General features: G+C 41.9%; 2 protein-coding genes and 4 long non-coding RNA genes across 7 annotated transcripts; 2 read left to right on the forward strand and 4 right to left on the reverse strand.

Moving 5' to 3' along the window:
- Positions 1–7,844: 7,844 nt before the first annotated feature.
- Positions 7,845–9,226, forward strand: LOC134882352 (uncharacterized). The gene is made up of 2 exons (XR_010168146.1): positions 7,845–8,094; positions 8,402–9,226. It is a non-coding gene; the product is annotated as an uncharacterized LOC134882352 (long non-coding RNA).
- Positions 9,227–22,907: 13,681 nt separating this feature from the next.
- LOC134883246 (uncharacterized) lies at positions 22,908–26,655 on the reverse strand. 2 transcript variants are annotated; one of them, XR_010168251.1, is made up of 3 exons: positions 26,632–26,655; positions 25,789–26,027; positions 22,908–23,725 (listed from the first exon to the last, which is right to left on the reverse strand). XR_010168251.1 is itself a non-coding variant. In XM_063911535.1 (2 exons), the coding sequence occupies exon 2, from the start codon at positions 24,932–24,934 to the stop codon at positions 23,378–23,380; it is 1,557 nt and encodes a 518-aa protein (XP_063767605.1). In that variant the 5' UTR covers positions 24,935–25,487; positions 26,632–26,649; the 3' UTR covers positions 22,908–23,377. The 2 variants fall into 2 exon arrangements, 1 of the variants encoding a protein (XP_063767605.1); XM_063911535.1 differs by lacking the exon at positions 25,789–26,027 and having other exon boundaries at positions 22,908–25,487; positions 26,632–26,649.
- Positions 26,656–32,908: 6,253 nt separating this feature from the next.
- LOC134883050 (uncharacterized) lies at positions 32,909–36,424 on the reverse strand. Its single transcript, XR_010168221.1, has 4 exons — positions 36,324–36,424; positions 36,053–36,224; positions 35,830–35,957; positions 32,909–35,692 (listed from the first exon to the last, which is right to left on the reverse strand). It is a non-coding gene; the product is annotated as an uncharacterized LOC134883050 (long non-coding RNA).
- A 4-nt stretch (positions 36,425–36,428) lies between these two features.
- On the reverse strand, positions 36,429–37,046 carry LOC134883052 (uncharacterized). Its single transcript, XR_010168223.1, has 3 exons — positions 36,856–37,046; positions 36,656–36,767; positions 36,429–36,550 (listed from the first exon to the last, which is right to left on the reverse strand). It is a non-coding gene; the product is annotated as an uncharacterized LOC134883052 (long non-coding RNA).
- Positions 37,047–47,425: 10,379 nt separating this feature from the next.
- On the reverse strand, positions 47,426–48,033 carry LOC134883051 (uncharacterized). Its single transcript, XR_010168222.1, has 3 exons — positions 47,932–48,033; positions 47,686–47,837; positions 47,426–47,563 (listed from the first exon to the last, which is right to left on the reverse strand). It is a non-coding gene; the product is annotated as an uncharacterized LOC134883051 (long non-coding RNA).
- Positions 48,034–54,120: 6,087 nt separating this feature from the next.
- Positions 54,121–55,586, forward strand: LOC134883038 (uncharacterized). The gene is made up of 3 exons (XM_063911142.1): positions 54,121–54,254; positions 54,461–54,647; positions 54,795–55,586. Exons 1-3 carry the CDS (start codon positions 54,121–54,123, stop codon positions 55,266–55,268), a joined length of 795 nt encoding a protein of 264 aa, XP_063767212.1. The 3' UTR covers positions 55,269–55,586.
- Positions 55,587–57,111: the final 1,525 nt, after the last annotated feature.

The following is a 57,111-nucleotide window of genomic DNA, read 5'->3' on the forward strand; positions in this document are numbered from 1 at the left end:
TTATGGAAATTTGGCATGTGTATTTGTTAACTGGTTCATGTGTGTAGCATTTTTAATGGCAGTGTTCTGTCAGATTTCTGTGTGTTACTGAGAGAACCATGTGCAGCGTCTTGCAAAAAAGTGCCAGGTTGAATTGCAAACTTGCTACAGAGCTGACAATGTGTTCAGAGTTTTTGTAGATTTGAGCTGAGCTTTTGCACTTTGAGTGTCAGTTTAAATAATTAAGCTTTATGTGCCATTTTAGTGTGTTGAAACAAACTGAAAATTCATTATTTATTTACTTATTTATCATACATACATACATACATACATACGTGTAATTGTAATACAACAAGGAATTAATTCTACATTAGTTTATATAAAAACGTCATGATATTTTATTGACTTGCCTAGTTTTTGTTTTATACTTGCCTTTTTTTCTCTACAATAATCTTTTTTGTAAGGAATAATGACTTAAGAAACATGAAGGTTGGTGAACGGAATATACAAGCAACAAAACAATGTTCAATCATCTATTTTCATCCTCTTGAAAATCTCAAATATAAAGCATCAAGGTTAAACGCTGGCGTTTTCTGCCCCCTGCTGCCCAACGGATGCAACAACCGAACAGACCAAACTACTGACGTGTTCTCCTCCTCCTCAGAACAACATGCTGAACATCCATACCTTCAGCTTTTTCTGTCAGTGATATTTTATAGAACATGTAACTGGAAACCTAAGTCAGAATCATTTCTCTATCATTTCATGAAACATCCAATTTAATATTCAATAATGATCATCTAATAGAAGAATCCAGGTTTATAAAATGTAAAACGATTTTCCATTTTGAGCCATATCACACATTGAAAATACAAAAGACAACATATTGATAAAAGCTTATGAGAAATATTATATAAAAAGAGGTGAATACATAATATCAATTAAATAACATGATAAATGAACCTGTGGAATTTTAAAATGTCATCATCATTATCATAACCAGGAGAAAAAGGGCATGCTTTAATCGATGGTTTCTGCAGATATAGCTAGCTTATGTGTAATGACACGTACGTAGTGAGGATTTTTCCATTATTTGTACTATAAATACTAATAAACCCCTAAATTGAAAATGTTTAATACTTAGATTAGACTGAAACATACAATATTACACTACATAGTATTTTCCAGTATTAATACTGCTGCATGGCAAGAGTGTAACTAATAACCATTTCTTTGCACTGAAAAGCAACTACATTCTGTACTCACTGATTTTTGCTAAAATAATAGTCATTATTGTTTTGATCAACATTAGGATCATGATTGTTTATCAGTTATTTATTGTTCTACCCCTATGGAAAGATGAAGAGTTTTCAAATATCTGGGTTTATGGATTAATGAAAAATATACATGAAAAAATCGTATTGTTTTTATTAAGATCCAAAAAGGTAATACATTTAAGGAGTTGTGGCAGGATTTGAATGGTCAGCACTACTAGCTCTGATGGATCCTCTCTGGATCCTGGTTGCATGCTGTATGAAGCAGCAGCAAAAAGTCCTATTGAAAAGACAGAATACATCCAGAGCAACAAGACTCCATTTGGGAGCAGGCACAATCACAGATAATGGTCGCCAGTTGAATCCAGTGCACTGCCATTGAACTTCGAGAGAAATAAGTCATCACTGATATACTGGAGAGGAGTTCATGGAGGAGGAAATGCACACCATTACTGGTAAACAGAGGTGGGACCAAGTCATTGTTTTTGCAAGTCACAAATTAGTCTCAAGTCTTTGCTTTCAAGTCCCGAGTCAAGTCCCGAGTCAAGACAAGCAAGTCCCGAGTCAAGTCCCAAGTCAAGACCGACAAGTCTCAAGTCAAGTCCCAAGTCCTACCATTTGAGTTTCAAGTCCTTTCTAGTCCTTTTAACAACGGAGAAATAATATTTACACAAATCAGGTATGCTTTTAAGATCTGTATATATTTATCAAACCAACAACATTGTTCAAACACATCTGAAATAAACAAAGGCAAATGTAATTTCCACAGAAAGTGCTGACATTGTATTTCCATTGCTTATTGCACTATAACTGTCTCAAAGATCCTCATTTTTGCAAAACACTCTTCACCTTAAAACTTAAATCTAGCCTTGAACTAAAAAACATGTCTTCACCCTCAAACAGGTATTTGGAGGATCACAAAAACAGTTGAATGTAACTTTTCCAAATGTGTTACCACTTTATTAAAAATGTTTTCAGTCTTTTTAACTCGTTTCAAACCTAAGTGGAACCTTAACCTATTCAACCACCAAAAAAGTGTGTGTGTGAGTGTGAGTGTGTGTGTGTTGGTATTCCTATCTGTATGGGGACATTGATCTGTTTACACCAGGGGTGGGCAATTCATTTTTACCGGGGGCCGCATTAGCAACCCGAGCACTGCTCGAGGGCCACATCGACAATATTTCAATTAAATTCTGCTCAATATTATTTTTGATATACTGTAAGATAAATAATAATAACAATTTCATTTAACCTAACTTAACTTTATACAAAAGCAGATTGGTTTTGATGGTTTATTTAAGCTCTTAATCCTATATTAATATTTATATTAGGCTATGTGAAATTAAAATAAGAAAACAAAAACAATCATTGAATCACTGCAATTTATTTTTAACTTGTTCACACTTTAACTTTGTTCCACAAACAAGGAAAAACAACAAACAACTTAACAAGTTTATAGAAATACTGCAATACAACAAACAATAACTTGTTATGTTTTCCACCTCATTTTACCTCTTCAGTGCGAATAATCCAGTCTGTTCTGGGCTTGAACAAGGGCATTGAAATCTGGCTGAATGTCTGAGGTGGCTATGCGAAGGACAGCTGAGAGGTGATCATCAGTGATAGAGGATCTGTGTTTGGATTTGTTGAACTTCATTACTGAGAATGTCTGTTCACAAACGTAGGTGGATCCAAAGAGGACTAGAATCCTCTGAGCATGCCTCCTCAGGTGTGGAAAGTTCTCCTCTTTGAGGGAGGAGTAAAAGTCCAGCAGTGAGACTGACCTGAAGTGCTCTGCCAGAAGTAGGTCAGACTGCAGGTCAATGAGCTCCATCTGAACATCGCTTGGTGCATTGTCCACACTGCAGTTGAAGGGAGAAGAAACCATGTGCATTTCACTCTCAAGAGTTTTGAAATCTTGAAATCGCCTCGAAAACTCTCCATGCAATGCTTCTAACTTGCTTGAGTACTTGTGGAGGTAATCGGCTGATCTTGTGGCTTCCTTTAGTGTTGGCAAGTGGGTCAGAATGTTGTCCTTCACTTGGCTTGAGAGAAGCTGCAACTTTCTCATGAAAGCCGTCACTGCACTGTACATCTCATGCACAAAAAGGCCCTTGCACTGCAGTTTGACATTCAGTTCGTTCATGAGTGCAGTCACATCAACAGCGAATCCGAGGTCTGCCACCCAGTCTTCATCTGAAAGTTCTGGGATGTCATGTCCTTTCTTCCCACAGAAATACTGAATCTGTTCTCTCAGGTCCCAGACACTTTTCAGTACTTTGCCCAGGCTGAGCCACCTGACGTTGCAGTGGTAGCTTATGTCACCATGTTCACTCTCATTTTCCTCCAAAAGTGCAACAAATTGCCGATGATTTAACGCTCTCGCTCTGATAAAGTTAACTGTTTTAGTTCAGTAGTTTAGTAGCATCAACAACATGGTTCATTTTTAACACTGTCTTACACAACACTTCCTGATGTATAATACAATGCAAAAATGTCAATTTCTGCACAGGGTTAATTTCTGTCACTTTATCCTGCATCCTCTTTAAAAGTCCAACATTTTTCCCGGTCAGATTTGGACAACCATCTGTTGTCACACCTGCCAGCTTGCCCCATTTCAGTCCTAACATGTCCAAACACGCATTTACCTCTGTGAACAAGTCATTACCTGTGGTTGTCCCTTTAATTGACTGCATGGCTGCCAGCTCCTCCGTGATTTGAAAGTCTGCAGTTATCCCACGTAAGAAGATGAGCAGCTGGGTGGTGTCACGTACATCGCAGCTCTCATCCAAAGCCAGAGAAAAACAGTCAAAGTCGCCCGCTCTGTTCTTCAGCTGAAGCTCCAAGTTTCCAGCGATGGCCTCAACCCGCCTCGTTACAGTGCGTCGAGAGAGTGACACGTTCTTAAACGCGCCCTTTTTCTCCGGGCATATCAGCGCAACAGAGTCCAATAAGCACTCCTTAATAAACTCTCCGTCAGAAAACGCCTTACTTTTTCTGGCGATTTTGTGAGAAATTACATAACTTGTCCTGACGGCTGCATCTCTGGGGGTGTGAAGTTTGGTAAAAAGTCCTTGTTGGGTTTGCAGTTTTTCCATCAACGCATCAGCCTCCCTTGCGCGCTCTTCATCAGACAGATTCCGGTATTTATACTCGTGCTTGGTCGTGTAGTGGCGATTCAAATTATAATCTTTAAACACAGCGACCTGTGTACCACAAATTAAGCACACGGCTTTACCTTTAATTTCTGTAAAGAAATACTTGGCAGTCCATGTCTTGTTGAAAACACGGCATTCGTTATCAGCTTTTCTTTTTTTAGCGTGGGCGGACATCTTGGGGGTAACCCGGCATCACTTGTCGCTGTGCACCTCCACTCACAGGTTACGTGCGCACATACGTCCATAAATAACACTTTTCAAAATAAAAGCAGCGCAGTTGTTTGCACGCACCACATAGATGTTTTTTAAAATTTATTTTGTAATTTGTAATTGCTGCTGTTCACCTTCACTTACAATCACGCAGGCGCATACGTCCACACGGAAGTAATACAAATAACGCCTTTTAAAACAAAAGCAGCACCGTTGTATTGCACACTCGACATAGATTTTTTTTTAAATTTATTTTGTAATTTATGATTGGCCTCACGCGGGCCGGACAGGGACGCACAAAGGGCCGGATGTGGCCCGCGAGCTGTAAGATGCCCAGGTCTGGTTTACACAGTCACGCCATGGGGACCTCTAACCTCATGGGGACCAAAATGCAGGTCCCCGCGAGACAATGCCTCTTAAATGAATGCTGGAGCCATTCTGAAGGTGCCTGTGAAGTTTTAAGCTTCGGCCCATAAGTCATGTTTTTCCGTCGGGAAACACACACACAGATTTCTCACTATTGCCCCCTATCGGTCCCCATGAAGTATTGCAGTCAGTTGATTCACACACATTCTTCCATATATGGTAAGTTCCGCCCCCTTCCTGGTCCCCATAAAGAATGTTAAAAGCATTCATAGTGTTATTAACACTAATATACACTAATTAACACTAACATGTATTAAATGTGTATATATATATATATATATATATATGTACATACATATATGTATATATATATATATACTAATTGTCTGATATATGGTGAAATGAAGAAAGGTACTATGAGTGAGAGGCCTGGTCAGTGGCGGCTGGTGAACATTTTTTTGGGGGGGGCGCAGTTGGGCGGCATGGTTTAAATAGCACTTTTTTAGAGGTTTAGCTTAAGACAGTTGGTTAGGTGGCTGCAGCCACATTCGTGCTTCTTACATTTTTGTGTGAAGTGCTTGCCTTTTACACCTGAGTTTAAAAGGCAAATTTCCACCAAACTGAAAAACAACATGTTTTCCCTGAACGTCGACGAGGCCACCAATAATAACATGGATAAAGTCCTCAATGTTCTTGTTCGTTTTTTTGACAATGAGGAAAATGCTGTTAAAACGCAACACCTCGCTAGTCGAAAAATGAACATAGCCAATGCTGCAGCACTTACCCAGGAATTGAAGGATGTGCTGCAGTCCTATGGTTTAGGGCTGCAGCAGGTGACCAGTATTTTACTGGACAATTGTGCGGTTATGCGGGGAAAGAAGTCCGGTCTCGAGACACAGTTGCGCAGGGAGAACCCGCACCTGCTGGATATATCTGGCGACACAGTCCATATGGTTTCTAACGGTGCAAAAGCCATGATGAGCCCTTTCAAGGCAGAGGTGGAAGATTTCTGCTCGGATGTGTTTTATGACATAGAGAAGTCTCCGAAACAGAAAGAAATATTTTCGGAATTCCAGAGATTACTCCATCTTACACCGAAGAGCTTGATCAGGCCCATCAGTAACAGGTTCCTGCAGATGTTGGAGGTGTGCAATAGGGTGAGAGAACTCCTGGATGTCCTGATTGTGCACTACTACAACCTACTGGATCCGGGCGAAAAGCATAAATACAGGTAGGTACAAAGCATTTAAAAATGTGTGTGAATTAAATCGTATTTGTCACAGTATAGCCTCTCAGCCTGGCTCAAAATACGCGACTATCGTGTCCGATTCTCGGCTGAGACCCCCCCTTACGACAATTGCGATTGTCTTTGTGTGCGGCGAAACCCAATGTAAAAGTCGGACACAAAGTCGGGACTTGTGTAGTTTTAGCCTAGTCGTTTCTATGAGCACTCTTCACAAAATAACACAGAGTACACAGCAGAGGTCCTCTTTATTTGCTCACCCGTGCGGTTACCTGGCATACATGCGTGCTTTTAAATGTTGACAACATCCGAAACCTACACCTACGAGCCGCGTCTTATCCCTTGCGCTGTCATTCAGCAGCACCCCGTTGGGATTGATAGTTGATATATAACTATTTTGTGTTGCGCGAAAATAAAACGACCTTCCTTTTTAAGGAGCTTTTTTCTTTTCTTTTTTTGAACATGTGTTATATTCTGGCCTATAGCCTTCCCTTATGAGAAAATGTGTTGTAGTGCAGAATCAAGCTGTTTTTTTTAATAGTGGCTATAACGGCTTTATAGTATTGCTGTAGTTAATGCAACACATGAAACTGCCAGCTATATGCTGTATGGTGATATGATAAAAATATTGCATTACTGACAGTTTTTTTTTTCATTAAAAAAATAAAATAGGGATGTATTAGTGTATTGTCTATAATGCTGTATGTTATAACATGCAGCCTTAATCCCCATATGGTTTTATAAGAGGGAGCATAACGTGGGTGTGTGTGTGTGTGCACTCCAGAAAGTTACTCAAACAAGTCCTTGAAAGGCACGAGGTCTCGCCTCAGGAAAGGGCCAGAATAGAGGTTCTGCAAGGAGAACAGGCCACAGCATCCAGGACCCAAACAAACCAGAGCCGGAAGGAACGCATCTCTGTGCTATTCACAGATTTTGATAGGCTCACAGTCTTGATTGACCTGTTCAGAGGTATCTTGAATGAGTAGGAAAATCCATGGCTAGTTTACATACATTTATTTATTACTTGGTGGTAATGGCCCAGCTCTCCTGGATGGCATAGCTTTTTAGTTAAGACAAGGTGCAAATGGAACAGTTAGGTCTATTTTTCAACAAAAGTAATCCACCTCAAGAGAATTCCTTACAGCATTGTATAGTTAGTAACTGTACTGTAATTACCTAGTTGCATAGTAGTAACTGATGTCTTGTTCTAAGTTTTAATTACAACTAATGGAAACATGCCTAAATGTTTTTTGTATGTTTACAGGTGTCCTTCCAACATTTCAGGCATTTCTGAAAAAACTGCAACATGAGAAACCAATGGTGCACTTGTTGCATGTTGAAATGTTGGCACTGGTAAGAGAGCTGCTAAGCAAATTCATGAAGCCAGGAGCTATCCCCCTGAGTGTCAAAGAGATCCTCAAGATCAATGTACGGGATGCAGCGTTACAGCTGCCTAACAAATCCCTGTGTGTTGGAAAATATGGATACTCTGCCATGACCAAGGCCCGTGTGGCGAAGACACTGTGGGTTGGAAACTTGTACAACTCCCTCAGAGAGGGCTACATGAAGGCAGCAGAGTTTCTACTCAAAAACCTTCCCCTCGAGAACCACATGGTCACCTCACTCTCGGCTCTGACCCCATCCCTCATACAGTGTGACTCCTTAGGTTCAGCATTCATGGCATTAGGGAAGGCCTTGCCTAATGTGGTTCCACCTGAAGCACTCGGCCCACTGCGGGAGGAGGTTCGTGCATACCAAATAGATGCTGACCTGGTACCTCTGGCCAATACCTATGTTGAAGAAAACAGCCGAGTGGATGTGGACTGGTGGAGTCAGGTGGCACTTCTAAGAAATTCAGAAAGAGGTGTGAGATACCCAACCCTGATCAAACTTGTGAAAGCCCTTCTTTCAATTTTCACAGGCCCGCTGGTGGAGGGGTCTTTCAACATAATGGATGACATACTGGAGGCAGACAGGTGCAGGATGAATGTGGAAACGTATGAGAGCCTCGCCATAATTAAGTCAACAATGAAAGCCAGGAAGTGGACGGCCTCAACAATGTTAATTGACCAGCCTTTAAGGAATTCTTGCCTTTCCTCCTATAAAACATACCAACTCCACCTAGAGAAAAAGAAGGCAAGAGAACAGGGAATGAGGGAGAAAAGGATGAGTGAGGCCATGAGGGTGAGGTCTACAGCGGTGGCAAACAGAATAGTGACCCAGGCGAAGAAATCAAAAGGGCCATCCTCTTCCTCCACTAGGCCAGCTGCCTCACCTAGACCAACCAGACCTTCACCAAAGACCATCTCCTCTGCAAAAACAAGACCTTTTCGACCCACTGGGCCCTCCACCACCTCCTCTGGGGCAGCTAAAAAGCCATCCAGCTCCTCCTCTGGGCCCTCTGCCTCCTCGTCTGGGGCAACTAATAAGCCTTCCGCCTCCTCATCTGGGCCCTCTGCCTCCTCATCTGGGCCCTCTGCCTCCTCATCTGGGCCCTCTGCCTTCTCATCTGGGCCCTCTGCTTCCTCATCTGGGCCCTCTGCCTCCTCCTCTGGGCCATCCACTGCATCCTCTGGGCAACCAAAGTTATTTTCTCTGTTTCATGGTCCAGCCAAGAAATCCTCTTCAATAGCCTCAACTACCTCTGGAAAAAGGAAGAGTTCGGATGACTCAGAACCCGGAAAAAAGAGGAAAAAATAGAGCACTTTGTTTCATTTTTTGAATCTAGTTTTGATAACTTAAACCCCACTAAAAAGTACTTTGGAGATACAAATGCACTTTGTTTATTTCTTTCTATTTGATTTAAGTTATCATTTCATGTAGGAGTTAATGTTTTTGATTACTTGTTTTGATATTACTTGATATAACTTTCTATTGGTTTTATTAACATCTGTGTATTTAATTTGCCATTTTATTTCTGATGAACAAAGTTCAAAGTTATTGAAATGTTGAAATTGTTGAATTATTTGATTTATTAAAACTGTTTGAAAAGTAAATCAGTCCTTTTAATGTACCCTAAATTTCAGAGTGCATTTACTACAGCATGCTCAAAATTCACTATTTAAGAGTGTTTTTATCAAAAGGGGGGCACCAGGGGGGTCACGGCCACGGAAGGGGGCCATGGCCCCCAGTTTGGGAACCATTGTGAACACTATACAATAATCTGCATACATGTATATAGTTGTTTGCATGAGTCTAAAAAGTTTAGGCTCAGGATTTTTTTTTGCTTTAATCCCTGACTACAGCTCAACAGGGTGCTACAAAAAACAAACAAACATTGTGATCGCTAATTGATATAATGTGGAGTGAAATGTGCACCCTTAGGTGGCCTCTCCTTCTCTTGCCTTCAAACAATGTCAGATGATGACTACGGTGTGTGTGAGGGTCAGAGAGCAATAGTAGGGCCGTTTCCACTCAGAAAGTCCCAGGTAAAAACAGGAGACAGGAACTTTTACAGGAACGTTCCTCTCACTCTGCCTTCTAAACCACTGTGTCTCCACTGCAGAGTAGTTCCCATTCGCAACGTCATCAATGTGCAACAGTTTCAACCGTGACGTCACTGAGACGATGCGTTAAAAGCAAAAAAAGTAACAAATACCCCAGAACTTCCTGCAGTGGAAACGGCCCTAGTGTGTGTGTGTGTGTGTGTGTGTGTGTGTGTGTGTGTGTGTGTGTGTGTGTGTGTGTGTGTGTGTGTGTGTGTGTGTGTGTGTGTGTGTGTGTGTGTGTGTGTGTGTGTGTGTGTGTGTGTGTGTGTGTGTGTGTGTGAGAGAGATCTAGGGGGATTTACGGACAGGTAGAGTTGGACGTTGATAGCCACCTTCCCAGTTTGAGCCAAGCTGCCACTAACAAAGGAAATGTGAAGGAAAAATAACCCCTGAGGTTTGCCCTGATGAAATGCAGTTCCTAGTAATGAAATTTGATTAAAGATATGTGTCATCCAACTTTTGTATTATTCATGTCTTTCAGTTGCTGCTCGGCAGTGTGACCAAAAGCTGAAACATCAGGCCTTCAGCGACACTGTCAAAAAATGGCTACGTTACGCCCTTTGGCGTGCAGGAGGCACAAAGAATAACTAGATGTAGGTGAATTTCACATTCCTAAATTGCTGTTTGCATAAGTAGAAGTTGCTTTGTAGTAATTACTATCTGCTCTGCAAAAAGTTTCATTGTGATTGTTGACTTGAGTGTTGTCTCTGCTTCTTTCCCACAGTGTCCTCTTCATATGACATATATGTCATATGCCTTTTGTTTTGGTTGATTGTGCTGTTGTTGTTTTGTTGATTGTTTTGTTGATTGTTCTGTGTTGGCTATGTGTTCTGTTTACTACTATTATGGCTATTGGGTCAATCGTTGGTAATCCTTGTTAAAAAAAAATGAATCTGAATGTAAAAAACAAACCCTCTTCTGTAATTTTGTTCAGTAATTTAAAAGTAATATTTTTATCTAGTATACCTTTTAGATAATGGTTGAAACAATATTGATTCAGTAACATTATTTCAACATAAAATCAACTGAAATTTAAATGTAGATTCCCATTTGGATGATGGTTGAATCACCATTGATTCAATTTCAATATGGTTGAGAATCCAATGTTGATTCAACATAAAACCGGGGGGACACTTTCAATTTTGCTATAAATTACCTTCGTTCACGTAATTTATCCAACCTTCAAAAGTCATTCAAACACACATCAATAATAGTGATATAATATTCTTGAGTGAGAGTTGAAAACGGTGTGTTTAGTATGTAACTCCACGCGTGATTCTCCCTCCACTCGTATATTTATTATACTATTCGCTACATGCTAACCGAGGCTAAAAAAAACAACATCCGGTACCACCAGAAGTACACAAAACTGGTCCGTCGAGAAGCAGTGAATTATCTCCAATGTTCTGTCAGAAAATATTGACTATCCTTACAGCAGGAGACAAAGAGAGAAGACGGAGAGACGAGTAAGTGGGAGAGAGAACACGGAGAGAAGAGTGAGGGGAGAGACTTGTTAGCGGGAGACAGAGAGAGATAAGTATTTACACATGGCGCTGGATGGACCCATTTCTGTTCATCCTGCCCACTGGGAGCACAAAACCAGTGTGTCTCATTTGTTCAGAGACCGTGGCGCTCATTAAAAGTGGCAATGTGAAGCGCCACTATGAGACAAAACACAAAGTGTTTAATCAATCACACCCACTCAAGGCAGAACTGAGTTCACAAAAAATAAGCAGTTTCAGAGCCCAGTGTGACCAGTCCACCAGGATCCTGACCCATTCATTCACGGCCCAACAACTTGCTGATGAATGTTCCCTCAGTAGCTTGGAATTTGGGTCAGAACAAAAAAACATTTACTGATGGAGGGGTTGTCAAGGAGTGCATGAGTGCAGTAGCTGAAACCTTGCTTGAGGGAAAACATAAAGAAGAGCTGTGTGCAAAAATAAAGCAAATACCTATGTTGGCATCATCAGCCACAAAGAAAAGTGAGATATTAACCCAGGATGTGCTGGCCAAGCTAGATGAAGCTTTTCAAAAGGCACCATGTGTAGGCTTAGCTGTAGATGAGTCCACTGATGTTTCTGACAATGCTCAGCTGTTAGTTTACGTAAGGTTCTTCAACAAAGACAAGAAAATGCTCTGTGAAGACATGTTAGGTGTAACTCTCCTTCAGACCAGTACAAGAGGAGAGGACATCTACCTGGCCATTAACCCTTAGGAGTCGACGATCACGCCAGCGTGAACAGATCACATGAAATGTTCATGCCGGTGCTGCTTAAAAACAACAGTCCGGACAACATTGGGCTGCTTCTGTCGAAGGTACTGGCTTGAAACTCTATGCCAGTTTTTGTTTCATCCAAATTGACCCAGTTAAAACGTAGATACGATGGTTTAAAGTTTATACAATAATATGTTTCTCAAGCGCTCAAAAGTTTGAAAAATGGAAGCGCATATTTTCAAAGTCAAGTCAAAGTCCACTTTATTGTCAAAGTTTCCACATGTGTTATACATACAGAAAATTGAAATACCGTTTCTGGCAGTCCCACAGTGCAAATATAAACAAGAACATATAACAGAAAAATATGCAGCAAACTTTAGATCCTGCTCAACAGGATGCATTTACCAAGGAGGGGGAGGGGAATTTAGGTAAACGGAGCGAGACGAAGAGAAATGAAGAGACACGGCAGGAGATCCAGAGAGACAAAGAGAGACGGCGATTATAGGAAAGTGACAGACAAACATTGAGAATTTAGATAGATTTAGAGTTTTGAAGATTCATTACAATATTTTAGATATGATGAAGGGAACTCTGAATGTGAGTCAATCTATTAGATTGTTTTTGGACATGGAGGAGGAGGAGGTCAACAGGAGTGCTGATCATGCTCCTGTTGCCATCACTGTTGCAACAAATGCCAGTGAAAAGGCCACACGAGGAAACAGGGCCTGCCAACACTGCCATGAAGTTCACAGGAGAAGGAACCTCACATCGTGGAAGTGCAAGGCCTTTGATGTTTGTCTCTGTGTCATAGTTGACAGAAACTGTTTTGAGGAGTGACACAAATAAGAAACATCATGTTTATACAGTACATGTGTATATTTGAATTATATGTATAGGTTTATGCAATGTCATTCAACATGTTACCTTATCAGAATGACATCCCATGTTTATTTATATTATAAGCTTTTAAATATTTTGTTGACAGAACTTTGAGTAATGAGTGAAAAACGCCTATTTTCAGGCACCTGCTATTTGTTCTTAAAATGTTTATATAGGTTCATGCTGCCTCAATCAAACTTTTACATTATCATAGTGACATCCCCTGTATATATTTCCAGATTTCAAAATGTGCATGTTTGTGTTACCCTTATAAAAAATAATATAATTTTCAAACTCCGTTTTTATGTTTTGTGTGTGATTTTGGGTCTAAAATGTTCATATAGTATGTCAAAATGAGAAAAATAACTATCAGGTTGTAATGGTGAGGTTGTCTTAGAAAAAAAAAGATACCTAACATTGGCATGCTAAACATTTCTTAATGGGATTTAGTAAGACAAATAATTAAAAAATGTAAAAAGTAGCTTGAAAATGGCCAAATTAGCCCCAAGACTCCAAAGGGTTAAGGAGATGTTGACAAAGCGAGGAATAGATCCAGAGGAAAATTATACATTTTCTCAGGGCATCCTCTTCCTATCAGCATTGCATGCTCAGGGAATTCCTCAGAGAAGTTGATGCAAACGCTGATGATCTTTTGCTGCACAACAATGTGAGATGACTCAGCAAAGGCAGGGTGTTGGAGCGCTTTTGGTCCATCAGAAGGGAAGTAGCAGCATTCTTGGCAGAGATGAGAACTCAGAAGGCAGCACAGTGTTCTCCCTTTTTAGAAGATGAGAGAAATATGGATAATGTGGCCTTTTTGGTTGATATCACTTCACATCTGAATGAACTGAATTTGAAGCTACAGGGCAAGGACAATTCAATTTGTGAATTGATGACAGCTGTACGCTCCTTTCAGAGGAAAATTGGGGTGTTCAAGGAAGATCTGTAGGGAGACTGTGCACACTTCCCAGCAGTGCAGGAACAGCTTCAGGGACAGAAACATGTGTCTTCTTTTGTTCTTAGTTGATAAGCTCAGAACCAATTTCTTATCACAGATGTCAGGGAGTTCTCAAAGGAAGTCACACAGCACTTCAAGAAGGGCAAATACTGGGCCTCTCCAGATGCATCTGGTTGATCTCCAAGCAGACATGGCCCTGAAAGATCAATTGGGAAGAACTGACTCTGCCACTTTCGGGCTCAAATGGTCTCAGAGACAGCTTTTCCAAGTCTGTGGAAAGTAGCCCTATTCATCTTCACCATGTTTGGCTCCACATACAGCTGCACTCCACAATGAACATAATAAACATTAAATATCGTTCACATGTGTATGAGATGGCCCTGACACCATTTCAGCCCCGATTTAAAATCCTGGCCGGACAGGCTAGAGCTCAGTTCTCTCACTGAACTAAAGACAGGCAGTGAGCACTTTATTTATTTTTTTCTAAAATTAAGCACTTTTAAGATGCACTCAAAAGCTATTTTATTTATTTTCTCTGTTTTATTTTTAAATGCAGCCCGGAGGGCGAGAGGAGCCAGTCTGAGAGAGACGAGGGCGAGAGGAGCCAGTCTGAGAGAGCCGAGGGCGAGAGGAGCCAGTCTGAGAGAGACGAGGGTGAGAGGAGCCAGTCTGAGAGAGACGAGGGTGAGAGGAGCCGGTCTGAGAGAGATGAAGGAGAGGATGTGTACCACAAGCCAAATCAACCTGACCCAAGAGTCCTTCCCCCCCAACATCTGCTGAACAAGACTCTTACCTTTCAGGAAAAATGGTTTAGGGACTTTCCTTGGGTTCATTATGTGCCAAATGCTGGGGTGGGGGGTGTTTTGTTTCTATTGTAAAGAAGCATTCAAAAGGCAAGTAAGCCCCCTTGCTAAAAATGCTGATCTAGCCTTTGTGGTTTCTGGTTTTAAAAACTGGAAAAAAGCCATTGAGAAATTTTGAGCACATGAAAACAGTCACGCACACAAAGTTGCTATCACAACACACACACACCTTCACAGAAGCATTGAAACGCAGTTATCATCAGTTAAGATGCAGCAATAGGAGAGGCCAGATCATGCTTGCTGAAAATAATACAATCAGTTTGTTTCCTTGCTCGTCAGGGTCTAGCATTACGTGGACATGAGAGTGATGGGGGAAACTTTGTTCAGCTACTAAAGCTTAGAGCAGAGGATGATGTTCTAAAGCGTTGGCTCAGTAAGCCCTGTAACCATTACACAAGTCCAGAAGTGCAGAATGAGATGCTAAATATTATGGGTAACTCCGTTGTGCGAAAAATATCAAAGGAAATACATGAGGTGTCCACACTCATGTACTCCATCATAATTGATGGAGTACAATATTTGTCTGGGAATGAACAAGAGGCCATATGCCTACGCTATGTAGATAGTGATTTGCTACCTAATGAGGACTTTGTAGGCCTCTATCAAGTCTCCTCAACAACAGGGAAAGAGTTGGCTCGGATGGCAACTGATGTCCTCCTTCGATTGAACCTGCCCTTATCCTGCCTTCGCGGGCAGAGCTATGATGGGGCAGCCAATATGGCAGGTGGAGCTAAAGGCGTTCAGGCAGTCATAAAGGAAACACAGCCTCTTGCTCTCTACGTTCATTGTGGTCCTCATTGCATTAATCTGGTGACTCAGACAGCCTGTAGCACAAGCACTATTGTGTCTGATGCGCTGGATTTAGTCCACAAACTTGGCAACCTGTACCATCTATCTGGGAAATATAAGACAATATTTAAGGAGGTTGCCCAGTCGGAAGAAGGGAGTTTCAGAACTCTGAGGCCCCTCTGCCCCACACGATGGCTCATGAGGGTGGTAGCTATCCAGGCAGTTGTAGATCAATATGAAAAGATTTTGGTCAGTATTGAGGAACTGGCATCTGGTTCCTCTGACACTTGCATAACTGCAAGGGGGCTTCTGGAGAGGTTTCAGAAGGGGCACATTTTGCTCAGCCTGATTATGGCCCTTGAAGTTCTAAAAGAACTTGAATGTCTCAACCGCTCCCTTCAGAGCAAGACAGTGAGTGTCTCAGGGATGCTGGCTGCGGTTGATTGTGTGAAAAACACAATTCAAGTAAAGAGATCTGATGAAACATTTCATCGTATATATACCCAAGCCTGTGATATGATCCAGGAGTTGGACAATGAGGCTATCCAGACTCCTCATATCCGGAGACCCCCAAAGCGCTTCACAGGAAATGCACCTGCATTTAGACCTACTTCCCCTGAGGAGTTCTACAGAATAGAATTCTTTAAAATGTGGGATGTAGTTGAGGTCCAGTTGACAAAGCGCTTTGACCAGAGCAGCTTCCAAACACTCAACATACTGGAAAGGGTGTTAATAACTGGAAAGGTGGAGGATGTGGATGTGGTCAGTTCTTACCCAGAACTAGACCAGCATTCTTTGGAGGTACAGCTGGCAATGTTCAAACTTCAGTATCCCTGCAGCACGGTCAGTGAAGTGGTGGATACCCTGAGAGCTATGCTGCCAGAGGTTCGAGGTTTGTTCACTCAAGTAGAAGTGTTGTTCAGGCTTCTTCTTGTTGTGCCTTGCTCCTCAGCAGAAGCTGAGAGAAGTTTTAGTGCCTTGAGAAGGCTTAAGACGTGGCTGCGCTCTTCAATGTCTCAAAAGCGCTTGAACAATGTGGCTGTTTGCCACATCCACCAGGAGCATCTTGACAAACTTGACTTAGGGGAGATTTGCCAGTCATTTGTGTCTGCAAATGACAAAAGAGGTCACACTTTTGGAGCCTTTGTATGATCTCTTACTTTTGTTCTAACTGTAAAAATCCTGCTGTAGGCATGATACAGATAACAGGGGAGAAATATGATTATAGGAGAAGATACAGAACATTTAATGAAAGGACAAAAAAAAGGGAAATCAACAATTTTGGGGAAAGGATGGAGAAAGTAAAAGCAAGTCTTTAACAGGTTGTAAGGTTGTATTGAGTTATAGTTTTATGTTCTGCAGGGCACTGAAGAGGGCTAAGTTTGATGGTAATAGGCTCTGAGTAGCCTAGGTACGCATTTTATGTTTCCTCATAACTTTTTTTTCTAGAGATTTTTTGTTGCATGACATTAAAATAGGGCTATATGTTGCCTCAAATTTACCTCATTCTTTTCTAATTCACTCTTTGATTTTTTAAATCCTCATATTTTGCTCTCATTAAAAGAAAATAAAGTGCCAAAAAAGTTGTCAGTGTCAGTCCTCTGTGTATTACACCAAAACATAATAGTAGTCAGTAATTGCAGACCATGCCGGCGCCAAGGAAAAACAATGAAAGAGGGAGATCATTTTGAATGTAAAATGCACCAGAATGTGGGAAATTGAATCTACTTCTTTCAAAATGTTATGGGGGAGGACCCCCCGCAAAAATGTGTCCCCCCCACATTCAAAAACTGCTGACGCCCTTGGCCACAGCTGTGAAACTTTTGTAAAACCTACTGCTGCATCCTTTTATTTAATACTCCTTTTAAAACTTATAAGAGGAGCTTCACTTCGTTTCTTTTAAATCGACTCCTGGGCTTCGATTAAACGAACATTTCTTACAGCACCATACTGTTTGAAAAAGTTGGTCACAGATGTCGCTGACCAGCGTTTCAGCCTCTTCCTCAATGAGTCCACAGATGTTAGTGTCTCTAAGTACCTGGGTGTTGTGATAAGGTACTTTAGTGACACCAAACAGAGAATTATCTCAACATTTCTTGGGCTTGTTGAGTTGGAGGGAGGAGATGCCAGATCTATAGCCCGAGCTGTTGTTGCTTTCCTGGAGAAGTGCTGTCTTCAAAAAGAGAAACTCCTGGGGATAGGGACTGACAATGCCTCTGTTATGACAGGGATTAATAATGGGGTCCATAAAGTGCTGAAGGAGGAGTATAGCCTCAAAGATCTGGGTTTAATTCGCTGTGTGTGTCATTCTCTGCAGCTTGCTGTAAATCATGCGTCCAATGACACCATCCCCCGTAGTGTGGAGTATTTGGTACGGGAGACTTATAAATGGTTTTCAGTGTCTCCAAAACGCAGGCTTACAAAGCAATATTTGAGACCATCAACTGTGGGGAGAAACCCCTACAGATCACTAAGGTGTGTGCCACATGTTGGCTCTCCATAGAACCGGCGGTTTCCCACATTTTGGATCAGTGGGAGGCACTTAAACTGTGTTTCGCAGTCACCAAGTCAAGTGAGCACTGCTACATGGCTGAGGTTATATACTCCATGTACAGTGATCCTCAAAACATCCTGTATCTGACTTTTTTGAAGTCAGTGCTAGGCGAGGTACAGTTGGCCATCAAGGCTTTTGAGGGAGAGCAGGTAGATCCTCTGAAACTTCTTGACAGCTTGTAGCCTGATCAAGTCTGTGAGTAGCAGGGTACTCAATCCACTGGCCAATATTGATGTCCTCAAAGAGCCAACTGATGGATACATCAGTCCGAATCCGTACCTCGGTTACCTTTTCGAGTCAAAGGCACCTGAGCTCCACCTTGCGCCTGAGGAGAAGAACAATGTCCGAAAGCGGTGTGTAGCATTCACCATCTCCCTCACTAAAGAATTGAGAGTGAGACTGCCGGACAACATGGAAGCGTTGCAGTACATGTCAATTTTCAATGTGGAGGAAACTCTAAAGCACAATAAGAGCCTGGAATAAATTGAAAAAATAGTCAAGCTCCTTGGCTACTCTCCTGCAGAAATAGACAAGATTGTCCAGCAATGGCGTGCCATCCATCTTAGCAAGTGGAATGAAACAAAAAACACAGTGGGCTTCTGGAGTGAGGTTTTGAAGTTCAGGAATGCAGCGGATATCAGAAAAACATAAGGTTAGAAACTAAACCAGGGTCACGTGATGTCATCACCCTGAGCAGTCGACCGTTGCTGAGCTCCCTCTGCTACTGAGCCATATCTTACTATTCACCTCACTTTAAAAAAGTTATAACCTTAAAAAATGTTGCTTAACAGCATCCAGATAACATGCCTAATACTAAAACCTCCAAACTTGCAGTAAACAAGTCTGCTGAAGAACCAGTAGCGAAGCCGACCGTGCCAGCTAGCATGGATGCTACACCACCTGGTGTGGATACAGAAGCTCTTGCTATGGAAATATCAGAATACGTGGCTGAGAAAATAACTACGATGATGGACAAGAGGTTTGGAGATCTCTCAGACACATTGGACAATATTACAACACGACTGGAGTCCAACACAAAGCGCATCACCGAGGCTGAGAGCCGTGTGTCGGAAGCGGAGGACAACATGTCGGCCATGGAGTCCAGGTTAAAGGGCTTGGAGACCAGAGTGTGCGCCCTGACGGAGAGGAGCATTGATATCGAGGGATGTAGCCGCAGGGACAACACACTGCTGAACCTGGAGACCAAGCAGGGCATCATTAAAATTGACCGTGCCCACAGGTCCCTGGCCCCGCCAAAGCCCAACCGGTCCCGCGCAGTGATTATCAAGCTGCACAACCCGAGGGATAAGATGAGGATCCTCGCCGCGGCCAAGGAGAAAGGACAGGTAATACATGAGGGACAGACCATATTCATCCGACAGGATCTGGCCAGTGGAGTCAAAGAAATGAGACGTGCGTTTAACGGAGTTTGCCCACGACTTATTGTCATCGACATACGGTTTTCCATGCGCTTCCCCGCTACTCTGAGCTTCTCTCACGGAGGGAAAAGTCACTCTTTTCACTCACCGAAGGATGCACTTGCCTACCTGGACGGACTAAGCTGAGCTAGAGGTGATGTAACATTAAGAAACAAAACGAAAGAAAACTTATATTTTACTCATTGCAGACACTATCAGACCTTTTATAACTTATGAAAAGGTATGCCATGTTAGATAAACTTTGTGTGGTTAAGTTAATTCTTGGTTGCTCTCTTTGTTTTTGTTTTTAAATATGTTCCCTTCTTGCTGCACTTTGCAACAATTAACGTTGATGAAGGGCTCATGTTAAGCTGGTTGCTAAAATATAACCATGTTAGTTCATATGGTTGTGATCTTCCTAGCTCGTGGTGAGCGGGGGAATGGAGAGGACTTTTTTTGTCTTCTCATTTCTTCTTTCTTTCTCTTTCAGTGATGTTCTTGCTCGGTTTCACGTGCCCCGCTAGTTTCTCAACGGGCCACACTGCTGGCTCATTCTGGGATAAGGAGTGGTGGGGGGGTCGGGGAGGGGGGGTGTTCTGGGGATACTTTAACTGGGTGTTTGCTGGGATTTCATCGTTTGGGGATGAATACTCTGTTCAAGTTGTTCTGCCATCTTTATTTATTCATGCCATCATATATCTGAAGTCATCCATAAGATATTTCACAGAGCTGTCCATTTCTCTGCCTGTCTGTGGTGGAAATATTGAGCCCCTCTGCCATGTCACAAAGCTCTCTGCTAGATTACACAACATTTTATGTTTGACTTTTATCATGTTATGAGCGATCTTAAGATAGTTTCCCTTAATGTTAAGGGGTTCAATAATGTCATTAAAAGGCAAAAGATCCTCGCTTTTCTAAAAAAGGAGAAAACACAAATAGCTTTATTGTCTGAAACTCACTTAAATGATTTGGAACATCTCAAATTGAGGAGGTCCTGGGTGGGTCAGGTGTTTTACTCATCCTATAACACAAATAGCAGAGGTGTAGCCATATTGATCCACCGTAGTCTCCCATTTACTTTAGAGAAAACCATAAAAGATAATGATGGCTATGTCCTCATTTCAGGCTATCTTTATGTGGAACAGATTCTCATAGGTTGCATATATGGCCCAAATTCATATGACTCTGCCTTTTCCCCTAAGCTTTTATCTGAGGTCTCATCAGTATCGACCCCATAGCCTATGTTGTATTGGGGGGTGATTTTAACTGTGTGCCTGACCCAAGCCTTGACTAGTCCCCACCTAAATCCAGCCCAATCCCTCGGAAGAGCCTCAGGCTGAAAGAGTTCTGCCATGACTTCAGGGGTGTAGTGGGCGTTGGACGCGGGGGTACGCCGTCCACCCACTTCTCCCGACGTGATATATAAAAAAATAATAAATATAAAATAGCTTAGGCTACAACTAAAAAAAAAAAAAAAAAAAAAAATAGCTTACAACTCAAATGTAAATCCGGAGATATTGGCAATGGTGAGAACAACCTACATAGGCTACATAAGACATCCCCAGTATCTGTCCGTGACCTATATTGGCTACGACATGAACATAACATGAACATTCGATAATCGTCATCAACCTGACACTTAAAACAAGACAAAAAAAAACAACGAGAACGTGGATGTGATGAAGCTGAATATATGTATGGCTTTTTGGGTGGGTGTGTGTGTGTGTGTGTGTGTGTGTGTGTGTGTGTGTGTGTGTGTGTGTGTGTGTGTGTGTGTGTGTGTGTGTGTGTGTGTGTGTGTGTGTGTGTGTGTTTGGGGGGTGACGTCACAAATAGCGTACCCTCACTTAAAAAATCCCCACTACACCACTGCATGACTTAGAACTGTTTGACACTTGGAGAATGACCAATCCCAGGGAGAGAGATTACACCTTCTTTTCCAATCCCCATCAGACATTTTCAAGAATTGATTTCTTCCTGTCATCCAGAATGGTTCTAGATAGGGTGAGGGAGTGCTCAATTGGCATATGTTCACTATCTGACCACTCTCATGTAAGTTTGAGCATCTGTCCTCCTTACACTGATCCCTCCTCTCGCCATTGGAGGATGAACCCCTCTCTCTTGAGCAGTCCACCATTCATTGAATATATTACTGAACAGTGGAATGTTTTCATTGCTACTAATAAGACTCCAGACGTCAGCCCTTCTCTGCTGTGGGAAACAGCTAAAGCCTGTCTTAGGGGGAGTATTATATCGTATACCACAGCTCAGAGAAAGGCTGCTATGAAGGAACAACTTAGCTTAGAAAATACAATACAACAGCTGGAGGTACAATTTAAGAGTGCACCCTCTAGATTTCTGTCTAAAAAATTGGAAGCAGCTCGTTCAGCCCTAAATCAGCTGTTAACTAGAAAGGCTGAGTCAGCTATCTTTTTTGCAAAACATAGGCTTTATGAGTCAGGAAACAAACCTGGTCATCTTTTAGCAAGATTGGCTAAAGGTAGAATGGAGGCAAATACGATTCAGTCATTGCTAGATGACAATCAGGTCAGACATTACAAAACCAAAGACATTAATAAAATAATCAGGCAATTTTATCAGAAGCTTTACTCATCTGAATGTGAGTTGGGTCATTCCACGAAATCAGTACATTTTCAACTTTGAGATTTTTAAATATAAAATCATTTGTGTCACCATTTTTTAAATATTTATGGAAAGAAGATATCTTAAAGTGACAATAAATGATATGGTGCCATCTCAGGCTATTTATTTAATTTATTTTATGACACGTTATCTACTTCATGAAGCAATTTATATGTCAACCCTGTTACGGACAAAATGGTTATCATATTAAGTATTTGGAATTCGAATTGTGTAAAAGTCTACACATGTTTGAGCAGTATTTCAGTCCCTCTTTTCACTGGGATTATTTCAGATTATGAATATGTTTTTAAACATTACATTTTATCATTCAGATGACCAAGAACATCTAAATTTTAAAAGGAGACCACATATAAATTAAGATATTTTTATAAGAGAGGTATTGAGTAAAAGGTATTTTCCAAAGCATTTTACAGTCTTAATTGGAATGGTTATACCTGGATGGCCCTTTTAATTGTCATTTTTACATTTTTATCAAATGAATGACAGCAACAGGACTGACATATGAAGTAACAGGATTGACAAGAGTAACAGGGATGATGAGACGCATTCTTCAGCACACATATTTTTATCTTTTACTGCATTTATTATTATTGTTGTTATTACTATACCTTATAAATATAAGTCTTTTAAATTGCAGTGTCATGGAATTTACGTATTTATATTAGTGAAGCACGTTGAATTCTAAGAAATTGTATGTTTTGAGGGGTTTGTAGTCGGGATCATGAATCCCAGACAAAGTTCTTTTTGCGGGTGTTTGGTTTCTTTAACATTACAAGGTGAGGTTCTGTTGTCACCTTACGGCTCTTGTGTCATTGAATCTAGAACATACACATCATAAACAAGAGATTTAGAAGAATGTTACTTTAATTTAAACTGATCCTCAGTACACTGGTCAGAGAAATCAACTGGCAACATTAAAACCAGACCATGAAGACCTATCTTACATCACAAGTCTCTCTGAAGTAGGTATCAAAATTCACATTTAGATAGATTAGGTAGAAGGTAAAAAAACGTTAACACTTATCACACATTACATAACTCATTGAAGATAGAGAACAGCCATACAAATCATGACATATGAAAGTGTATCATCTTCACATTAAAACTGGAAACATACCTTACCCTTAGGCAAGGATAAAAGTAAATGCATACACATCTGAGAACTTTTGGCAAGTGTATAACCTTTGTGTAACAGAGACAAACAGCTGTACAAACATATTAGAAATTAAAAGGAGGTAGTGCCATAGGAAAATAACTGCACAAATGAATCCATCCCTTGAATGTGCATATCACATTAAATGGAGAAATATATAATTTTACTTCTTTGTAAGATCCAACCATGTATCGCTCTGGATCGCAACATGGCGACCAGTGATTGGTAGTGGGGCTGGGATGAAGCAAAGTACATCGTCATGGAGGTACCAGATAACATCCTCATGACTGGGCCAGTAGAATTTATTTGGCCCTCCACAGTGCATACATTTGACCTGGATTGCCGTGTCATCTGTTGCAGTGACTATCCCAGGGTAAATGTCACCATCATATCTGACCATACACCACTTTCCAATGGTGTCTGTCCTGGTCCAATCAACTGCGGGTAGGCTCGGTGTTTGGTCGGGCAGAAAGGTGAAGGCCCAGGAACCAGGGCACTGGCACTCAAGCCTCTTTGTGGTAGCTGCACACAAGCAACTGACATCACGGCAGATCAGGGTACCGCTATCTTGTGTCACGACCTGATGCAGGCGCATTGTTGAAGGGACTGGTGGGATGTTCGGTGGCATGGCCTGAATTGCCTTCTCTATATCCTCCTCTTCCACAAAAAACAGCTTGATGGAGGTTTCGGTTCTGGCCAATGCTGAAAACAAAGACCTTGCATCTGGAATATCACTGCCTTTGCTGACAAGGTCATCTGCAAGTCTCTTTAATACACCTCCAACTCCATCAGGGGCGCCCTTACCGTGATTGGCCTCAAAGAAATTCCAAGTGCCCTTTCCAAAGCCTCTTTGGTACAATTCCGTGCAGAAGAGGTAGAAATTACCACGTTGGCGGTACTGTGAGCAGGGCCCATCACTAAGCAAGTGAAGCACCTTCACCGTGGGGTGCTCTTGCTTGATGTAATTCGTAACAGGCCTGAGATGTTCCCAGATTGCAGCAGGTCCTTTCTGTCGGGACGGGGACACAGTGCTGAAACAGATTGGTTTTGCAATTGGACCTAGATAAAGCACACCTGTATGAAGAGTGGCTTGTTGGTGGGATGCGCCGACGTGGACAGCTTGAATCTCGGAACTGTATTTGCACCCATAATTCTCGGAAAAATCCACATGAATTATGCACTCATCAGGGGACAGCTCCTTTTTCAGTGCTCGGCTAAAGGCAAACTGTTGTCTGATGTTAAAGACGTGCCTCTTGAATTTTGACAGCTGTTCATTGAAAAGGTCAAGGAGGCTTTCCAGTGTCCCCTCCATCTCTTTTTTAATCGTCATTTTATATGACACAGTTTCTGAACACTTTTTTTCCTCCGTTACCCACTGTGAGTATGAGACCAGGGTTGTGGGTTCATACGGTGTAATAATGGGGAAGTTGTTCAGCTTGCACTCATCACATTGGCCGTACATACAGTCCTTTTTGCGGGGGTCACATACAACATGTTCTACCAACTCCTCTGTGTTACAGTATGTTAGTAGCTTCAGGTGGTAGAGCTTGTTTGTGATGAAGCCAAGGTTTTCATGCATCTTGCACAAACAGGTTTCTCTCTCAGACAGGGTTGGGGTCACCACCCAAAACAGACGCAAGTGACAAAATAAAGAGTAAGAAACCCTTCTTTCCGGATATTCAGACAAGAACTTCCTGTGTGCATTTACCATTGTGTCCATTAGGAATCGTTTCTGCTTTTTAAGTTTGTTCTTTGTCTTTGTCTGCTTCCTACCAGTCGTCAAACGGCTCACGTCATCCCGTTCAAAGAACAACTTCACACAATTCTTGATTTCATCAGCTGTCCGGGTGTTTCTTTTTCGTTTGAATGTGAGTGGGTCTTTGTCAGAGTGTTTCCACCTTCTTCTTGAGAAGCCCAAAAGTGTTTCTGCATACTTCTGGAGCCTGTACTTCCGTACTATCTTTCCCCCTGCACATATTTTTGCAATTAATTGTTTCTCTTTCTCACCATTGGCTTTACGATACCGGTCACTGAGGTCTTTAGTAAAGGCAGTGTGGAAAAGGAGACGTTTTCTGACCACTTTGGGCAAAGGTCGGAACTCACGGTTTATCTTGGATCTTGGAGACAGTTTTTTTTTCAGCAGTCTTTGGTATCTTCTCTTGAATTTTTCCTTCTCTTTACGTTCCTTTTGCAGGTGTTTTTCTAGACGCAGAAGCACAGAATGTAATTTCTTCTGGTGTTTTTTTGCTCGTTTTCTTCCTGAACTGCGTTGCCTGAAAAATAAGCAGAAACACAAAAATTGACCTTGATATTGCTACTCAGACTCATCTGGAATACATACATTTTGAAATGTACTTGTTCTAATACTCTTCATCTATGTACAGTATGTTAGGCCTATATGTATACCTGCATGTACACCTGCACTACACTATCTGTGTAGCCTAGGTATGGCTTGTGTATACCTTATAGTGACATATTATTTTACTGTTCTAACCTTGAAGGACCAGCTTCTTCTTCATTTGCCTGAGCTGATTCTGGGCTCACTGGAGGTGTAGATAAGCTGCTGAGTGCAACAGTAGCTGCCTTTTTTGATGCCCTGCTTTTTGCTTGGGCTTGCCTCCATTTTCTCCGCTGTAACCTCTGCTCTCTCTCTCTGCACTCCTGTATTGGTTTCTTCCTCCCCTGCTCTATGTCCTTCCTCCATTTCTTCTTTTCCCATTCAAGGTACTTTTCCCTTCTTACTGGATCTTGGTCTCGGCGAGCGCGATAACGCCTTTGTTTCTCTGCTGAACTTAATGGCATACTAATAACATCTGTAAAAGTGTATTAAAGTATAAATATAAACAATATATTCAAAACATTATTATTACATTATCTTTAGCTAGCAAATAAGGCAGCAACCTGAGTAGTATCACCTTTATTCATTAAATATTAGATGCATATACTAACAAATGTTACTAAGACTGTAATAAATGCTCATATGCCACCCACACAGCATAATATGGGTATCAGCTCAATGATACAGACAAGGTTACTTTTAGAAATGTTAGCAATTTATCTAAATCAACTTTTTAAACTACTGTATGTGACATTCAGTACGTGTGAAACCTCATCAATGTCACTCCTGTTACTTAGATGTCAAACCTGTTACTCTGGAAAAGTAACAGGACTGACAGTAACAGGGTTGATGGTTTTAAGCTAATTTGCCCCTAGCTAGCTACTGTTGAAGATCACAAGAGCAGATTTCATACAGTTTGAAAGGATATTCCTTGTACATATGGTAAATATCAAGTTATACAAATAATAATTTTAATTAATATGTAAAAAATTGGTAACAGTATTGACGCTGTATGATGTCCCCACCCCAACAATCTTATAAAACAACAAAATTGTACATTAAAGAAGAGAGAAACTTACTTGTGTTTTAACTCTTGAAAATCCTCTTCCTGTTAATGATGTCACTTCCTGTAAATGATGTCACTTCTGGAATGTGCCATTATTTTACAGGGGTTTTTCGGTGTCAGTAACAGGGTTGACTTGAAATCAGGGGACACTGATAAAATCATTTAAATTTGATAAAGATCACATGTGTTCATGCTGAAATCATTGCTTAACAATGAGATCACTTTTAGATCAATATACAAATGTGTATTTTGTATCATTTTTCCAACAATTTACAATTTAAAAGACCTGCTGAAAAATAACTTTCATAGTGAGGGACAGGCCAAAATCCCTGCCTTATGAATATAAATGCAAATTTAATTATGGAAAATGATATTCAATGTACTTAAATTTAAGGTAGTGTTGATGATAGAAGACATACTACTGTTGTGTTTTTAAAAGTATGCCTGTATTTGGTATAATAGTGATTTTATGACAGATTATTTCTCTGGGACGCAAAATGTACCAATTTCACGGAATGACCCAGTTATCTGGGGGGAAGAGGAGGGAATTTCTTGATAGGGTGTCCCTCCCATCCCTGTCAGAGGAACAAAAGGAAAAATTAACTGCACCAGTGACTGAGGAGGAGGTCCGTGCAGCCATAGCATCCCTCAAGGGTGGAAAGACCCCGGGACCTGATGGGTTTTGTCCGGAGTTCTACAAGAAATTGAGTCACCAGATAGCTGGACCGCTTACTGACATGTATTTGGATTCTTTGAGGATTGGTCATCTCCCCCTGACACTTAATCTAGTAAATATCACACTTATCCTTAAGAAAGATAAGCCACCTGCTATTTGTGGCTCATTTAGGCCCATTAGCCTTATTAATGTGGACAGTAAGTTGTTATCCAAACTGCTTGCAGCAAGACTGGAAAAGTTCCTGCCGTCTCTAATAAATCCGACCAAACCGGATTTATACAGAACAGGCTCTCCCTCACAAATGTGAGGAGATTATTGATCATCATACAGTACTCAAGTCAAACAAATCATAGAGGACTTGCTGTATCTTTAGACGCTGAAAAGGTGTTCGACAGGGTAGAGTGGGAATATTTATTTGATGTACTGGGGAGGTTTGGGTTGGGAGGAGAATTTCTTAAATGGATTAAGATACTCTACAACTCTCCACAGGCCAGCGCGGAGGCTATTAGACAACACAAAGATGTGCATGGGATGACAGTAGGGGGGACAACCCATAAAATTGCACTTTATGCTGATGACATTCTGTTGTTCCTGACAAAGCCTGACATATCGATACCAACCATTCTCTCTATTATTCAGGAGTTCAGTTCCTTCACAGGCTACAAAATAAACTATGGCAAATCAGAGGCCATGCCATTGGGTAGCTCATTTGATCTGCACAGCAAATTAGGCAGTGTACATTTTACTCTGAAGGAGTACATTTAACACCGGGTTCTGTGTTTATGTGTGTCCAAGTGTAGAGAGTACATTATACACCGACACCAGGGTACATTTTTTTACACTTAAATAGAGTTCATTTTTAACCCTGATAGTGTTCAAATGTACTCTAGCACAGGCATTGTTTCACACCAAAAGAGTACAATTTAACTCAGATTCAGAGTTTAATGTACACTTTACGAATAACACATTCAGCAGTGTATTATACTCCATGGGAGTTCATATTACACAGTCAGTGTTTATTTGTACACAAATAATGTACTTACACTGACAGAGTTAAAATTACTCCAGAAGAGTTCATTTCAAACAGGGGCTGTTACCAAAACTCTGTAAATAACTTAGTCGCTTTCGATAAAAGTGTCAGGTAAGTGTAATGTAATGTAACGTAGCATAACACCATGTTGAAATACACACCTCCAGTGCAGTGTAATGATATATATATATATAGAAAAAACCCTTAATGCTGGCTGGGTCAAATGTTTTTTTTATTTTTTAAATCAATGCAGGAATGTTACAGTAAACATTAAATTCATTTCAACACAGCAATATCAATCTATACAAACACATCATACCCATTTCATCTTATTACTTTACAGGAATTACTTTACAGGAATGAAGATGCTCAGTAAACCCCACCATTTCAAAATCATTTCAAGTGACAAAATGCAACAATTTCATTAAATTCATTTACACACAGCAAAACAAATCTATACAAGTACATGCACAGGAACAATAAAATATTCATCATTTAAACCATAAGCCATCTGTAAATCAAATGGTTTGAAAACTTTCAACGCATCAAGTCTTAACAGAGAGGCATCATAACCATTTCCTCTTATGACTTCATAGGAATGAAGATGCTCAGTGAACCCCACCGTTTGAAAATCATATAAAGTAAGAAAATATTCCCCTGAAAATGAGACAATTTCATTTATTTCACTGAAAATGGGTATACCCTCCTCTACTTTTGAACACACAAGAAGGCCAGGGCGATACTCTGTTCCGAAAGATGTAATCCAGGACACAACATCTATTAGACCGTTTATGTCAATATGCAGACTGTCTGCAATCAGGTCTCCATTTTTCAAGTCACCAACAGTAACGCTTTTTGTTGGGCCACACGTAATACCTTTCAAAGGCTCCGATGCCCAATGGTATGCAATTGTCATTTGATGTTTCTGAGCTAAACATTTGGTTATGTTTTTGAAATTTTTCACAGTGTTCTTAAAAAAACGATGTTTGGCTTCAAATCTCATCCCCCAAAAGTGAATAAGAGGGCCAATTTTCCGAATAGCGCTTGGATAATGAATTAAAAAGTGCTGCTTCGGTATAAGGTTCCGATGAGGGTACAGCTCTTTAAACAGTTTATGGTGGTCAATAATCAAGTGCTTGAGGCAAACAGTCATGCCCTCTGTTATGACTGGTGAAAACACAAGATTGATAATTTGAAGTAACAGTAGCAAAAGTCTCCAGTGGTCATTACCTTCAGGCACAACATCTCCAAATATCAAAGGCACGTTTCGAATCAAGCAAAATGTTTGAATGGCATTAAGACCAATTCCATTGCCAATCTGTTCAAGATTTAGTCTGCTGGGACGATTCTTCCTTTCAAGATATCCATAGTTAAACGCATATACTCTTTCAGCTATATTTTGATTTGATAGGATTTTTGTTTCTGCAAGGTATCCAAACAAGAGTTTCAATTCAAACTGTCCCACTCCTTCCAAAATATCATGCATGAGGTCGACAACATAATTATCAACGACACTGAAGTACTGCAATTCATCTAGCACACAGGTTCTCTTAACCCCAAATGAAGATGCAACTGTGGGATCTTGTATATCACTACAGTGTTTAGCATGTAGGACGTGGTTGCGCAATTTATTTGGGTAATCATCAGTAAAAAGTCCTTGACACTCATTTTTATCAGCTATACAAAAACGGCAATAATATCTGGCGCTGAAGGACTCAACAAAACCAAGGACTGTGTGCAGTCCCAAGTTATCGCCAGTGAATTGTGCAACTGTCCCATATATCTGCTGATCAGAGAAAGGAAGATTGATTCCTGTAGACTCCAGGACTTTAATGTCACGTACAATAGGCTCCAGGATAGCATTCATGCCGTATTTTTTAATGTCCTGACTGTGGAATAGTGCCACAAGGTGAATATTTAAGAGCGCAGAATTAACCTTTGGAGTGAAGTTTCTAAGAATAAAGTAGATACCACCAACTTTATGAATACCATGTTTCGAGCCCAGAGCGTTAGCTGTCTCGAACTCATCGAAAAACAGCTGAATTTGGAGAGCTTTTTTATTTTTGGAGAAGAGGGGATGATTTTTATAATAGCTGCCATCACAAAAGTCTCGGTAGAGCCCATTTTTGTCAGCAGGCTGGACAAAATGCCTGCAGATGTCCTTGTTGGAAAATATGAACTTTAAAGTTTCCAGTATAGGAACATACACAAATTTGTCAGTTACAGGAACCTGATTATAGGTTCCAGACGATCTATTTCTTCTTGTATCAAACCGTACACCCAAAGCAACCTCAACGGGTTCCACCACACCCAGTTTTTCAGTGTAATATTTCTTCCACTTGGTCTCAGTGTTGAAATTCACTACAGGATTTTTGAGGCCCTCAAAATAATCGTTCACTCTGCCTTTTAAGACATCATTGTCAGGAGGAAGTAGTTTTAGGATATCATCTCTGACATTTGTGTGAGAAGCGTCTACAAATTTTTCAAATTTATCAACAAATGACTTCACTTTCGTTGTTGCAACATCAGCACTCAGTAACCCCCCAATAATTGATGCACACATTTCTGTGGTGCTTGGTTCAATCTCTTTGTCATTTGATCCTTCAGAATGCCCTGCAGTGTAATGAGAAGACTCATATTGATCAGGTACAGCCTGAGGTAGAGTAAAAACAGATTGAGAGGGTGTGTGACTTTCCCCCTCAGCACGTTCACTGTGTTTTTTTAACAGGTGCTTTCTGAAGCCCGAAAATGTGCTGAACCTTTGACAACAACCATGTTGAGAACATACCAACTGAACTCTTGCATTGGGATAAAAACAATGTGCGAACTTCAAATGCCTAACTAAGATCCGAACTGTGTGATAATGGTTCTTGCAAATAAAACACAGAAACATTTCAACGTCAATTTAGGATTTTGGCTCTCAGTTCTTTGACCCTGGGGCTTTCATGACACAGTCCGATGTCAATGTTGTAAATTGTCGTCTGCATAAAAGTAAACATGTTGTGCAAGGCTTGGTCGTAGGCAATCCCAAAGACATAGTGTGCCTTGAAGAGCTCATCAAATGCTGCAAGTGAGGAGTTAGCTTTGCATGGGATCAGGTTGCCGTCCACCACCAGGTAGAAGTCATTGATGGCATGTCTTGCTGTGCCCACGGCCAGGATGTAGGGCTGCCTCTGGTCCGTTGCCTGAACCTCCTGTAGGCTCCGGCATGACTAAAATAAAACAAACACAGTTTTGCAAGATAATTAAGGGTGAGACTCATTAAAAACACCTCCCAGCTCAACTAGGTCTGCTGAAAATAGATTTTGTATAGCAAATATCATTTCTTCAAGGTCCAGAATGTAACTTAAGTCGTTTATTTTCAAAATGTATGCTTAACATTCACAAATTTGATATTTTTATGAATATTAACTAAGTAATAAACTAGGATTTACTGGTCTGAGCAAAGTACAGCAGGATTTTCAGTTTAAGAGGTTTATGACTGGTAATTCAAAATGGTAGACATTAAGATCCTCCTATTTATGTATGAAAAATTTAAATTTGATAACTGTTGCTTTGCTAAATTAGAGGGTTCATACCTTGTGAAACTTAACAATATGGTTGACAGCTTCACGAATGGACACCTTCTGCACAGTCCTTTTCCCACTGGCTTGTGGAGGAAGAAGGCAGACCAACAGGAGGAGCGTCGACATGTCACCGTCCCAATCTGAAACAAGAACAGAAATGTAAAATAACCTAGCCTTGCAAGCCAGACTACCCACCTTATGCCACAAACACTATCTCCCATAATACATTGTGGCATAATGAACACATACGGTTTTACATTCACATTCTTACCTGTATGAGAGTTAGCATTTAGTGCCAAAGTGAAACACCTTCAACTTAAGCATTAAAGGGATTATCTGGAGTTGGAGCAAGTTTGGCTCATTTTTGCATGTTTGGGATGAAATACAGTCACTTATGAGCAAAATCAGGGCAAAAGGATATGTTTTGAGAAAGTTTGATAATACCACATTAGCCCGTTAGCCACATCAGCTGTGCTATATACTAGATTGGGGGCATCGCGGGTTCGCCGTTACACCACATTTCAAAAACACAACATTTAAAAGCCTTAAACATGCAAAAATGAGCCAAACTTGCTCCAACTCCAGATAATCCCTAAGTGATTTACCTCAGTAATAAAACGTGACAGACGTTTGATATTACAAGAAGCCTTTGCTCACCTACACAGTAAAAAACCTAGTGTTAATTTTACTCCTTAAGAGTTGAATTTAACTCTCTGTCAGATAACATTTGGTCCCACTCGAAATTAGTGTAAATTTTACTCTATAGCCAGTGTAAGATTTCCAGAGTTAATTTTACTCCATTTTGTGTCAAAATTAACAATGAAATGTGTAAAAACATTTAACACTGTGATCTGTTTACACTGTCAGAGTAAATTTATTTCACTACATAGAGTAGTTTTCTACTCTAAATATGGTTCAATTACGTGCGTATTAAGTGTATATATTTTTTTATTTTATATGAATGAAATAGTAATAATTCTTAACTGCTGTAATATATAAGGCAATACACACAATCGGGTACTGTATCACACCTTTTATTGCCTGATTAGAGATAACAGTATGGGACAATGTACATTGCTGTGTCATTTTCCCCACATGACATTTTTAGGTCAAAAGGCCTTTGATAAGGCAGATCATCAACATTAAAGGCAACACATTCTTTTTTTGTCTTAGTCACTTCATAAGCAAAATAATGTTCATTAAAAGCTACAGTAAATAAAGGAATGGTGAGCAGCACCGGTTTCTCATGTATAATCACAACCGATTCGACCTGGTAAAACAGTGGCATTTCAAATTCAACTTCACCACAAACGACCAGGTGTGGGCGGTATACATATCCATTGTGCTTAGCCCACGTCACTTTAATAACCTTATCACAATTGGACATTTTCATTTGCATAGCAATCACTGAACCACCTTTAATCATATTTAAAGAGACACATTTTCCTGGACCAATGTCCAAGCGAAGGAAGGTTGTTGAGGATCGCCACTTGTGTGCCATATGATTCTGGTGCTTTTTGGCCAATGTTTTGGTGACATTTTTAAAGGACTTAAGCTGTGTCTTGAAAAAATTGTGTTTACCTTCATATCGCATGCACCAGCTATGGAGTACAGGTCCTATTTTCTGAATGCATCTAGGGTAATGAATCAGGAAATGATGTTTTGGTAACAGTCTTTTATGAGGATATACCTCCTTGAACAGTGTGTGATGCTCAACAATCAAATGTTTCAAATACACGCATAAGCCTTGAGATAAAATGGGCGAGAAAACAATGTTGACGATCTGTAACAACAATAAAAGCAGGGTCCAGTGTTGGTCTGTAGAGGCTACCAAATCTCCAAATATAAGGGGAACATTCCTCAGCAAGCACCATGACTGAATTGCGTTTAGTCCCAAATCATTAGACTCTGCACTTAAATTCACAGCCACTGGCCTATTACATCTCTCTGTAAATCCATAATCAAAACATAGTATTCTTGAATTCAGTTCTGCCAGTGTAATTTTTTCTTTCAAATAAAAAAACAGCTGCTTTAATTCAAATTGGGCCACACCTTCTAAAAGATCATGCATCACATCAACTGAGTAGTTCTCGGTTGTGTGAAAATATGTAAGTGAATTTAGTAAGCATGATCTCTTCACGCCAAATACATAAGGAAGAGAAGGCCTATGTGCCATTTCTTGGCAGTGAGCACTGTGGGCCTCTTTGGTACGCAACACTATTTTGGGAGACTCTTCGGAGAATTCAGTTTGGAAGTCCTCTTTTTCGGCTAAACAAAACCTACAGCAATACCTTGCACTGAAACTCTCAACCAGACCAAACAAACTATGTAGGCCTAAATTATCTCCAGTCACCTGTATAACACTGCCACGAACACAACCACCATACAATGGAATATCAATGCCATTACTCTCTAACTGTTTGAGATCACAAACAATAGGATCTAAAATAGCACTAAAACCGTAACGCTTTATATCCTGAGCATGAAACAAGGCACAAAGATGTATATTGGCCAAAATAGAATTCCACTTCGGTGAGAAATTCCTTAAAGTAAAATAAATACCACCCATTTTATGAACTCCCTTCTTGGACCCCAAGGGGTTGGCAATCTCGAAATCGTCATAAAACATTTGAATCTGTACAGTGTGTCTCTCTGTTGAAAATAGAGGATGAGTGTTGAAGAAAGAGCCATCACAAATATCTTTGAGTTTTGAATCACTTATATTTGGGCTTTTGAGCATTTCTCTGGCATGTTCACTTTTAAATATTGAGTTTAATGTCGATAAAATTGGAACATACATAAATTTGTCTTTAACTACTACTTGGTCATATGTTCCTGTCTTTTTGTTGAGCCTCAAGTCAAATCTTGAGCCAATTACAAGCTCCACTGGCTCCACAGTTTCCCATTTGCTGGTCATAAATTTTGATTGTTTGTATTCTGAATTTAGAGCTGTGAATGGATTCTCTAATTGGTCAAAACATCCCTCAACTTTCTTGCATGATTCAGTTCCTCTTTGATCATGAAAAACACCCTGGATGACTGACTCTCTAGCATGCTCATGTATATCCTGCACAATATCCTCCATAGAGGTCACAACTGAATTAATAACAGACTGGGCTACACCTGCTGCCTTAAGATCTGAAATGACAGAGGCACAACTATTTACAAGATGTTCTGAGGATAACGCTTGCTCTGACTCAACCTCAGCCTCATATGGCTCTTCTGCAGGACTTTCATCACTATTTAGAACACTTTGACAACGTGGTGGTTCAGTTTCAACAACAACATTAAAACCACTATTCACATGGGACTTGTTAAGATGCTTCCTAAAACCCGAAAAACTATAAAAAAAACGTGAGCATCCCACTTCGCCACATTTAAGATGAAGAGTCTTTCCTGTACAGAGTCCATGTATAACTTTGAGGTGCTTTATAAGATTTTTTGCCTCACCAAGTTCTTTGCTGCAAAGAAAGCACCTCATTGTTTAACGCACCATTCGCACTCGCAACTCTGCGATTCTTGGCGTTTCCTTCGTTTCCCCCACATCAATGCTGTAAATGGTGGTTTGCAAAAAAGTGAAGAAATTATTCAACACAGGACTGTAAGATGTACAAAAGACGTAGTGGGCCTTAAAGAGTTCATCCAGGGCTCCGACTGCGCTGGTTGCTTTGCATGGAAGTGCATGCTTGTCGATAGCAATGAAGAAGGAGGTAATGCTGCTTTTTGTGGGTCCCTGAGCAAGGAGGTAGGGCTGACTGCTTTGACTTATGGTGTCAAGATGCTGCTGCACGCTTGTTCCCGTCTGTAACAAAACACATTCAACAACACTATTTATTAGAAATTAAACAATAACATGAGATCACTCCAAACAATTAAAGGATTCAAGAATTTGAGAAGAAATTGATGTTTGATTAATTATTAAATATTAGTGTAGTGTACCTTTTGGAATTTGATGAGGTGATCTACTGCATGAGATGCTGAGATCTTCCCTGGCCTCTTTCGTCCCTGTGCGGATGGCGGTAGCAGATGTAGCAGCAGTATGATGGTTGACATGTCACTGTCCCAGCCTAGAGGCCAACAAGTAGCAGGTTAACATTATGCCATAATTTCCCACCATCCTCAATATATTTAGCAACATGCTTCTTAACATTCAAAGACATACCATTTTCGACTTCAGTAGATGTCTCAGCGTTGCGCATCAAATCAAGAAGGTCTGTGGAGGGGACCAGTCCATGGCTTTCCTTAATTACTTTTGCTTTGAAAGTGGTAGGCCACCTCTCCAGGAAATTGTTGGCAGTCTGCTCACCAAACATAAGTCTGAAATCCTGTTCTATCTGTAGTTTGAAAAAGAAAAAAAGAAGAAAAGGAGGAATTGGTACCTTGTGCTACATTTTACAATATGTCTCAGTATTCAATGAATGTAGATGCCATACCAGTCCTGGTGTGTCCAGGAACCGTGGAAATACTGAGAAGACCTCTGCTGATTTGTCATTATCATTGACCATGGCATGGCGATAACTGAAAGTGACCTTCATCTTCTCACGGATGGTGTACTCATCAGCAGTGTGTCTCAACACAGCGATAGCGGATTCCACTTCCTCGTCAGTCAGGACTTGGTCGGCAGTAAAGGGTCTAGTACGCCCATGGCCTGGACCACCAACTTTAGAAAAAGACAATTTTGTTGTTACTCTTTATAACTACAGTTTTATATCCTCCTGTCAACACATTTCACAGGTTGATAATTCCACCTCATGATAAATATTACCTTTAGGAGATCTACTAACTGCTGGACCTCTTTCCTCTGCAGCTTTTCTTTGAATAGTCTTCAACCGCCATGCAAGGTATCCTGAACCCCTTTCAGGATCGTAGTAATGATCCTATGTATAATGTATGCACAGTGTGATATATACATTCATATGATATCAGCAGTTCGAAGGGCAAATATGTTTCAAAACCTTTACTTACATAGCCATTCTGTGAAGATGGGTCTTCAAGATATGGAAACAGAGCGACAATCCCCTGTGCATACATCACTCTCACACTCCGGGGCGGAGATGTCCTGGTGTATTCAACAATCAACATTCATAGATAGCATTGAACAACATAACCTAAACAACAATTGCAATAATGTTTAAACAATGTCTCATGATAACGTATTTGAATCTATTTTACCCATTGAAAAGAATTGTTAAAGGAGCTGTGATGCTGAGACTATGTTTCCGGTGGCAACCACTGTAGAATCCATGTCCATGTTGGTCCGATCGGGACCTCCGGCTGTTTTCATATTCCTCCCGTCGTCTCGCACTTTGAGCCCGTGTCTAATGGAGGGCCCCGTACGGATTTGCCTCCAGAAGAATGCGTTTTGCTGCTAATTCACCCGACGGCTCGCAGCTTTTGCCCTCCTGCAAGAGAGGCAACGCTTTCTGTCCCGTAAATCCTCCCCCTGTGAATTTTACGGCCGTCGCTCCACAATCCTACCTGCTGCCTCACTGCTGCCTGAGGCCTGCTGCTGCACTGCTCTGCTACACTGCTCTGTGGTAATCCTACCTGCTGCCTCACTGCTGCCTGAGGCCTGCTGCTGCACTGCTCTGCTACACTGCTCTGTGGTAATCCTACCTGCTGCCTCACTGCTGCCTGAGGCCTGCTGCTGCACTGCTCTGCTACACTGCTCTGTGGTAATCCTACCTGCTGCCTCACTGCTGCCTGAGGCCTGCTGCTGCACTGCTCTGCTACACTGCTCTGTGGTAATCCTACCTGCTGCCTCACTGTTGCCTGAGGCCTGCTGCTACACTGCTCTGTGGTAATTCTATCTGCTGCTTCACTGCTGCTTGCTGCCTATGGCGTGCTGCTACACTGCTCTGTGGAAACCCCATCTGCTGATTCATTGCTGTCCCATGCGTCATGTACTCCTCTTACCCTGCCTAGCCTGCTTGCTTGCTGGCCCTTTGGTTAATTAGCCTGCTTGCCTGCTATCCCTTTGATTAATTAGCCTGCTAGCCCCTTGGTTAGCTATCCACATTCCCTGCCAGCTAATCTAGCCAGCCTCTGCCTGCTATCTGCTCACCAGTGCCTGCTAATGTTTCTGGTGGTTACTTGCTAACACTCATGTAGACTATGGACTAACAAGTCCGTGACTGTGGATATACAACTTGTGGGTGAGTGTGACCTAACTTATCCAGCTAACTGTGCTAACTGTTAGCAGCAACTTTTTTTTCCCTCGAACCTAGCATGGCCTGCCTCAAACTATTCAATGTCCTCCTTCTCCTTGCTTTCCTCCTTACTGTCTCGCCCCCCTCATCAGTTGCGCACATGGGGAAGTTGATATTCTTCGACCCCCCTCATTTGCCGGACCATCAAACTGACTCAGTCAACATCTATAATAGAGACTTGGCTTCCCTGCTGTTTACACTGTCTCTGGGGTCACCATCAATTGTAAACATTACTATTCCTCCTCTGTCTTCATGTTATGTTATGAGTCTTCTCAGCAATATGATTATTTTACCTTCTAATCTTCCTACACTTGACAAATGTAAACACAATGACTCATCCTCCCTTTGCCGTGCTCTGATTGTGTTACTACTCATAATCTCTGGTAATGTTCATGTCAACCCTGGTCCTTTTGATACTGTTCCCCCCCTCAATGGTTTTCAGTCACATGATCTCTGTTTCCATGATTTTTGTGTTAGAAACAATATGGGTTTTCTGCATGTAAATGTAAGAAGCTTGGTGCCAAAAATGGACCAACTTAAAGTCTGGGTGGAATCCTCCAATCCCCATGTCCTTGTCCTGACTGAGACATGGCTCCGTAATTCTGTCTCCTATCCTGATACCAACATTAATGGCTATAATCTATTCCGCCAAGACAGATCATCTAAAGGTGGAGGAGTAGCAATCTACTCTAAAGAACAACTACACTGCTCAGTGGTACTTGCCAAGTCTATTCCGAAACAGTTTGATCTCTTGATCATTCAGATAAGGCTATCGAATAATTTTTGTATTACAGTGGCCGGCTGTTATCGCCCCCCCTCAGCCCCTGCATGTACTCTTGAGGCTCTTAGTAGAGCACTGGCACCTTTCACTAAGTCTGAGCTTGTTCTGCTTGGTGATCTCAATTGGGACATGCTTAGGCCTCCTGAGAAAGTCATACAGCAGTTAGACTCCCTTAATCTCCAGCAAATTATCACCCAACCAACCAGGCTCAACTCCAACTGTCCGGAGAAAGCTACCTTGCTGGATGTAATTCTTACTAACACTCCCCATATGTATCAATCTGGTGTGTTCTGCAGCGACCTCAGTGACCACTGTTTTATAGCCTGCATTCGCAAAAACATCTCCACCAAACAGCCCATTACCATCAGCATTAAGCGCTGTCTAAAGCATTTTAACACCCAAGCTTTCCTCCATGACCTGGCCAATATTAACTGGCACAGAGTCAGCCTGGTTCCCTCTGTGAATGATGCGTGGTCTCTGTTCAAAGACCAGCTTAGTGCTGTGGTCAATAAGCATGCCCCCCTCAAGAAACAACGGTTGAAAAATCGTCACAGCCCCTGGTTCACACAAGAGCTCACATCTCTTCTCCATCAAAAGAATGCTGCATGGAGAAAAGCCCGTCTATCAAAGTCTCCCACAGACTTCCTCAAATTCCGGCAACTCCGCAATAAGGCTACACAAGCCGTACGCCAGGCCAAATCTGGTTACTTCAAGGCTCAATTCACACAATGTAGCTCCGATCCCAATGCTTTCTGGAAAACAGTAAGAAAACTTCAGAACAAGCCCTCAGCCATGCCTGTTTCACTCAAAGTCAATGATCTTGTCATCTCAGATAAGACTGCAATGGCAGATACTTTCAATAGTCACTTTGTAAAGTCTGGCTTTGTCTTTGAGAACACACTGTCCAAAGGCCCTACTATATCGCCTTCCACAGCCCATAGTCTTCTAAGCCCCCCACACCTGCACCTTCCCACACACAGCTTCTCCTTTCGGCCTCTTACAGAGGGGGAGGTTTTAAAGGAACTGTCTGCTCTAGACCCCAAAAAATCAGCTGGGTCTGACAACCTTCCCGCATTTTTTATTAAAACTGCAGCTCCCATCATTGCAGCACCCATAACCAAACTCTTCAATCACTCATTCCATACGGCTGAAATACCCTTTGACTGGAAAGAAGCCATCGTCCTGCCCTTGTTTAAAGGTGGTGAGCAGTCAGATCCAAATAGCTACAGACCCATCTCCATCCTGCCCTGTGTGTCCAAGGTATTTGAGAAGCTTGTGAACAATCAGCTCACTAACTATCTTAATACTTTTGGTATACTCTCTGACGCACAGTCTGGGTTCCGCGCTGGGTATGGGTGCACAACAGCCACTTTAAAGGTATTAAATGACATTACATCCACGCTAGACACCAAACAACATTGTGCTGCTATTTTCATTGACCTTGCAAAGGCCTTTGACACTGTTGACCATCCCACCCTCATCAGCAGGCTGAGTAGTATTGGGGTCATAGGTCACTCGCTGGCTTGGTTCTCTCACTATCTATCTCACCGGGTGCAACGCGTAAGGTTCGATAACTCACTCTCTCACTCCCTCTCTGTCACAAAGGGTGTTCCTCAAGGTTCTATACTTGGCCCATCACTGTTTTCCATCTATATCAATAACATTCCCCTAGCTGCTGGCAATTCACTCATTCACCTTTATGCCGATGACACCATCTTATATGCCTCTGGTCCTTCTCCCTCCTCTGTCCAATCCACGCTCCAGGATAGCTTTCTCCAGGTACAACATGCCTTTACACAACTGAAACTGTCACTCAACACAACTAAGACAAAAGCCATGTGGTTTCATCGGAAGGGTGTACCCTCTCCGTCTCCCTTAAACATCTCCACCTTTGAGGGGGCAATCTTGGAGCAAGTCTCCACCTACAAATACCTGGGTATCTGGTTAGACACTACAATATGTTTTTCACATCACATCTCCCAGTTACAGTCTAAGGTGCGGGCTAAACTTGGTTTCCTTTACTGCCACCGCCACTCTTTCACTTCCTCTTCTAAACTCACGCTTATAAAAATGACTATTCTCCCCACACTTGATTTCGGTGACACTATCTATAGAACTGCCTCTAAGGGCACTCTTGCTAAACTGGACACACTCTATCACTCTGCCATCCGTTTTGCTACAAACGCCCCCCTAAATACTCATCACTGCAGTCTTTACTCTCTGGTAAATTGGCCATCGCTTCATACTCGTCGTCATATTCACTGGCTCACTCTCATTTACAAGACCATCCTTCATCAGACACCCCCCTATTTGTCCCGCCTGCTGCATCGTCTACCTACCACATATAACACTCGGTCCTCTCTTCGCATCCTGCTAACAACCCCTCAAACTAGATCCTCACTCGGCCTTGCATCATTGCAGTCAGCTGCTGCCACAGACTGGAACGCACTACAAACACACCTCAAACTGGTCACTTTCATTTCCATTCCGGCCTTCAAACACTCCATCTCACTGATCCCTGCAAGTGTTTCCCCTCCGTCTAATCCTTCAGCTCAGTCCCCCATTTGTGCACCTAGGCCCGCTGATTTAATGGTTTTAATGATTTTGTATAACCAATCCTTGTTTTCTATGTCTTTGTATGTTTTTTAAGTGTCACCTATTTTTGTTTTATGTCAGGCCATCTTTGTAAATAAGAACTTGTTCTTAATGATCTGCCTGGTAAAATAAAGGTAAAATAAAAAATAAAAAGAATGTCCGATTAGAACAATAAAAGGAAACGGTGTCCAAAGAAATGAGTCTTTATTGAGTCTTCACACCCACAACACAGAGTAAGAATGATCAATGTGTGATCAGAGTTTGTATGTATTTATGTGTGTGGTTCTGAAATAAAGAAAGCAAACAAAAGACATTTGGCTAATGTCCTTGAATGACCTTACAGTTAACACAATGGTATTTAGCATCGCTAACTTAGCAGGGCTACATGTAACCTTAATAATAGTTAACTGAAACATGAGGCTAAACATGAAGCTAACCTATGGCTTGCGCCCATACATTATCAGTTAGGCTACACCTAGCATGACATAGCATTAAATAGCCAAAATTAGCCTAAACATAGCAAACCTAGCAATAGCATGCTAATCGCGATTAGCATAAATTAGCTTGAAATAGCATCTGAGGTAAAATACAAATTAACCTAAAATATCCCTATGATAGTTATGATTTTAGACTAAAAACTGATACACAATGATGCCCAAACACAAAAACTCACCACTAGATGCACGCACACCATCAAACAAAAGAATCAAATTACTTCAACAGTCAGCCTGCAACAGCTGGACTTCGATCCCACTCCTGAAGATGCCAGAAAAAGGAAGAGGTCCTAATGAAACTTCAGCTTTATAGTGCTCAGCCATAGGTGGCCAATTAACTGCCTGACCAAAATAACAATAGCACAACTTACACATTACCAAAATAATATGAATCGATGGGCTTTTGTACAGCCGCCCCCAAATCTGTTGTACGGATTTGCTTCTAAAAGTCCTTCTCTCCATGGTCGTCTGGAAATGCAGGCAACTTAATCAGTCTAGCCACCGGGCGAAGATAGGTGCGATCCTTCACTTTAACTTCTGCTGCCCTTACTCTTCCATCGGAGCCAGGGCAGACCGTCTTCACTGTTCCAACAAGCCAGAGGGCCCTTGGAGACTGAGGATCCACAATCATTACGACTGTGCCGACGGTCAAATCGTCTTTCTCCTTTTGCCACTTCTGACGTGTCTGTTGGGCAGGCAAGTACTGTCGGATGAATCTGGACCAAAACTGGTCAGCCAGAACTTGACTGTGCCGCCATCTCCTGTGAGTGAGTAGCTCAGACTCTGGGTAGATCACCTGAGGTAGAGAGCTGTCGGGCCGCCCCATGAGAAGAGTATTTGGAGTCACGGGGTCTGGATCTGAGACGTCTGAGGATACGTAACCCAAAGGCTTGGAGTTAAGAATGCCTTCAATCTCAACCAGGACTGTCCTGAGTACTTCTTCTGGCACGGTCTGCGCTCCAACAACGGTGTACAGTGCTGCCTTTATGGACCGTATTTCCCTTTCCCAAGAGCCGCCAAAGTGGGGAGCACTTGGCGGGTTGTACTGGAAAGCGATCTGTTGTGCAGTCAGCTGCTCCTTCAGAGCTGGTTGGAGGGCCTGAAATGCCTCCTTCAGTTCGGTATCTCCACACTTGAAATTCGTTCCATTATCACAGAGAATCTCATGTGGCTTTCCTCTTCTTGACACGAATCGCCGGAGTGACATGAGGAAAGAATCAGAGTCAATGCTTGCTAGCAGATCAATGTAGACTGCCTTGGTAGTAAGGCACTTATACAATATGCCCCAGCGCTTTTCATTTCGCCTCCCGACTCTGATCTGAAAGGGACCAAAACAGTCGATTCCGGTGGAGTAAAATGCTGGCTTGTAGAGCCGGAGACTGGAGGGGGGCAAATCGGCCATTCTTGGGACCTCAGGCGTTCCGCGCCACTTACGACATTCGGGGCAACTGTGTTGGAATTTGCGAATTGCCTGCCTGCCTCTCAGGATCCAAAAGCGCCGCCTGATCTCCGCAAATACTCTCTCCGGACCAGGATGGTGCAGGTCTTGGTCGTAGCGCTTAATAATCAGCTTTGAGAGAGGATGGGAAGGATCAAGTACAATTGGGTGCTGTACTTCTTGACTTAGCTGATCACATCTACGCAGACGGCCTCCAACATGAATGAGCTGAGTGTTGGGGTCAAGCTCAGGGGCTAGCGTGACTAGCTTACTGTTTGATGTGACAGGGTTTCCAGACAGTAGCTGTGTCATGTCATCTGGGAAACTTTCGATCTGGGCTTGACGAAGAACATCCAGCTCAGCTTTCCTTAAGTCAGCCGCTGACGTACTCTCCGTATCAGAAGCCACCCCGTGAGGTGAGCAGGCTACCGCTTCAAGGAGTTCCTGGAAGGTGCTGTATTGACCGATGTCAAGTAGAGGTGGACCACTGTGGTGGGGGATATACCACCCCGGACTACTAGCTGCCTCATCCAGGGGTATCTTCTTCACATACCCAGCTTCCACCAGCTTCTTGATCTCACCCTTGTAGGTAGCCGCCTTATCAGGATCCCCAGCCAGCCTCTTCTCCGTACTGCGCAGTTGGGCCATCACAGCTTCCTTAGGCGCAACCAGTGGGGGGAGGTCCTTTTTCCAGAGCAGAGGAGTGGCGTACCGCTGAACTCCCTCTACCGTCACCCTAACGGTCTTCTCCTCCAGAATACGTACTGCCTCTGTGTCTTGTCTTGAGCGTGTCACAAGCTTCTCACTCCGGTAAGGCAAAGTGTCTAATTGCCATAGCTTTTCGACATGACCGAGTAACTCAGCGGTGGTCGGAGTGCTCGATGTCCAAAGGCATTGCTGAGTGGTCAGGCTGTGCCTCAGCAGCTTAGAAGGACCTTGGAGTGCCCATCCCAACTTGGTCTTGACCGCAGCCGGCCCTCCCGGTGGGCCCAGGCGAACAGGTTCAGTTGGGGTTATGAGGTGTGGATGGTCCGATCCAATGAGCAGCAAGGGCTGCGCACGGTCAATGGGCTGCAGAGGTAAGTTCTTCAAGTGACAATATGACTTCTTGAGGGCCGCAACAGGGTAAGTATGGGGTGCCAGATCTAGCTCTTTGGCTGTGAATGCTCTTTGAATGTGGAAGGTCTTACTTGGTTGGTTTGCAGGTGAAACTGTGAACGACACTGTGGCTCCAGGGATGACTCGCACATCTTGACGCACTGTACGCAAGGACAGCTCCTCAGGTAAACCTTGTAGGCCGAGCTGTTGTGCCGCTTCATACAGTAAGATGGTGCGCTCCGAGCCATCATCTAGCAGTGCATATGTGTCCAATGAGTTCTCACCATTCTTTAGGATGACCCGACTCATCTTCAGTAGCACCCTGCTGCTACCAGTAGGTCTGTCCACATAGAGGGTTTCAGCAGTGGAGCTGGTGGGTTTGGCACGCTCCATGGATCCAGTTGTGGCTTTCCTGAAAGTGGTGGTCTTACCGCTACCTCCGGTGTTCACCTCATGAAGGATTTCAAGATGTCGCTTGTCGCATTTCTTACATTTAGCCTTCAAAGTGCACTCGGAAGAGAAGTGTTCGCGTCCACACTTCCAACACCTCTGATTGGCCCGGATCCATTTCTCGATCTGCTCCTTGGACAGTAACTGAAAATTTGCACACTGATTCAGATAGTGCTGAGGTGTGTTGCAAAATGGGCAGAATTTCTTGGGCTTTTCTCGTGGCTGATCTGAACTACTTGACTGTAACTGAGATGGACACTCTTTTGGCTCACTGTTGTGAAGAACCATTGTGGACTGTGACTTTCGGTCCTTGCGGTGTTCTTTGTAGCTCTGATGTTCCTTACCGTGATCACCAGTGAACTGTGAACCATCAACTTGCACCCTTACCTCATATTCTAGCCAGTCAGCTAGGTCGAGAAGAGTTGGAATGGGAGTTCTTATGGGATTGATATACCTCCTAAAGCTTGCTCTTAAATCATGAGGCAACTTTCCCAGAAGCCGTGAAACATGAGATCCACACCACAGTTCGGTTCTTCCACTGCTGCCAAGTTGCTCCAACATCCCTACTAAAGCGCGCACTTTCAGTGCGAATTGACGAAAGGCCTTAGTGTCACCTGCCTTGACGTTCGGCTCCTCCATGAGCTTGGAGATGCGCTGAAGTGCAAGTTGGTGCGGTTGACCATATAACTCTGTGAGAGCCTCCATGGTGTCAGTATATGGATCCCTGCTGTGACTGTATGAATCAGCGATGAGCATTGCCTCTTCCAGTTTGAGGTGATCCAGTAGAATCTGAAACTTGAAGCGCTCTGTGGCATCGGGCGGAAGAAGGTTATCAAGAGCAACTTTGAGTCTTGCGAACTCACGAGGATCTTCATGAACGAAGTCAGGAATCTTTGGCTTCGGGCCCCGATATGAGTGCTCTCTCTCCACTGAAGGATGTCGAGAATGACGCCCAGGTGAGTAAGAGGGTTCGCGGCGTCGGCTTGACTCATATCCCCTTGGAGTGTCATATTTGTATTGGCTTGAATAGTCATGCCAATAGTCAGCAGGTATACTTGAATACTGGTGTTCCCGTGATGGAGAAGATCTGCGGGAACGATGTTGCCGGGGCCAATCCAGGTAAGGATCCTTCCGTGAAGATGAGCTGTAATGAGGAGGTGATTCTCTGCGGCGACTTGTCTGTCTGCTTGGGTAGTTTCTATCAGGAGATCTGCGGTCGCGGCTAGATGGCCGCCCCATCCTTTCTAGACCTCTGGCTATCTCATCAACTTCTCTTTCCCTTGCATGTAGCTTGCCCTCAGTCGCTGTCGGTTCTAATTTATGCCATGGAGGACGCGGATCCTGTTGATCTCTTGGAGACGTCTCCATACATTGTGAAACCGGCGAGCTTGATCTGGAGCCTGCAGCATAGCCTCTCATGCTATTACGCCTTGAAGGGGGGTAGGAAGAAGTGTGATAATGAGAATCTTTCTCCCTCATTTGGTCCAGACAGCGCCTCAACAGTGCATTCTCATCAGAAAGGATGCGGACACACCTCTCAAGCCCTGGGGAGTTTGACCTGTCTCTGTCTGGGTCTTCATGTGTTGTGGGTGACTCACTCTTCTTTGGTGTTGCCATTGTTAACTAGAGAAGTTTGCCAAATCCGGCTCGAAGGACCATGAAAAGAATTGTTAAAGGAGCTGTGATGCTGAGACTATGTTTCCGGTGGCAACCACTGTAGAATGTCCGATTAGAACAATAAAAGGAAACGGTGTCCAAAGAAATGAGTCTTTATTGAGTCTTCACACCCACAACACAGAGTAAGAATGATCAATGTGTGATCAGAGTTTGTATGTATTTATGTGTGTGGTTCTGAAATAAAGAAAGCAAACAAAAGACATTTGGCTAATGTCCTTGAATGACCTTACAGTTAACACAATGGTATTTAGCATCGCTAACTTAGCAGGGCTACATGTAACCTTAATAATAGTTAACTGAAACATGAGGCTAAACATGAAGCTAACCTATGGCTTGCGCCCATACATTATCAGTTAGGCTACACCTAGCATGACATAGCATTAAATAGCCAAAATTAGCCTAAACATAGCAAACCTAGCAATAGCATGCTAATCGCGATTAGCATAAATTAGCTTGAAATGGCATCTGAGGTAAAATACAAATTAACCTAAAATATCCCTATGATAGTTATGATTTTAGACTAAAAACTGATACACAATGATGCCCAAACACAAAAACTCACCACTAGATGCACGCACACCATCAAACAAAAGAATCAAATTACTTCAACAGTCAGCCTGCAACAGCTGGACTTCGATCCCACTCCTGAAGATGCCAGAAAAAGGAAGAGGTCCTAATGAAACCTCAGCTTTATAGTGCTCAGCCATAGGTGGCCAATTAACTGCCTGACCAAAATAACAATAGCACAACTTACACATTACCAAAATAATATGAATCGATGGGCTTTTGTACACCCATGTTTTTCTGTCATCTCTGCGGTAAGTATGTTGATTAGCTGTCTTCTGGTTGAATCTGTAATGGATTTTGTTTTTGCATACTCCTCCATGATACGGTCACCTCCAGGCTTTGTCGTCAAGATTTTTTCAATTAGCTAAGGGATCAAATGTGCAGTATTGTATTTTTAAAATGTCTTGGAAATTACGATACAAATACGATGCACCTCAAATTAAACATGTGACTCAAACTCCACACACGCACACACTGACTACTCACAGCTTTTGCTTCATAGTTGATGCGGCAAGGCCTTTTAGGTTGACTTCCTCCGGCTGCAACTGGTTCCTCAGCTGGGTCACACAAAGAGAAGTTGAGGATCACTGTGTCTTCAGATGCAGTAGAGCGTGGAGATGACGTGGACTGAGGGTTACCTGAGCATTGAGAAATATAAATGCAATTTCATAGTTCAATACATCCACTTCAACCATGTGTGTGTACAGTCATATGCAAGTAGTCAGCAATTACCAGGTGCTTCATTGGCCAATGAAACAAGGAAAGGTCCTTGAGACTCTTTAACGACCTCCTCAAAAACCTCAGCGTCGACCTCTGTGTTGGACTGGTCATGGACCTTGATGTCCAACCGTCTATCTTCATCGATGTTAAATTTAATACTCACTAAGTAAAATAAATAAATAGTGCACAAACATTTCTGATGAGAAATAATTGCAATATGCAATTGCAACTTGAACAAATTAGGCTACTTTCAATCCAAATTAAGTGCCTACCTTCTCTCAAGAAATCACCAAATGTTACTTCAGGCAGCTTTATGTACTTCTGCTCTCCACCAAACGAAACACGCAGCAGCATTTTCTGTAAAATTTAAGGAAGGTTGAATAACTGTTAATATCCATCAAAATATTCTCTGAAGAATCAGAGCAAAGTTATTAGAAAACGTAATTGTCTAATAAACACTCACGGAGTTATGGTACCAATAGGCTAATTTAGGGGGTGCAAATAAACTTGTTAGCTGACCTTCAGTCTTCCTAATGACTTTCTTTGCAATTCAGCAATTGTTGAAATAACTCAAGACTATTTCTGGTTTCAGACAGGCACAAATTAAGCACGAGAACATAACATCTTGCAAATGATGGCACCTTGGGCAGAAACCAGGTTGTCAAGCTAACTTGCTAACATTTTGGTAATGCTACGTTAAAGTCACATTGGGCAGAAACCACGTTGTCAAGCTAACTTGCTAACATTTTGGTAATGCTACGTTAAAGTCACATTGGGCAGAAACCACGTTGTCAAGCTAACTTGCTAACATTTTGGTAATGCTACGTTAAAGTCACATTGGGCAGAAACCACGTTGTCAAGCTAACTTGCTAACATTTTGGTACATTAACCTAACGTCACCAACCCGGCAGAACAACTTAAATCATCACTACCCTATACATCGCAAAGTGTTAACAAGCAATTACAGTCTGAAATGTGTCATTTCAATTTCGTTATCAACTATATTACTTCCAAGTTCTTAACGTGGTATTGCAGTCAAATGCATCTGAACTTGAAGTCAGTGATACTGATTAGCTAACTACATCTATCTATGCACGTCTAACATAAAATTTTAAAAGCCTACAATCGTCCATCGTCGTCAATATATTGCAAAAAGTTGGTCGTTAGTGGAAAAATATCTAGCTAGATGGTGAAAACCTACAAATGCTCAAATAGAATTACCACGATAGGTCTACAGGGAGAGATGATTTCCAGCGTGCCAGCTCAAGCTCATTGTGTAGTAGTTAGCGTCAAGGCTAACACAATTTGCCCTCATCCAAAATTGATTGTTATACTGTGGTTAACATAACCTATTACATGTACAAAATGGCATTTACAGAAGTAGATTACAAATTCTATGTGCAGGTCAATTTAACTGAGAGAAAAAACGTTTGTCTAAAATGAATATGCCATAGTGTTGCAGCTGATGGTAAGCTCACCCCACGTTTAACCTAGTCAACCGGCTCACTCGAACGTTACCGACGGAGTTTACAATACAATGTAGAGAGGGTAAAAGTAGCCTAACTAACCCCAATCAACATCTACGCAACAAGGCTATGCTACATTAAATACATATGTTTGATGTTGAAAACACAGGACTGCTACTTACCAAACGGCGTCTTTCTCCAGTCTGAGCAGTTTCTGACGTGGTGCAGGTTACAAAACTTCAGAAACAGTGGCGGGAATATTGGAAGGGAATCGTTGAGGGAATTCATCACGCTGTAGAGTAAATGTTTTCACTGCATGTACACAGAATTTGACTCTCATCTTTAACTCTACTGTTTGGTCAAGTTTACTCTTCACAGTAATGGAAATACACTATCTAGTTTTAAATAACTTAACTCTGAAAAATTAACAACCCATTTTTTACTGTGTATCAAGTCCTCCTGTCCATCCAAGCTCCCCTCTGCGGAATTGATGAGTGACTGCAACATCGCTGTCTTGGTGAGGTTCCTGGCCTCTTTGATGATCTTGGGTTTCAGGAAAGTTCCCCACTTCTCGATTAGTTTGGTTGCCGTCCCCTCACCGAACATCAGTTCAAAGTCCTGAAGCAGCTACATAATGACAGAAATAATTAGAAATGGCAATATTTAGATTAGATTACATGCATCATTGTTATTACACAATATAAAGTAATGAAATGCATTTCAGTATCTAATCAAAGTGTAAACATGTAAGTGGAATGTAGAGGCATCAATGTAGTATTTACAAAATAGATAGTTACAGTTAGTGCAAGTACGGTAGGTATGCATGTGCAGGGTATGTGCAGATACAGATGTACGGACATTGGAAAATGCTTATGTGCTGCGAATGTGCAAATACACAAAAGGAAGCAGAATGTTAGACTTGCAGGTAGGACAATGTAAGAGACGGTGATAAATGATTCGGTGATAAATTATTGTTTGACACAGAACAACATACAGATGTACTTAACAAATATGGTGTACTATTCAGTGGTGATGTCAGTATTTTTATGTTTTGATATCTACTCACCAGGCCCTTTGTGTCCAAGAACCTAGGGAAATGTTGTAGGACAGAGGAGGACATCTCTGCATCGTGGATTAATTTCTGACGGTGTTGAAAAGTTTCTCTCATCTTGATGAAAACCTGGAGCTCATCAGTGCTGTGTTTCAGCAGGGACATGGCCTCCAAACACTGTTCTCCATCCAGCTGGTGTACTGCCGTCACCTCCCTTTCGGACTCTGGCCCCCTTGATGGATCCCTGCTAGAGCTGCTCCTCTTCCTTTTGCCACCCCCACTGAGTTCACGCTGGATATTTTTCAATTTCCAGGCGATGTAGCCTTCATTGCTTTGTGCATCAAAGAAGTGCTCCTATGTACAGAGATAGAGAAACAAGATTGACAGTTAAGCCCAATGGTTCCCAAACCTTTACTGCTGGGACCCCCTTTCAAACCCAATATCATTTTCACGACTCACCACCCATCCATATTCACCATATTAACACCAATGTTTTTTTTTGTCCATGAAATGCCAAATTTTAATTTGACACTCACAGGATAAGTAAATCTACTGTATGTTTTAGCAATACAAGTGAGTATTGTTGCCAACCAATTTATGGAATTTTCCCATTTCCCTAGGGGCCCAAGAATCCCACTATCGAAACAGCTTGTTTAATCACATCTGATAATAAGGATTTTTATTTTTTTTTACACAGGCCCTATCTTGGGGTGAAGCCGACACCACATACTGTAAGACCTTAACAGTAAGGTTTATGCTTCCGACTCTGACAAAACTGAGTCATACAGTCTGATTAAACAGATAACTAAAATAGTGCAAAATGTGTACAGTATCTTGCTTAGATACAGTACTTACGTATCCTTTCTGAGAATATGGATCTCTCAAGCAGGGAAACAGGGTGACGATCCCCAATGCATATCGAGTCCGGACTTCCATCGGTGGAGCATTCCTAAGAGGGGATTTGTAAATTACCATAATTTCCATTAAGATCAGCCATCTGATTTTCAAAGTCATTGTTGCTCTTGTTTGACGGAAAGAGACTGCACTTACCCATGCTTTTCGATCATTGCCGCAACAGTCATGTTTACGATTTTTCTCCGAGTGTGATCAGTAATTTCTGGCTTTCTTTTATATTCAGCAAGTATTTTGTCACCACCTGGCTTTTCTTCTAGAACACTTTGTACAAGCTAAGAAAAATAGAATGAGGACAAAGTGAAATATTTATTTTTAACCAACTTTAACCCAACATTAATTGTCAAAGGATGACAATCATCCTGTGAGTGAGCCCCAGTCTTGACATACTTAGTGTTATTTGTAAGCTTTGCATACTTTACATTCATTAGCAGTTATTGAGTGATGGCATGTCTTATTTACATAAAGCTATGGCGAGAACAATTAAGACAACTAGATGGAGCAGCTTACCTCTTTAGCATGTAAAGAAAGATCAGAATGAACAGCAGAAGTCTGAAGACCATCAGTGCATGGGACTGTTGGGGCATCATTTGTAGATATGGTGTCAAACGAAGACTGTGCAAGTGAGTCTGAGAAAAAACCCAATGACGTGAAAGTCAACCAAAATTAATAAACATTGATTTATGCATGCAGCATCAAAACATAGAATTTTTAAAACTCTACATAATCAAACAATCAACTTTGGCTACATGGACTTTCTAAACACTGAAATAAACAAAACCAGAGTAAATACTGTAGGAGCCATTTTATTGTCACTGATATGTAGGTTTTAGTGTAGTTTGATATTTAGCCACTTGTGGGAGCACTTCACTTTATCATAGGTCACGCAGGTCACAGGTATACAGTATGTCACAGAAGTGAGTACACCCCTCACATGTTTGCAGATTTGTAAGTATATCTTTTCATAGGACAGCATTAAAGAAATTTCCCTTTGACACAATGATTATTAACCTGTTTATGACATATATAATGGCTGTATTTTTTGTTGAAGCGGTTAGATATGTTATAAACAGGTTACTAATCATTGTGTCAAATTGAAATTTCTTTGATGCTGTCCTATGAAAAGATATACTTACAAATCTGCAAACATGTGGGGGGTGTACTCACTCCTGTGACATACTGTAAGTGCAGGTGCATGCGATTAGTGGTGATGAAGGCTTGGACTGGGGAAACACGGTTCTTACCATAGCCGTGTGTAACCAGCCAAATGCCAAACCAGCACCTTTTAACGCGCACACACAGCACTGAGGTGAACTAGTCTTTATATTAAATTCATTTTTGTTGAAATAAACAGGGAACAAGCCCAAAAGGGATTTTCTGGCTGGGACTCCACTTTTTTGCTAGATGTCAAGAACAACTTCAGTCCAAACAGAGGCTACAGGGCAGCCTCCACAAATATATTAAAAGTAGTGGTGGGCCGTTATCGGCGTTAACGTGCTGCGTTAACGTGAGACTCTTGTCGGCGATAAAAAAAAATATCGCCGTTAATCTATTCTCAAAGTTGGGTTGGGAGCTGGGTCTATACTACGCAAGCTATGATGACTTTCACCTTGATAATTTAGCGTGGATGTATACCTAGCCGAATTGCACTGTAGGGGGCGAGATCGAGTCTTTGACCTGTGTTTCTTCTGTCTGTGGATCTGACCCCGGTCAAATCAGCCACATTAAACGTGACATGCTAACATGGATACAGCAGGTATGAAGCCGCCGGGTTTGCTTCAGGGGAAATGTATTTTTAAGAAGCTTCCCGATGGAAACCTCGACAAAAATAAGGTTGTTTGCACCTTGTGCAATGCGGAATTAGTTTACTGTAGGAGTTCATCCAGTCTCAAGTACCACCTAAACGCAAAGCATCCCTCAGCTAATGCGGAAGATGCCGGGCCAAGCACTGATGTAGCACGGGGGAAGACTCGTCGTCAAACAACTATGTTTGAGTGCAACCGAGGCAAGCCCGTCAGCACAGCTCTATCAGCCAAGCTAACTAGTCTCCTCGCTCAGTGGATTGCCACCAGCTGCAGGCCGATTAGCGTGGTTGAAGATGACGGGCTCGAGCTTGTTCTCCAGGCGGCCACAGGTGACCCATCTTACAAACTACCTGCGAGGCGAACTATCATGAGGAGAATACATGACCAGCACGCAGAAGAGAAAGCTACGAAAGTTGAGAAGATGGTAGAGGCGAGGTCTGTAGCACTGACTGGGGACCATTGGACGTCCGTTAACAACGACAACTACCTCGGCGTTACAGTACACCTCATCGATGCTAGCTGGGAACTTCACTCCTTCGCTTTAGGTATGCTACGTTATGTCATTATTCTAATTTACTTTGTCTGTCCGTTAGGTGTGATGAAAACAGAGGAGCGTCACTTTGCAGAAGCGTGTGCAAGGCAGTTCCTCGACGTCGCTAATCAGTGGGGGATAACTGACAAAATAAGCACTATTGGAACAGATAGCGCTCCTAATATGGTGGCAGCAGGGAGGATACTGCCATTCGAGCACTTGCCCTGTGTTGCGCATGTTGTACAGAGAGCTATTGTAATGTCACTTCTGGAAGGTGGTTTTGATGGTGCACTGGCCAAGTGCCGTAAAGTGGTCGGACATTTCAAACACAGTCCGGCCAACTCAGACGAGCTAAATGTCCAACAATCCTCCCTTGGACAAGTTAAGGAGTCACTCGTGCAAGATGTTCCAACACGTTGGAATTCCACTCTCGAGATGATAAAGCGTGTGAGGCGCAACAGAGACGCACTGCACACAACGCTGTCTCTGCAGAAGCACAACCTGGCCCTCCCAACAAATGCGGATTATGAGAAGTTGGCAAAGCTAGAGAAACTGCTGGAGCCATGCAGGTATGGTCTACAAAGATAGTGTGTTCATGAATTGGCATACAAGTTTTTAAATGTCACTTTGTATGTAAGAAACACCTGCCCTTAAGTTAAATGAATCTGTCACTAATAATTTTTTGCTCTGTGTGTGTGTGTCTGTGTGTCTGTGTGTCTGTCTGTCTGTCTGTCTGTCTGTCTGTCTGTCTGTCTGTCTGTCTGTCTGTCTGTAGGTACATCACTGAGCTCCTTGGTGGAGATAAGTATGTATCCTGCTCTGTGGTTCTACCTGCCCTGTGCCACCTCCAGCACGCGATGAACATCTCAGATGATGATCCTGCCTATATTGTGCGATTCAAGGCTGCCTTCATCAAGGACCTCAACCAGCGGAGGGAGAAAATAAACCTGGAATGGCTTAAGGTATGTCAGAGTGACCAGAAGATAACTGCATTTTATGACCATAATAGACTGTAAAGCCAGATGAATAAGTCATGAAGAAATATGGAGGTTGGATTTGGAAAGTGACATTTTCATCAATCAATAATTATTATTTTTTATTCATCAAAGGTGGCGACTGCTCTAGATCCACGATTTAAGGACCTCAAGTGCTTGCCCAGAGCAGAGAGGGAGCCAGTGTGGGCAAAGCTAAGTGCATTGATGAAGGGAGAAGAACCTGCTGTGCAGCCACTCAGGGAGGAGAACCCTGAGCCACCCAAGAAGAAAACAGCCCTGCTACTGATGGGATCCGACTCAGAATCAGATGAGGAGACACCAGAAGACAGTACAGTGGAGAGGTACAAGGTAGAGCCCAGTGCCAGTCTAGATCAGTGTCCACTGAAATGGTGGTCGGAGCACACTGCTGTCTATGGTAAGATGGCCCAAATTGCCCGTAAATACTTGGGGACCCCTGCCACAACTGTCCCATGCGAGAGACTTTTTTCTTTAGCAGGCCATATTGTGCAGAAGAGGAGAGCTTGTTTGTCACCAGAAAATGTGAACAAACTGGTCTGCCTGAGTGATTGGTGGAAGAAGGAGAAATAGAGCTTTGACTGACACAAAGCTACTGACTGTAAACAGTTCATTACAACCTGTTATATAGGCCTACTGTTCAACTAAAAATAAACAGTTAATAAACACAAGTACATCTCATTGTCATTGATTTATTTTCATCACCAATTATCATAGAACAGCTTTCTCAAGCAGTTTGTGATGCATTTTGGAAACTGGAGATGAGCCCCTGGTCTAATGCACCACCTGGCTTGAGAAACCCGTTCTCAAAGACTTACTTTTAGTCATTATTTGGGTAGCACACATATTCTGAATGCCTTCGGCAGAATTCAAATGAGCCATTTTAATCTAGATTAATCTAGATTAAAAAAATTAATCTATGCCCACCACTAATTAAAAGACACAGTATCTCTTACCATTTAAAGTACCCACTTCCAACACAGTCCACGTTATGTCCGACTTTTCACCAAGAACTTCTCCAAAAACGTCTTCGTCCACCTCTGTGTTGGTGTCATCCATCAAAAGTATGCTTGTGTCCCTCGGGATCATGAATTTCTCTTTGGCTGTAAATGCATTAAGAGGTTATGTTTGAACAAGTCAAATGAACATACCAGTTTCAGTGGCTTGAAACATACAAATCATATTTTAAATACTGAAAGTATACTTTAAGTATTATAAATACTGTATGTCACAGAAGTGAGTACACCCCTCACATTTTTGCAGATTTGTAAGTATATCTTTCCATAGGACAACATTTAAGAAATTTCACTTTGACACAATGAATAGTAACCTGTGTACAACATATATAACCGTTTCAATGTGTTGTTCATTCAAAACATTTCAAAATACAGCCATTAATGTTTGAATATGTACCCACAAAAGTGAGTACACCCCAGGTTGAAATCCCATAGAGTGTCTGAGAAGAGGCCATGTTGGCCCGAAACATCACAAAATGAAACATTTTGAGTCTGCACCAGGCTAAAAGAGATGTGGGTGAGATTTGACTGAAATCCTATGGACAGTATCATGATCTGCTTCAGCAGTCACAGTACATGTTGACATGCATGTTTCTTTAGGTGAAATTCAGCTTTCCAATGTTGACGGCATTCATGCAGCCCCAAACCATGTCAGTCCCACTACCATGCTCGACTTTACAGATGGGACACTTTTTTTGTAAAACTCACTTGGTTACCATGACAGACCACTCATCAGACCACACGACATGGTTCCTGTGATCCATATCCTTGGTCTGTTCGTCTCCAATGAGACCATGATAAACAAATTTGCTTTAGATGGTGTCAAGAATGTGTCATGGTAACCAAGTGAGTTTTACAAAAAAAGTTTCCGATCTGGACAATCAAGCATGGTAGTGGGACTGACATGGTTTGGGGCTGCATGAATGCCATCGACATTGGAAAGCTGAATTGCACCTAAAGAAACATGCATGTCAACATGTACTGAGACTAATGAAGCAGATCATGATACTCTCCATAGGATTTCAGTCAAATCTCACACATTTCTTTTAGCCTGGTGCACACTTAAAATGTAAAAGTGCAATGTAAGGCAAGGATGAAACGCACAACGATGAGCTCCCTTTTGATGCCTTTGATGTTTCGGGCCAACACGACCCGTTCTCAGACACTCTCTACGGGATTTCAACCTGGGGTGTACTCACTTTTGTGGGTACATGTTCAAACATTAATGGCCGTATTTAGAATTTTTTTGAGTAAACAACAAATTGAAGCGGTTATATGTTGTACACAGGTTACTATTCATTGTGTCAAAGTGAAATTTCTTAAATTGTGTCCTATGGAAAGATATACTTTCTCAAATTGTCTCCCCCAAAGGGTTACCCACTGGGTTAAAAAATTTCACC

This window comes from Eleginops maclovinus, chromosome 20 (genome assembly GCF_036324505.1).
Source record: "Eleginops maclovinus isolate JMC-PN-2008 ecotype Puerto Natales chromosome 20, JC_Emac_rtc_rv5, whole genome shotgun sequence".
In the NCBI taxonomy this organism is placed as follows: domain Eukaryota; kingdom Metazoa; phylum Chordata; class Actinopteri; order Perciformes; family Eleginopidae; genus Eleginops; species Eleginops maclovinus.

Coding starts and splice junctions, on each gene's coding strand:
- LOC134883246 (XM_063911535.1), bottom strand. CDS start 24,934: ATGGACACAATGGTAAATGCACACAGGAAGTTCTTGTCTGAATATCCG.
- LOC134883038 (XM_063911142.1), top strand. CDS start 54,121: ATGATAAAGCGTGTGAGGCGCAACAGAGACGCACTGCACACAACGCTG. Junction 54,255..54,460: donor AAACTGCTGGAGCCATGCAG/GTATGGTCTACA, acceptor GTCTGTCTGTAG/GTACATCACTGAGCTCCTTG. Junction 54,648..54,794: donor TAAACCTGGAATGGCTTAAG/GTATGTCAGAGT, acceptor TATTCATCAAAG/GTGGCGACTGCTCTAGATCC.